Source organism: Pinus tabuliformis, chromosome X (genome assembly GCF_031772625.1).
Source record: "Pinus tabuliformis cultivar Carrire ecotype Pingquan chromosome X, CPIR1, whole genome shotgun sequence".
Lineage (NCBI taxonomy): Eukaryota > Viridiplantae > Streptophyta > Pinopsida > Pinales > Pinaceae > Pinus > Pinus tabuliformis.
Window position 1 is genome coordinate 684,272,480 of NC_142308.1, and position 72,089 is coordinate 684,344,568.

Consider the following 72,089-nt stretch of genomic DNA (forward strand, 5'->3'; position numbering starts at 1 on the left):
TCCCCTCAATGATGAATCTTTTAAAAGACGCACACTAACATTCTCATAAGAAAGTGAAGTTTTACATATGAAAGGCACATTACTAGTCAAACATGGATCATAAAAGTAATAAGAAAGTTGGTATATTGTGACTATCTTTGCTTGATGAGGAAAAGAAAGCATACAAAAAAGAATAGAGACTATCGTAGACATAGTGTAAGTTAAACTATGACCAAGTAAAAAGTTATAGTCAAGAGTTCCCTCAATGACTTCTTCCTAAATGGTTACATTTTAACCTTCTAGTTCAATGGGAAATGCATTTAAAATTCCATAGGGTTTAAACCCTCTACCGTTAAAATATTTCAGTGTAGTAGGTTACTAGTTGATTGAAGGAGAACTAATGGATTTGCAACAAGATATGGACATTATGCACGTTGATGCTCTTTCGACTATGACAATATGAAATATTTTCTTTCCCATACAAACAACTTGTATTTGAAACATAAGTTGATGTGGGAGCCTAGGTACATGATTTTCCAAATCAAAGACTATTATATATCTATTCCACTAATGGTTGACAACAATGATTTTTGTTGCATAGGGCAAGTTTGAAGAACTTTGATGGCTGAAATTGCATAAGGAGATTGAGCCAAATCTTCTACAATGTTATAATTATGCGGACTTATGAATAGCACCTTTTGGCGGAGGTTTGATCACTATATCAGAACTTGGCCTCTCGATCTGTAGAGGACCAGTACTAGGCAGAGTAAATGAGGAAGGTTGATAAATATTACTTCCAGTAGGAGGACTCTAATATTTGGTTCTTGTAGTGATGGAAACAATCTCTTGACACATCATCACTTGACCAAGTGAGGAAGAATATTCATTTTGTGAAACCATTTGGGTTTCCCAAGAGGGGAAAGGGTCCTTTAAAACAACAGGTGTGATTGAAATGACTTTGAGAAAATGATTAACATTGACACGATGCAAACATTATTTTGTTTAATGATCCTCATCACAGGTAATACAAGGATACTTAGGTTTAGATTTTCTTTAGGAGGTTGAGTTTTGGGTTTTTCTTGTTGAGGAACATCTTGCTTAGCTTTTACTTTTCCATTTTTCTTACTTTTAGGTTGCTAAGATTTACCAGTTGATGTGGAATGAACTGCATTAATCTTGGAAGTAGTGACAGGAGTAGTAGTAGTAGGAGGGGGCACATTTTAAGTCACAATAGTGGGAGTAGTCTTGGAATTGGTATAACTAGATGTTTTACTTCCCAGCTATTGATTGATAGAACCAATTACACCATAAACAACGTGAAATTCTAAAGAAGGAAATGGGGAAAGATTATTCAATGAGAAAGGAACATGTGGAATCAAATCATATAATGTGCCAGATTGTGAATATAAAAGGTCCAAATATTGGGCATGAGCGATAACTTTATCTTCAGTAATATCACCACCCATGGAAACATCATAGGAAATCAGGGGTAGTAATGACTTAGTGAACCGATCTTCCAATAATTGGTTTGGAATTGAGACTTTGATTAACCGATGTATATGCCCCCATTCATGAATGTGATCAGAAATGTGCATGGATGTAGATTGTCGTAATGAGGCTAAAAGATCTGTACCAGTTCCATAACTGATGGGAAGTTAGAAATGGGTCAATAATGGCTTTGCCAATGTGTTAAAGTCACCAAACGATGCTAATGGTAACTCAATGTACCACTTAACTGCATTTCTAGTAAGAGTGCACCAGAAAAGACGTAGTTGAATCAATCATCATTTAACGATTTTGAAGAACACCATAAATGATAAGTCACAACATGATTTGATGGGTCTTCACCAAGTTTACCATTGAGTTTCAAGATGTCACTTGGTAACTTTGTAGGAATGACTAACCATAATAGATAATGAAATATTGGATCGTTTGTAAGTCGTGATAATTCTGGTAAGTCTAAGGTTACAAGAATGGTAACTGTCTGGTAAAATTAAGTTGTGGATAACCTTGATATGGATAACCATCCATAAGACCATAAGGTCCATTTTCTAGAGGAAAGTATCATTGAGCAGGTTGTGCTACAGGAACCTAGATTTCACCAGGGTAAACTAGAGGAAGAAAACCTTGAAAAGGTAGTCCTGTAGGAATTTGAGGAAAACCACAAACTAGTTGACCTAAAGGTATTTGAGAGAAATATTAAATAGATTGGCCTGTAGGAATTTGTGGAAATCTTTGAAGAGGTTGACCTGTAGGAGGAAGAACATGGAAAGGTTGACCTGGAGGTATTTGAGGTTAGCTTGTAGGAATTTGAGTCTGATCTGTAGGAACTAGAGGTTGAGTTGTAGGAACTTGAGGTTTACTTGTAAGAACTTGATAATAACCTTGAATTATTTGAATTGTAGGTTGAATTGTATGGATTTGAGCTCCAGCACCATAAGGCAGGCTCTATAGGGTACCTGCCATTCCAAGGAATGGTGCACCAGTAAATATTTTTCTATCGTTAGGTTGTGCAAAACTTTGAGGTGGTTGTTCAATAGAAGGATAGGATTCGATAGGAGGTTTCCCCCTAGCAGGAGGATAAGATCCAATGGGAGGTTTCCCCCACATAGGATGATAAGATCTTACCAGATGTTGTTGTCAAAAATCACCCCACTAATCATCAAATTAGATCGTTGATCAAAGCCTAATTGGATACCAGGAACATATGTTTGTGAAGAAATCATAGTTTGGGAGGTTTGTACCATGCTTGGATTAGATGAATACGATGACATTTCGAAATAACAAGGGGGATACTGAAAAAAGGAGGGACCGATCGAAACTACATAGAATGCCCTACTGAGTGATTCATACCCAACATGTACTAAAGGTTCACCATAAACATAAGTGTCATGAGGTATACTAGATTAAAAAGGACCACTAGGTAAAGAGTAACCAAAAAACATGGAAGATGTAATAGGTTTCGAAGATCCACCTACAATATTAAGTGATGTTGGCCTTACATTACTTCCAAGTGTAGACTCAGTGATCATGGTTGGAGTGGTAAATAAAGGAAACACAAGAGTGTGTAAACTAGGACTTATACATCTAGATGTATAAGCAACGAATATTGGCACCAAGGGTTATTTTTCCAAGGAGGTTCTCTAGGTAATTTGATAAGAAGAGGAGATCCTAAATCAGTTATGGGAGGATTTACCAGAGAATGATACTCTTGAGAAATTTCCTCTATACTAAAAAAACCAAGTGGAATAACTTCTTCTATTGAAGAAACAAACTCCTGAGAACTAAATGTTAAGGTTGTAGATACTAAAGTTGTTGAAGGACGAATATAAGCTTCCAAAATTACTAGTTTAGTAATTTCTTCTTTTGAAGTTTCCTATTAAGTTACTTTTGGTTCTAAAGTTTCAGTTTTAGCTGAATTCATTCCTAAAGTTTTAGATTAATCTATCTTTGGTTCCAAAGTTTCAACAATTTCAGGTTCTATTACTTCACGTTCAAATGTCTTAGGTTCTTTAATTTCAGGTGCAACTTCTGGTTGTGTAAATTCTAATGATTCAGGTACAATTTCATGGGTTAAACCATGCATTCTTCATGAAAAACAGAGTGCCATGGTGAATTAATATTGACAACTAAAAATACACCCTAAGTCCCACTAAATAATAAAATAAACACAACACACTCTAATCAAATCTGAGGAAGCAAACATACAAACATTTTCACAATGATTGTACTAGTTGGTGATGAAATCCAACATCGTGGGATCAATGTGAAAAGTGGCTAAAGATAGAGTGGGTGGAACTAATTATGTTGGTGACCTCCTTAATGGTCTAATCTTGGTGCAAATAACCTCACTAAAAATTCTAGCACCATCAAAGAAGGTCCGAGTGAGTTTGACCAACATTTTTTCTAGGTACAACAAGGAGTTCCCCCTGAGCATTGTCACCTTGTGTATTATCCCTAGGATTATGGTCATTAAGGTCACCACCTACAACAACCCGGCCTGGGGGGTAGTCGAGAGTAAAACATACATGTAAGGGCAAGGTAATACACTCAAAATCCCCATGAGAGGTTCCTCACAATGAGGTTAATTCTATGAAGTGATCCCCAAGTGTTTTTCAACATTATTTGTAATACGTACAAATCAACACCACTAAAAATAACGAAGCAGGATAAATTACTTCACTTGGCCCAATGTGACCTCATGCTTGACTCTTGTGTAAGAAGATCTTCCCAGAAACATGATGCATTAAATGGATTTCACTCCCTAACTAAAGATTCTAGGTTTATTTTGTATGCTTGGAGAGTTTAAACTCACCACCTATTGAAAGGCCCTAAACCTAAGCTAATGTGTGTATCCCACAAAATAATTGTAAAATGTTGCATCAATTTAATTAAGTGTTGATTTTAGATTGTTATTTACTCAATAAGGATATGAAGTGGACATGATGTGTTGACACAACTAAAATATCTATTGTAACAAAATGATATGCAAATTTTCAATTCGATGAATTCCAACTACAAGGAGAAATATTTCTTATTTTCCCATATACATGAAGTCCCAAATTAAATCAAATATTTTAAAACCGAAGTACTATATAACTTGTTTCTTTTCAAAATGAAAAATTATATTCAAAATGTATGCAAGAATTTATCAACTTTTCATTTTTTAAAGAAATAAAAAAACATAGAACATGCAGTAAACTTGACCAAAAACAAAAAGTAATTCAAAGCATATACAAATTTCTTGTCTTTTTGAAAAACAATTATTTTAAAAAAGGGAGAAAATTCCATTTTTAACAAAACAATGTAAAAGAAAGCCTTTGAAGTAATTACTAAATTGGAGAATGAAATACAACAAAATATGAATATTCAGAACTATAGAGCTTTCAACCTTTCAATTAGCAAATCAGAGTAACTAAGTCAAAGTAAAAAGTGAATATTTCACACAGACTCAAAAATGTGAAAAACACATAAAAATACGCCTAAGCTGAAAAGTTAAGATTGTATAGCGACAACAAACAAACCCAGAGACCTGATCACAAACATATGCAAGACCAATTCAAGAAAAAAACTAGAAAACTTTTTTCTTTTATAATAGTGTCATAGGCTGTAAATATATTAAAATGTGATAATTACACAATGTCATAGGTACAAAATTGCCTAGGTGTGACAATGTTTCTTTTATTATGAAGGTAAAGTGAGACAATATGGAAAAATTAAGAAAAAATAAAAATATTTTCAAGAAATGAAAAGGATCCAAGGTTTGGGAATCAAGTTTGACTAACCAACGACTCAAAAAGCATGGAAACTTAAGAAAACAAGGACTCAAATGACTAGAATGAATCTAAAGAATAGGATTATTATCTAGTGGAGTTGCAAATTTTGTTTGACAGATAAATCCCCCTTGTGAACAAGGGCTATCTCCCTAGATCTAGAACAAAACAAACCGTGGAAATAAACTTTCCCTAGGTTTATCAAACATCAAATCAACAATGAACATAGAAGTAGGATAGATCCATACATTTTTCTTGATGTTTGTCCTCACTAGTTGTTTGTAATTTTGGGTCTCTTCCTCTATGCTCTGATACGAAAACCTACAAGTGACAAAAAAAACAAACCATCAAAGAAACAATGATTCAAAGATAATGTGATGTAACCTATATGAGCAATCAAGGAAAAAAATTATAAACATTGTCAATGCTTAAACAATTATTTTATGGGAAAGAATAATGTAACTATATTGATAATGTAGAAAAGGTTACAACCTGGCCTTGATGTTGTAGATCTCTTTTTGATTGTCCTTCATTCCAATGCCTTGCTTTCAAAAGTAGGGTGGTCAAAAGATGGGAATTTGAGTAGAGTTTCACCAAGCTTCTTGAGATTTTCTAACTAGCCATCTAAATGGAGATGGTTCTATTTGTAGGCTTGGGAGGGGATAAGAGGAGATAAGGGATGGAGGTTGAGATCCAACAAGGTAGGGAGGTCAAGACAGATCCAAATCGATTGGAGAATATGCCATCCATGAGGCTTCTAGAATATAAGCTTCTCATATTATTTTTATTTTTACCTTTGTTAAAACAATGTCGCTCATTTTGAACTGGAAAAGTGAAACATTGTTTTAGGACAAGAGTTATACAAAATGTGACAACCTAGTAGTGTCGCAAATAATTATGGTCCCGCCTGTGACACCCTTTAAAATTAGGGTTTCAAAATCTATTTTCATAAGATTATTATCTTCCTAAGTGAGTTTATCTTCAGGGTTTGATGGTGAAGAATAGCGGAAATGTGACAAAATAATGTGTAATTGAGCCTCCTTAGACCTATTTCTATTTGATGAGTTTATAGTGTTTGATATTTATAGGATCACATGGGGAGGTGGCTCCTCATGTGACTATAAGACGAACTCGGGTAAGCCTAAGGTGTCAAAGTTGGTGGTGGATTTGTAGACATTTTTCCTCGTTCTTTGTTTTGTCCTCCCAAACTAGTGTTGGTTTCTATAACAAATTCTTTAACAAGGGCATGCATTTATTTTTCCCTTGATGGAACAATGTGGATTTCTCCACTTTCCTAAAAAATTCTTGTAAACAGATTGTCATATATGATTATGGCTAGATGTTTTGAAGAGATTCCTTATGGGTAAAATCTATAAATGGACTTGGCTTTAGTTAAGTCAAAATGAATTAAGGATTCGAAAAAAATAGCTAGATAGGTTGTGTTTCTCACGGTTACTTCTCCGACAGTAAAAGGTAAGGAAATGAATTGTTTCTTTGTATTTCTTTCAAACAAGATTAACCATGGATGGTACTACTTTTTTTCCACTGGAAAAATCGTAATCTTTCATTAAATTTGAATAATTACATATTGTAGATGCAATTGCATATGCTGTATCTGTCTAGCCCCAGAGGGCTCAGTGAAAATTGTGAGGGTTCACCAAAAACTATGTACTGTTCAGATTCACCACGCAGGGTGTTCATTCAAATATATAGGAGCCTGTTATAAGCCTGTACATATGCCATGCAGGGCCATACATAAATATATCATGTATAATATATACAAAGTTGTAAATATAAACATTTCTCAAAAATAGACAAAAAACCAGTGATTAGGGGATCTCTGCCCTGTGGTAATGCTGATCTATGTATGGGCAGTGATAGTAATGGAATTCATTGGTCCCTCGTTGTTCCTGGATCATCCACTCTCCTCTGGGAAGTACCATGGCCTCCTTCGATAGCCCGTCAGCACAACTGTTATGTTCCCTGTAAATATTATTGCATGTGATGTTATTAAATTGTGCCTTGAACATGTTTACTTCATCCAAAATATTACTAAGTGTGTGAATGTGACAAGAAGTAATATTATTGAACCAAATAATAATGATCTTCGAGTCTCCAAAAATATTTAATCTCATGCAATTATGTCCCAAAGAGAAATGCAAGAGGTGACAGAGGGTGATGAGTTCTGCGAAATTGTTTGTTCCAGCTCCTAGTCCCATCTTAACTTTGTAGAAGTGTTGTTCACTTAAGTATATGATGAAGCCACCACCACATCCCTGTTGTTGTGCTGCGCCATCGAAATACGCCCAAGGTGTATTTTTATCAATATGAGGAGGGGCATGAGGCCTTCGGGCTCGAGTTTGTTGAGGTTCAGGCATCTCATTATATGCAGATACAATACAGGCCGCAATGTGTGGCCAACACATAGGTTTTTTGTCAAATATAGATCGGTTTTGAGCCAGCTAGATATGCCAGCTGATAATCAGAGCGAGACTTAGAAGTTTGGAGCCCTTATGCTAATTGAACCAGCATTCCCATGCACTGCTGAGATCAACACCTTCCCAATGCCCTGAATAATGTATGGAGGTAGAAATATTATGCCAGAGAGTAATTAGGGCTGAGCATTTTAGAAAAATATGTAGGGTCGATTCAGATGAGTTTTTGCACAAGGTACACAATTTTGGCCCATGAAAGGATTGGTGTGTGATATTCTCGCTCGTGGATACTTTGTCTCTAAGGATACACCAAAAAAATAGTTTGGTCCGAGGAGGCACTATAAGTTTCCAAATACTCTTCCACCAGAAAGTGATCTACTCCGGTATTTTGTGGGAGATCAGGGATAGATATCCAGTCTTTGGGGAGTAGATACCATTTTCCACATGACACCAGATAAGTTCATCAAGGCCCTCTTTAATCTCGATATGAGATTCAGATAGTGTAGAGATATATTCATGACATTCCTAGTGCCAACATTGTGGTAAATCAAGCTGCAAGGCGATTTTCCATCCTTGGAAGAAGATGCTAGAATTTTGATGGTCTGCTATATTTGCAATCACCTTGAGCTCATGAGAATGTAGATGTTGTATGAGGTCTCTAGACAAATGATATCTTCCTCCACCTCCAGTCCATGGGTCCAAGCCAATGCGGGCCTTAGTTCCATCGTTGATTCTCCAGGCCAGATTATCCCTGATGTGTGGTAGAGAATGAAGGAGTGCCTTCCAGACAGATGAGATGCTAGTTTTAGGCCAACTTGGCAATCGAACCCAATCCATGATTTGCTGAGGCCAAATATACTTATGATATGTGATGGTAGTCCAAAGGTTCTGTCTGGTCAACAGAGTCCAGTCCATTTTTGCTGCAAGGGCTTGTGAAAATAAAGGAAGGTCTTTTAGACACAGCCTCCCCATTTCTTAGGCAACCTGATCTTATTCCAGCCTACCCATGAAAAAATCCTTTTATCCTAGTTTCCATTCCAAAGATATATGTTGTAGATTTGTTGTAAACGAGCCAAGATGCTCCTAGGAATCCATGCAAGTGCCATCTAGAATATTGGTGTGGCCTTAAGAACAGATTTAATAAGTACAAGTTTGCCAGCTTTGGACAAAAATCTGTGGCTCCATATGGAAAGCCTTTTCTCCAGTTTGGTAACGAGCCATACCCAATCTTAATTTTTTTGGCTGATAGGCTTTATCCAGAAACTCGGGTATTTGAGACCCCGGTCCAGATGATTGATACAATAAGGAAAAATCTGATGAGCAAGATGAGACTCTTGGATGGAGGTTCGGGCAAAAGTAATGGTGGATTTTGATTGATTGGCTAACATCTTGGTAGCTGATGAGAAAAGTGAGAGAATTTTGGAGAAAGAGCGGGAGTCTCGAATACTACCATCAAGAAAAATGAGAACATCATCCACAAATAGAAGGTGGGTGAGAAAGCAGGCACCAGATAACTTGAGACCACAAAGATCACCATCCCGCTTAGTCGATGCAACATGGATGGTACTACGTACTTATTTTGGCAAAAAATTATTTGTGCAACACAAATTTTGTTAGAAGTAGGGATTTCTCCCAGAATCCATAGATTCTAGCTAGGGTGTTTTCTTCCCTTTCCTCATGTATTCCCTTTTCCTAAAGGAAATCCTATGCTATGGTTGAGATTCTATTGGGATCTCACCCAATTTCCATATGGTTAAATTCTCTGATAAATGTTTATTTGACTTGAAAAAAATGGAAAGGGGCCTTATATTTCCATAATGTTCGGTACTAGAACTATACTAGTTTTATGTATGAATTCAAAGTATTTTTGTAAGGTAGGCCATGGAAGGTATGACACAAGACTAGGGTTATTACTAGGTAAGTTGTGATGAAAATCTATGGGTCTTAGATAGATTTTCTAGTTGGAAGGATATTTCACTGGAAATAAGGACCGCCCAACTGAAAAATATGTCCCTTTTGAAATAATAGTATAATGCATAAAGGATTGACTTAGGGATGTTTGAGGTAGTTTCCCACACCATTACACAAGAAAAAAACTAGGAAAAATCTCTATATGGTTCAAAAAATATTGAAATATGTAGAATAAAAATATCAGATAGGAACAGGTACCTATTGCAGCATGAAATCCTAGATTATGTCCAGTCCACTGGCTCAATAATCCAAGAAGGTATCAAATTCAGATAACTTGAGTAATTTGGTCAGTTCCTGTAGCTTGAGTAATTTTATGAATGCCTTTGGATTTAGAGGGACTAGGTTCTTTTTCACTCCAATCTTAGTAGTTTTGGTCTTCAAATCGAAATGTAAAGGCCATAAATAAACACATTCTAAAATAAAACACTTTTAAGGAATGCATGCAACGTTCACCAATCGAGTGGTCCAAATCTTGTTGTTTCACTTCTCATTAGGATATAAATTCAAGCACCATTAGTAGGTAGTCAACTTGTGGAAATTCTAGACAAGCAAGTGAATTGAACGTGTCACCACAAACATATTATTTCTTCCTTTTAGCAGACATATGTTCATTTTATTTAGAAATATATGATTGATCAATGAATCCTTTTAGTGACCCTTAGCTATTAACTCCTTTTTCATTAGTACAATTGATAATATATCATCTGCCCTCATGCAATTTCATTAGACGAGGCAAAACAATAAGTGGAGGTAAATAACTAAAGCATGTGCTTTACAAGGGGTGATGTAGAGCATATCTAATAGCATGATACCCATTACATCCCCTTTACTTGGCTATAAATTTCCTTTATTGATCTTTTACGTAACACTGAAGTGAACAAAAGAGGGAGAAATATATCAGAGGTGGCAAAGTGAATCTTTGACACATGATTTACGTAATTTATGTTAAGTGATGATGAGAAGTGAAAATGAATAGATTTTGCATAGGTTCATGTTGTTCGGGAAATGAATATGTGTGGGAGTATGATGTGTGGAAGGAAAGTATGTGAAGGATGGATGTACCAGAAGCAAGTGTGCCTAGAGAAAGTGTCTGTAGTTTCTTTGCATATTGACAAATCAACTAAGTATTGGACATGGAGAAAGAAGTGCAGATAAATCTTATATAGAAATATTTTAGATGATTTTTTTCGTTTCATAAGCTTACATTATTTTTTAGGTCAACACCATTCCATACCTCATGTGGAGTCTTGTCATCCAAAACTGATTAGGGTGATCTATTTACCAAGTAACATGTAGTTCTACTATCTCTGCCTAGAACTCTTGTCCTAATGTGGCACCATAGAGCATGATCCTTGCTTTATCCATCAACATTTTTTTCATCCTTTCCACAACTTCATTTTATTGAGGTGTGTGTGAAGTAGTCTTATGCCTAGCTATATGACACTTCTTATATAATTATTTGAATTCATTTCTACAAAATTCTACACCATTATCTGTGTTTAACACCTTAATTTTATTATTTGTCTAATTTTGGAACGTTGTGTCTATGAATTGACTACAAACATTTAAACATAGCCACTGTGAAGAATAAGTAACCACTTCCCAAGATTGAGGATTATTTGATCAATTGAGAGGGGCTTTGGTGTTTTCCAAGGTCGATTTAAGGTTGAACTACCACTAGTTCAGAATCAAGGAAGAGGATATTCCCAAGACTGTGTTCAAAATGAGGTATGTCCACTATGAATTCACTGTAGTTCCATTCGGGCTTACAAATGGCCCAACAACCTTTATGTGTCTAATGAACAATTTACTCAAGGCATACTTAGACAAATTTGTATTGGTATTTGTGGATGACATTCTAGTGTACTCAAATAATGAAAAGGAACGTGAGGACCACCCGAGATTTGTTCTACAACTGCTCAAAGAGCATAAATTATATGCCAAGATCAACAAGTGTGAGTTATTTCAAACTCAAGTTCACTACCTGGGAGTGGTTGTGGATCTATAAAAGGCTAAAGTGATAATGGATTGGCATGTGACATAAGGCTAATCATTTATGGGGTTGATTAGTTATTATTGAAGATTCATTTGAAATTTATGAAAAATTGGGCATCCCACCACTGCATTATAAAGAAAAGGAGTGAATTTTTAGTGGACTCCTGAATGTGGAGCTAGTTTTGAACAGTTGAAGAAGTTACTAACTTGTGCACCTATCTTAAGAATAACTGACCTATAAAAGGATTTTGTTTTTTGCGCCAATGCCTATAAGGAAGGACTTGGTGGATTCTTGATGCAGGAAGACCATGTAATATTCTATGAATCTAGGAAGTTGAATGAGCATGAAATGAATTATGTCACTAATGACTTGAATCTGGCAACAATTGTGCACACACTAAAAATTTGGAGGCACTGCCTATTGGAAAGGAGGTTTTTGTTAATAAATGATCACAATGGTCTAAAATAATTATTTGACTACCCCAAGCTAAATTCTAGACAATCCAAGTGGTTTTCTTTGATCAATGAATTTAATTGTGAAATTAACCACATCAAAGGAAAATAGAATAGGGTGGCATATGCACTTAGTAGAAGTTTGCAAGAGGTTCACCTAACAACCATAAGCACTTGCTCCTCTGACATCCAGGAGGGGATAAAAGAAGGGATGATAAATGATGAACACACCAACATGTGAAGTAGTCTTTGAAGGAACAACTAGATAGATCAGTAAGTATAATTTACTATCTCAATGATGATGGAATGTTGATATTCAAGAACATGAAATATGTGTTGAATACCAAGGATTTAAGGAAGCTTATCATTGATGAATTCCATAAAAGACATGACTTGGGTCACCCTGGATATCAAAATATGATGATGGTCATAAAGAGGACATATTTTTGGCTTGGAATGAAGAAATATATTACCTTGCAAAATGTTTGGAATGTCAACAAGTGAAGGTATAGTGCATGTACCCAGCAAGACTACTACAACCAATCACAATTTCGAAATGGAAATAAAAGGTCATATCCATGGAATTCATTACAGGTCTTTCAAAAATAGTTCAACATCATGATTCCATCATGGTGGTATGTCATGTCCCTTCTCAAACACATTTGTAACAGGATGCTGCTACACAATGTTGGATAAGGAAGAGAACCCATCATTTTTGACTTAGGGACTTAGGAGGCAATTAGATTTAATTTGGTTGCTATTAGAATGTGGGGGCCACCCACATGGGAATTTGAATTGGCCCATTCGAATAGCTTGGAGGGAAAGTTGAATAGGTGGATGGAGGGGCCCACATGAGGCAAGGGAGGCCCAAGGAGTTATAAGGAGGGAGAAACTCTCATTTTGGGATTCATTCATACATCTTGCAAACAAAATCACTTGAATGTTCAATCTACTATTTAGCTGATTCAACCGGATATTTAGCCACAAATCTCTCAAGCGGGAGATTCAACCTCTACTTCAAGTGACCATCTGTGCCCACCCTAAAGAGGTAATTCAGTTCTACAAGGATTTTAGGAGTTCCGGGGTAGTGACATAGCACCACCAACCAGCACAGAGCAGGGAGTGCATATATCTAGGCTGCCAGAGAATACAAAGAGCAATATAGAGGCAAGTAGAGATTAGATTGTTTGCCGAAGAGTTAGAGAGCTGAGGTAACAACAATAAACCAACATACTTGCTAAGTTTTATAGCCAGTAGAGCCAACATTCTAGCAATTCAAATTGCTGGGCTAGGGGACAACATGGAGGCCACTCACCAGTTTTTCGTGGATCTTAGGCCAAGAGCTCACCTGGGAAGTTAGGGATTGGATATCAAGGGTCGTTCTAGCACTTTGGGGGCATTTCCACGAGGATTTACAAATAGTTTCCAGCAAGTCGAGATTTGTAGTTGCAGCTGAGGTTGGGCTCCAAAGGGTTCGAATTTCATAAGTCTAAACCAACCAAAATATTTTTTGGGTTTCTTCTGGGTTTTTGACAAGAATCCAAAATATAAAGTTTCATAATTTTGTGAGCATTGAAGGTGAGGTTTTAAGCGGTATCTTTGTAGTAGACAATGTAGAAATGCTGGGGATTGAAAAGTGCCTTTGGGGGTCGATTTTGGGAAGTCCAAATCGGGCCAAACTATTTCAGGGCTTTTGTGGGTTTTTACCAAGGAGTTTGTGGCTGAATTTTCATTGTTTTCTGAGCATCGGAGGAGGATTTTCTTGCAGTCCCTTTCTAGGTAGCAGTGAAGATTTATGGGCAACGCAGAGCATTAGAGGAGCAGTCATTTCCAACATTTGAGATCATTGTATTATCACCCGGGTTCTGTCACACTTTCCATGGAGGCAAGCCCAGGTGCATTCCTCCATACTATTGTACTTTCTCCATTGATTAATAAAATGGCCCAACTGGTTTTTACTTATGGAATTTTAATGAGCATTTGTTGATTCTTTAAAATTTATGTGTTGTAATTGCTTTTGCTTTTCATATCTCCGTTTATTTAAGTTTGGAACATTATAGTGGTATCAAAGCATGATCTTGGCCCCACTGTGGGAAATTATCCAAAAGATCATGGAAGCTTTGGGTATGAGTACACAATGATGGGTGAAACCGGAGACAAACCCATGGCTCAAGAGAAATCCAGTATGCAGAATTTTTGGGGTAGAATTGATTGGGACGATGAGAGGTTGGCCTAGTTGAGGAGGGTCACAGACCAAAACCATCCTCACCCTTACAATAAAGACGTTAGAGGTGAGTAGGCCATGGGCGCGCAATCATCTACATCCTATGGGGAAAGTCAACCAGATCAGGGCACCAAATCTCATGAAAAGAAGCAGACAAGACAAATATTGTTACAGGGTGAGACTAGGGGGCACTTTTGTTGGTGGAGACCTAGATTTAGATATCAGGAGCCCTTGGAGGAGGTTAAGCATGATGTTGAGAGCCCACATGATGGTGAGGAACACATCGATATACTGGTGTGGCGCGGGAGTCACCTTTATTAGAGACCTCTTTGATAGGCCCAGTTGACACCCTGGTGGAGAGGATAGAGCCTACTTGCATAGAGCCATTTGTTGAGGGGGTGCCATCCCTGGACGAGATGCCAAAAATTGTTGAGGTATCAAGAATTATGACTGATTTTACAGGTGATAGATGCCCATGATAGTTCCATCAGTTTCGGGACGACCTTATAGCATTAAAAAGGAAGGTCGCGTTAATGTGAGAGGCAATTCTACAACAAAATGAGGAGCTGGAGGGCATGAGAGTGGTTTGTGTCGAGTCCATGACTGAATTGACTCACATTGGGGAGAATTTGGATTCCCTACTGGCGCAACTAGAGTGCACATTGGAGCGTGAGAGTAGCCCTCTTTGGGCATACATAGACGGGGCTGAAAGCATTGTTAGGTTACCTTGGTCCATTAGACAGAGGGACACAAGGCTACCTAGTCAGATTGTATGTATTGACTAATATAGCGAGATGGGATGACCTAAGTTGCATAGGGTGCAACACCCGCATGCTGGTGTTGTTCTATGTACGGGAGTTCATGCATTCGATCCCTCTCTTGGATTTTGGAGGCGAGAGATTCTAAGTTGGTACCCAGTGGAGTGGACTATGGAGATGGTAGTGGATCCGGATGGAGCTCAGCAGGAGTTTCCAGGCACTGGGGATGCTGGAAGCCCCGACTGGCATTGGGATCTAGGAGGGACTACCTATCATTCACATGTATGTCAGTTGGCTACAATCGGTATGGTGCAGTTGACCTAGCAGTTGAGCATGCAAATTAGCTAGGGGAGTCTTGGTCAACACCAGTGGCCAACCAATTTATGGAAAAACTCTTTTGGTTTTCTTGGTATGGAATTTGTACACAAGATCACTGGGTGATCAACATACTTTGGTAGGAGTTTGTTAGAGGAGGTGGCATTGGCAAGCCACCAGACGGTGCCTTGCATGAACCTAGGGGCTCTTCACTTTTTTGCGGGGCATAAAGGATGCAAAGGAGCAGAGAAATGGTGGCATCACTGCTGACACAGAGGGAGAGTCACTTCTTGGACCCCTCAGGGGTTATTTGGAGGGAAGATCCATTCATCAACAGGGATAATGATGCGATGGTGGAGGTGATGATACTGACCAGGTCTGGTCTGACATGTAGAGACATAGCTTTAGGCCATCATATCTAGGGATGTGTGGGAGAATCTAGCATTGAACAGTGGTCTATAGGTGGGCATGGAGATGCATGGTGGTGTGTTGTAGTGTGTTGGAATGTGTTGCAGAGTGGCAGTGCCTCACATCGCAGTGAGTACATGTGGGGAGTGACATGTGCAGTGACATAGGTAGGAAGCAGGACGTTACATGATGGCATAACTGTAGCTAAGGGTATCAACAATGTACATGGGTAGTCCATGATGTACAGTGGCATGTCTAGGAGTACTAGGATGATCGATGGTATGGAGAGGCATATGGTGCTAAACAACAAGGTCTTGGAGTGTTGCCTCCAAGGACACCCATGGATGGAGATACTGGGCATACCTTTGGGTGTAGTTCACCCAGGATTGATGGGGACATAGATGAGTGATACTTGATGGTATCCATGGGGACTCACACTCCTGACCCTCTTCTGTGTCACTTACAGAAATAGGCGATCTGGTTGTTGTCCTTTGACACTATGGGCATGAGCAGCAGGGGACGGGGAGATCACCCAAGATATTTGGATGACACTTGGTGTGATAGAGGGGAGACTTCTCAACAGGGGCATCGATTCATTGTGTGAGTTGACAACCACAGGTTGAGGGATGAGGTGATCACTGACAAAGATGGCATATCATTCATTAGTGATCCTATGCCTGGGGAGCTAGTCACAGGGGATACATGTTTCACTCTTTCCACAAGGCATGTCTAGACCATGCATGAGCAGAGGATACTGTGTATGACTGAGATAGTTGTCTAGTATGTATCCAAGTTCTTGACATTGTATCGACACATTCTCCAGGGGGAAGGTAGCTGAACCAATGGCAATGGTTGGAAGGAGAAGGATGGATCAAAGGTACATTGAGTCAATTGCGTGTATCGGATACCCATCTATTGGTTGCATTTAGGGGATAGATATTTGGCACACGTGGTTTCTAGTGGTCATTGGTACTACATAGTGGCAAGCAACAAACAATTTATCATGCCTCAGATTAGTTCATGATGTATGGAGCCTATATATGGGTGGCATGCAGGGACTAGAGATGAGGGCCAAAGAGATTCCATTGATTTTTAGGGCTATGCTGCAGCAGGTCTTCCTATGGGATGCCGGGATTCAATTGATCGATAGATCATTCGTGATGAGTGGAGTCGTGGCAGAGAGTGATATAGTGCACTCTTAGGATGACACATGGGGGTTCACAGAGGGTTTCATCATATGGGGAGGCAGACATTTTCAATTGCTGCATAGGTTCAAAGTTAGATTTGGATGGGTAGGCCTTGGTGCTATGGAGATGCCCAGGAAGGTTGTGTCTCACCTCTTTTAGTATTACACCATCAAGTTCTAGGAGGGGAGGATATTGTCTTCGCATGATGGGGAGTATGACATAGTCAGAGTAGCACATCATCAACATGGTGGCACCACTCTCGGACTAGCAGGGAACTGGGGCATCACAACTCTTCACAGCTCAATAACCTTTTGGGATGTGATGGTTACTACAAGGGGAGATCATACAGATCTTCCATTAGGATTTAGTGAGTCACTAATGGAGCAAGGGACTTCTGGTACTTGCATCGGGTAAGATAGTGAGTGGAGCGAGGGGAGTTTCATGTTGGACAGGATGGCTTGAGATCTTGGTATTGAAGGATTCTTTCATATTAGGTGTGAGAATCCATCCTAGGGTCCTCTAACTAAAAACTAAATTTATTTAATTTAAACACAATAAGAAGGGAAATAACTTATTTATAACTCAACATTTATTGGATGACAATATACAATTAAAATTTATTTACAACATACTAAACAAGTAAGAATTTCATTGCAACCATTTACATAAGTAAGCAATAAATTGAAGAATACATGTTCAAGTAGCTTGGTTGATGATCTAGGTGGATGTTGGTGGCCACCCAGCTATCCCACTTGGGCCCCCACAACTGTCTCTTTCAGTTTTTCATTTTCCTTAATTGTAGCACATTTTACTATTTTTAGTAGTTTTTTGGTCGTGAACTTCCAGAGCCGTTTTGAGGCCCTAAACGGTGTTTTTTGGGAAAAATGGAAGGAACATCAAAGCATGAGAATTATTTTTTCTAACTCAAAAGTTGTATTCCTCTGATAGATCTTTCTAATGAGGTATTGTGCACGTCAAACGAAGATCGTATGCCAAAGTTACGACCCCGGGAAGTTGATGTACCAATTTACCCAAAACGGTTCCCATAGTTTGGCGCTTCATCTCCTAGGGTTAGGTTTTTGGATGTTTAGGGTTTTCCTTTGTTTCTCAACAATAAATAGGCCTTTGAGCCTCATTGTAAGAGTTCAGAGGCATGTAGTTGCCACATCTCTTCTCAGAGATAAGGTACCATCGCCCTATCTAGTTTATTTCCATTTCTGTTTGTAAGCATATTTCAATATTTTGATTAATGAAATGAAGTATTATTTTTTCTGCATCTCTATATTTATGGGTATATCTATAATTTTTTGCATTCCTGATTAAATCTAGATCAATGGTATCAAAGTGGTCTGCTCTTTCTCCATTTTTCTTTGCATGTCCCCAATGAGGTTGAGGTATATGGAGTTAGGGCTTGAACTGGTCGAACCTCTGCAAGACCAGCCTCGCAAATCCTGATGGCCTCCAATGGTAGATGAAAAGAAAGATGAGGGGGCAATAGATCCTATCAAAATCTTGCTTGAAGAAGCCCTCGAGTGATAATGGAACACGATGATGGAAAACTTTTCCTAGATCCTTCAGCGGCTACCCAGAGGCGACACATCTGCTTCTAATAGCTACGTTGGAAACACCACACCATTTAAGGTACAAGTTAACTTTGAAATCCCCATATTCGAGGGTTAGATAGACGCAAATTCTGTAGATAAATGGTTAAATATGCTAAATGGTTATTTTTCTGTTCATGATTTTTCCAGCTGGGAAAAGATCGCTTTTGCACTTCTCAAAGTAGCCCCCCACATCAAGGACTGGTGGGAAACCTACTGCAAGCAGAAGGATGAAAGTACAGGCTAACTATTTTCAACCGCATCCACTTGGAATTCATTCCGAGATGCCATCAAGGAACAGTACTACCCTGTCAGGAGCTATGAGGACAAATACATAAAGTGGACCATGCTGCGGTAGGGAAGGGATCAAGACGTGCTAGAGTTCACCAATATTTTTCATACCCTTCGCACAAATTTGGGTATAAAGGATTATGAGCTACATTTGGTACTCAAATACCACGACTACCTGCACAGGTACATCCAAGACAAGATGGAGTTCCTAAACATCTCCTCTCTTGGCATGACGTATCGATACGCTATCAAGATCAAGCAGAAGTTTAAACAAAAGAAGCGAGACTTTGGATCTGTGAATCCGAAGAACAAAGGAAAAAGCCAAGGCGGGGTGACCTAAGACAACCCATCGAAGCCACAAGAAAATAACAACACCACGAAGTCAAAGAAGGACACAAGAAAGTGGTGTGAGTTCCACAAGAGCCCCACTCATAACACAAGTGAGTGTCAGACCAAGCAGTCATTGGTCGCCGAGTTGAAGGCTTCAGAATCAGATGCATGTTCTGACCCTGAGTCAAAACCCGACAAGGGGAATGAAAAAGGGAAGCAAATCATTGATGTGGAACCTAGCAACACTGTTGCCACCACCAAGGTCCAGAAGAATGAGCTCGAAGATCCAGAGGAGGGGGAGCGGCTTTTCCACTCACAAATGTGAGTGAAGGGTTCGCCGCTACAATTCATTGTTGACAATGGGAGCCAAAAGAACCTCATTTCAACAAAGGTCGTGAAGTGGCTAGACTACCAACCATACCACACCCAAAACCTTACATTATCAGGTGGCTTCACCAAGGACGAGATCTCCGAGTTCGCCAGTAGTGTCGCCTTCCCTGCAGCATCAAGACCTTCACAGATGAGGTATTGTGTGATGTTTCACCTCTTGATGTTTGTGATGTATTATTAGGCCAACCATACTTGTGGAAGCGACATGCTGTGTATGAGTCAAGGCCTCACGCTGTTATTATTTCCTTGTGTAATACATTATATAGGATACCAGAGGTAGCCCCACCTATCACCACTTGTTTGATCTCTGCTAAGAAAGGCAGTAAGATCATCTCCTAGGCTAGGAAATTTATTTTCTGTCTGGTTCGCTCTAAAAGTAAGGGGAAGATCATAGCCACATCCATGGCCCCCAAGAAAGGTTCCTCCACGCAGCAGAAGCAGATGGATATGGTCATGAAAGAAGACATGGATATCTTCTCCTCACCCATAGGGGTACCGTTGCACTGTCAGGTCAAGCATTCGTCCAATCTGACTTCTAGAACACCTCTACCCAACGGGCCGCTCTATCGCCACTCCATTATGGAAAATTCCAAGTAAAAGTAGCGACATGATCAACATCACGTACCACACAAGTTTCAAGTGGGTGAAAAATTCTGGTTGCATTTGTAGAAAGAACACCTTACAAGAGCCCATCAGAAGCTCAGACCACTCCGATATGGTCCTTACAACATTACTAAGGCTGGGGGAAACAATGATTTGGAGTAGAACATTCCCCTGTTCCTTCACTTGCACCGAGTGTTCAATGTGGATCTCCCTTGACCATGCTTCCCACCATTACTGGACACATCAGAGGTTGTAGAACAGCTCACCAGGGACCAAGTTCAGCAAAAGTTTCCTCATCTCATGGAGGAACTCAACGCAATGGGGACCATTGCTTCCTAAGGGGGGAGGAATGATCCAGGTGGATGTTAGAGGCCACCCATCTATCCCACTTGGACCCCCACAATTGTCTCTTTCAGCTTTTCAGCTTCCTTAATTGTAACACAGTTTACTATTTTTAGTAGTTTTTTGGGTCTTGAACTTCTGGAGCCTTTTTGAGGCCCTAAACGACGTTTTTTGGGAAAAAAAGGAGCAACATGGGTCCATGGACCGATGTTTCTCACTCAAAAGTTGTAGTCCTCGGTTAGATATTTCTAATGAGGTATCATGCGTGTCAAACGAAGATCGTATGCCAAAGTTACGACCCCAGGAAGTGATGTACCAATTTACCCAAATGGGGCCCATTGTTTGGCGCATCATCTCCTGGGGTTAGGTTTTTGGATGTTTAGGGTTTTCCATTGTTTATCAACAATAAATAGGCCTTCAAGACTCATCGTAAGAGAGTTTAGAGGCATGTAGTCGCCACATCTCTTCGCAGAGATAAGTTACCATCGCCCTAGCTAGTTTATTTCCATTTCTGTTTGTAAGAATTTCAGTATTTTACATTAATGAAATGAAGTATTATTTCTGCTGAATCTCTATATTTATGGGTATATCTTTAATTTTTTGCGTTCCTTTTTAAATCCAAATTAGTTGAGATGCTCCTGACTCTGTTGGGATGCTCTTTTCGACTACCCAACTGAATTTACCTCTGAGCCAACTAGGAATGATTTCCTAGCTCAGGGAACCTCCACAGGTTCCCTAGCCCTTCAAGCCCAAGTCCAACCATATGTAGTGTATCCACATTAAACAAACACTCTCCAGATCCAAGTTTGTATTCCCTCATTTATCTCTCCATTCTCTCCCTTCTCTTTCTCCACATTCCTCCCCCAAAACAAAATCCTCCAAACCAATGCCAAGATCAAGGATTTTCCCCCTCCTCTCATCATCCTTCCCCTTTTATGTCTCTTCCTCCCATCCACCTCAACCACCTATCATTAATGTCATGACTACCCCCTCATCCTTTCATTTAGTATCCTTGACTTTTCTTACCATATCTTGTTCAAAGTAGATTTGAGAAGACATTTTGGGAATAAAATATGGAAATTTAATTTAGAATTAAATTGGAGAAGACCATATCTTCTCCCAAGTAGATTTGAGAAGACACCTTGGGATATGGATATCTAATTTGGAATAAATGGGAGGAGACCATATCCTATCCAAAATTAAATTTGAGAAGACAAGTTGGGAATTGAATAATAACAATAATAAAATTTATATCAGTAAAATAAAATTACAGTTTCACAAATGTACGTATATACCAATATTTCTTGATAATTATGAGTCAATATTTTTAGGTAAATTGAACACTAAAAAAAATTTGCATAATAAGATTAAGTAGGGCATTACATACACCCCTCCTTCAGAAAACGTTTCCCCAAAGTTAGAGTGAAAAAGATACAAGGAGTTCAAAAGAAGTTTGATAATAAGGCATAACAAAATAGAGAGAGAGTTATAGTAGTAAAATTAAGCAAGTTAGACAATGATACCACTTCCCATCAAGAGTCTCCAACTAATCTATATTCTCCTATCCTTCCTAACCTACTTCCGCTCCCACCCTATCCATCCTCTGCTGCTATATACTATGGCATCGGCTATACCATTCTAACCACTGATAAAACCAATATGGTGGGAGCGTCGACTATATCGACCTAACTTCCCAGGCAGGCAACTGACAATCGTCATCACACATCTAGGGGAGTGTGTCCATCATTTCCCTCCCACGATTCCAAGTTTGGAGGTTACATGGTGGGAAATACCTCCACCCCTCCTCACAACTAGGGTCAACACCCTAATATGGACCACACTACAACATTGGTTGGATACTTGTCATCGAATAATCCAGTTAGGTAGTCTTTTCACCTGCCATTTACATTTTACCTATGTCATAAGAGTGCATATCAAGTAGATACAAAATGTAATAGAACAATGTACATCATACCTTTCCTTATTAGATGTCTCGACCTTCCCCAATGGAAGAGTAGATCTTGGTTATTATATAGTTATTTCCAATCTGCAAGTTAGTTCTCATTCATGCATATATATAACAACAAAATATATATAAATAAGTGATCTTAAACATCATGTTATTAAGTCTAGTATCCACGTGTCAATTTTGTAGTTCATACTGGAAATACATCTTACATTAGATAAATCATAATTTCACTAAGTCATTCATTAGATAAATCATATCCACTTAAGCCATACATGAAACAACAATAACTCTGATAAGTCATGCACTAGATAAATCATAACCAAGTAAGTCATACATTAGGTCATACATCAAACATTTTTATCATCAATCATCTAATGATTTATATATGTAGTTTCACCTGTCCAACTAAATGCATCAATATTACATAGCATTCATAAATAAATAACATTGAACTGCAAATAGAGCCTTAGCATAGGTATCTATCTAAATCAAAATGGGCATCACAAATGCTCAAAAAGTGAGGGGTAGTCATGACGTATAGTCTCTGCATCCTCCCAGGTAGCAGATTTTGGGCTATACTTGTCCCACTGGACCTTAACCTGGTCCACTATGTGATGTCTGAGCTTTCGAACCCTACGGTTCAATATGCATAACGGTTCGACCATTATGGTTCTCATGTACGAGACCTGAAATTCCCCCCAATCCAGTTTGTGAGATTCATCAGAAACATAATGTCATAAAATAGATACATTAAAAACATCATGAGTTTTATGCAAATGGGGTGGTAGCACAAGACGATAGGCAATTGGTCCAATCTTCTCCTTGATCTTAAAAGGTCCTATAAACCGAGGTGACAACTTTGTCCCTTTCCCACACTGAATGGTGCTTTTGTTGGGTCGGATACAAATAAAAACTTGGTCTCCTACTTCATAACTTCAATTAGTCCTATGTGAATCAACATAACTCTTCTGTCTATATTGTGCTTCCTTTAACCTTTGTCGAATATGCCTTACATGTTCTTCCATTTCTTGAACTAATTCCGACCCAACTATTACTCAGTCCTCCAACTTTTCCCAACTCAATGGCGTCCTACATGGCCTCCCATATAGAGTTTGATAAGGAGGCATCCTGATTGAACTGTGGTAACTATTATTATAGGCAAACTCTACCAATGGTAAGTGCCTTTCCCACTGGGTCTGATTATCCATGACGTACATTCTAAGCATGTCTTCCATAACCTGATTTACTCTTTCAGTCTGCTCATTTGTTTCTTGATGATATGCAGTGATCAAGTTTAACCGAGTCCCTAGTGTTGAATACAAAATTTTCCAAAACCTAGATGTAAATCGAGAGTCTCTATCAGAAATTATCTTTGTGGGTAACCCATGTAGTCGAGTGACTTATAAAAAATTGTGCCACATCAGTAACATCATAAGTGTCTCTTACTGGGATGCAATGGGCACTTTTGGTCAATTTATCAACTATAACCAATATAGCATTGTGTCGCTGTAAAGTGAGTGGCAAACCCACAACAAAATCCATAGAAATTACCTCCCATTTAGACATAGGTATGTCATGTGGTTGTAGGAGTCCTACTGGATGGCGATGATCAACCTTCACTCATTGACATTCAAGACATTTGGCGACAAACTGGACTATGTCGTGCTTCATGCCTGCCCAAAAGAAGAGTTTCTTCATGTCCACGTACATCTTCTTCACTCCAGGATGTGCACAATAGAGTGCTCTATGTGACTCTTCGAGGATGGTCCTTCTTATACCCCTTTCCTTAGGTATGTACATTCTCCCTTGAAATCTCAATAGTCCATCTGGTTCAAGGACATATCCCTCAAACTTTGGTTCTATTTGCTTCCCACTATGGAGTGTTGATATAACCTTTAGATACCAACTATCTTCAAAGAGTTTCTCCAACACACGTTCTCTCAAATTTACCCTCAAGACTACTAGGGAGAAGGTTTGTGGCCTCTTGCTTAGTGCATCGGCCACCACATTCTCCTTTCCCTTAATGTATGAGATCTCAAAATCATATTCACTCATGAATTCTCTCCACCGCCTTTGTTTAGCATTCAAATCCCTTCGAGTGAAGAGGTGCTTCAGCCTTTGATGATCTATTATTAACTCAAGTCTTCTCCCAACAAGGTACTCCACAATTTCAAAGCTAACATCACTGCTGCTAACTCTAAGTCATGGGTAGCATACAACTCTTCATGTTTCTTCAATTTTCTAGATGCGTAAGCTATTACTCCACCTTCTTGCATCAATACTACACCCAATCCTTACTTCGAAGCATCGATGCACACAGTGAAGTCTTTCTCCATGTCTAGTACTCAAAGGATCGGTGCACTAGTTAGTAACCTCTTTAGTTCAGTGAATGTAGTGTCACATTCATATGTCCATTCATACCTGACCCCTTTTCGCTGTAATGTGGTGATGGGTTTTGCAATCCTCGAAATCCCTTCCACAAACCTGCGATAATAACCTGCTAGCCCCATAAAACTACGCACCTCATGAGCATTTTTTGGTACTGGCCAATCCATTATGGCCTTTACCTTTTCCAAGTCAACTGAAATCCCTTCTGCTGAAATGATGTGGCCAAGATAATGAACTTTCTTCTTAAAGAAGGAACATTTGAAAAATTTCCATACAATTGATTTTCCCTTAAGCAAGTCAATACAACCCTTAGGTGATTTTCATGCTCTTTTTAATTCTTGGAATATAGAAGAGTGTCGTCTAGAAAATCTTGCACAAATTGGTCCAAATAATTCCTGAACACACTATTCATGAGGCTCATGAATACTGCTGGTGCAGTGGTTAAACCAAATGGAACAACTACGAACTCGTAGTACCCAAACCGAGTTCGAAATGTAGTTTTTGAGATGTCACCTTCCTTAATCCTCAATTGGTGGTATCTAGATTGTCGATTGATCTCTGAGAAAACCGCTGCTCCCTTCATTTGATCAAATAAGTCATATATTCTAGGTATTAGGTACCTATTCTTTATTGTGGCTCTATTCAAGTCCCTATAATCTATTCATAGCTTTAAAGAACCATCCTTCTTCCTGACAAAAATCACTGGTGCACCCCAAGGTGAAATACTAGGTCTGATAAATCCCAAGTCTAAAAGCTCTTTAACTACATCTACAACTCACAAAGTTCTGGAGTTTTCATCCTATAGGGTGTCTTAGATATTGGTTTTGCACCAAGTTTTAGGTCGATTGTGAAATCAATCTCCCTTACAGGAGGTAATCCAGGAAATTCCTTAGGAAAAACATCTTTGAATTCTGACAAAATTGGGTGTTGATCTAGGGAGGGTCCTTTATGGTCACTTACAACGTCGACCACATATAGTTTGCAACCTTGTCAGAGACAACATTTTACCTTCATCATGGATATGAATCATAGTGACACTTCTCTCTTGATTCCACAAATCTCAATTAACCTACCTTCATCATCTAAACAAATCACCTTCTTCTTGAAACAATCTACCAAAGCTTGATGAGATTCTAGCCAGTCCATTCCAATAATTACATCCTACGTCCCCAATGCTGTGACGTATGCCTTCAACTTAGTTATACACACCCCGAGGTTTACTTGACATTGGTCAACACTAGGTCCTACTATTTGTTTTATCCCATAATCCATCTCAACTCGCTTAAAGTCATCATGCTCATAAGCTTCCAACCCACATTTTTCTAATGCAAATGGTGAAATGAAACTATTTATAGCACCTAAATCAAACAAAATTTTATATTTTACTTTGTTTATCATACCTGAGGTTTCTACCATGGTAGATTGGTGTTCAACTTGTTGGTTATCAACTGTTGCATAGATTCGATGGTGGCTGCTTGCTCCCCCCATTGGTGTTTTTCCCTCTCTATGGTTGTTACCAATTTGTAACTTAGGACAGTCATGCTGGTAATGAGGTCCCCCGCATCCCCAACAAGTGATGTGTGGTAGAATTTGAAAAAAATATTTTGGAGTTTTTTGGAAAGAGTTGCTTCCCTTGGGACCCATGCCCCTACTTGGTGCTCCTCATCTATGACCTTGATTTGCACGAATCCTTGAAGCTGCGGGTGAAGCTACACTAGTAAGCATTGAAACCCCCACTGTCGGTGCTCTGGGTACAACCCTGTTTCCATATGGCGGTGGCCTAAAACTCCCACCCCAAGGAAGGTACATGGGGCCTTCCCCATAAACATTTGTTGTTGTGGAAAAATGGTTTTGTTTCCACCCTTTAAGTCTAAGTGCTCTTCAACATAACGAGCATGTTCCACAACTTCTGCAACTGAGGATGGTTTCCACATTCGCACCATTGCCCTAATCTTAGGGTTCAATCAATAAATGAAACGATCTACTTGGTGCTGATCAGTGTCCATGTAGGAGACATACTTGACCAATTCCATGAATCTAATCTCATATTCTTCTACCGTACGATTTCCCTGTACCAAAGGCTCCTACCTGTGATTCTTCATAATATGCTGGTAAGTACTTTTTGCTAAATCTCTCCTCAAATGACTCCCAAGTAACTATGTCCGGAGTGAGGTGTAATTGCTGCTCTAAGTTACCCCACCAATTTAGAGCACTATCTATGAGTTGAAATACCGCTATTTTATCTTTTGAATTACAAGTATAATCTCTTAGTGCGAAGCACCTTCTCATTCCTTCTAACCAAACTTTTGCACGTTCGCTGGCACGATCTCCAACAAACTTTGGGAGCTTAATATTTTGGAGCTCCCTAGTAATGTCCTCGATTGGAGGTCCTCTATCAGAGTCTCTTGATCCATCGATATTTCCCACCCCGATGGAGGATGCTCTACTTTCAATTCAATTGTTTGTCTCCCTATTAAAGTATCATTAATTGCTTCTAGGGAATGCAAGATGAGAGCCAACTCCAGTGAAGGTAATGGGTTATTTGTAGGAGGTCCTTGTGATAACCCTCCTTGACCTTGATTTATTCGCGTTCTCACCATTTTGAATTGTTCAAATATTTGTATGATACGCAAGACTTATTAGCACAAATTAGGGCCTTGTCAATTCTTACTTGACTCACACATGTTTTGTATAATGATAGGTGTAAGTTTTCCTTTTGTTATTCTTGTAAACGAGTATTTCTAATATTGAGAAGATAACTGTGGATCTACCAAATCCTATTCCATTGCTATCTAAGCAAGTGCTACGACACATTGCTATTCACCCTCAAATATCTTTAGATATCCTTAAACAATAATCCTAAATCCATCTTATATATTTTGAGCATTCACATAAACATTCACTTACCATTTTTAATCACATTATTATAACTAAGTGTCCTCTTGAAATTCTATCAATAATGCTAGATTGTCATTTTTTTATATATATATATATATATATATATATATATATATATATATATATATATATACACTTGTGTTTTCAAAGTAGGTGTCTAATGGCCTCAATCAACTCAACATTGACATTATTGTTAGGTATTTACTATCCCAATTATATATATATATATATATATATATATATATATATATATAGAATGGCTAGTGCTACATGTTTTAATATTTCAATATTATATATTGTCTTAAAGGAGGTTCTAATGTGCTAATCAATTAGTGTTCACCTTTGACACTTTGGTCTGAATATGTTGGATTTCCATTTTGTAAACATATTCACATTAATACTATGAAAATATCTAATATAACTTGATTATGTCTCTAAAAATTTTCAAGAAGTTGCATCAAGAAAAAGTTAGGAATTATGCATGGCATAAGCATAATGTGAGAAACTTGCAAAAATTTCACTTAAGTTCATTTATATTATTGAATATTATTAATAAATAAAAAACTTGTTTTAATGCAACTTAAAAGGTCAACATTCTCACTAAATCTTGTTATTATATGAATTAATATGAAAATATATTTTCTGCAAAATAATATTTCCTTTTATTAATGTTAATCTCATTTTTTAAGAAATAATCTTGATTTTATTTAAGGGACTTAACTCTATAGGAAATTACAACCTTCTTGTATACATAGATAAGTTATCCTTGTTTACTAAGTCAATAATTCTTCTATCTAAAGGTTAAGTCAATAATTCTTCTATCTAAAGGTTTTGCCACAATTTGCATAAATTTTGGTGGGCACTACTAACTTGGGTAAACTCCTATGTAAATTTATGTAATGAATTGCGTAATTTATGGTGGGCAGTAACTCTTGGTAAACATAATTAGCTATCTAAGTGTAATTTTGGTGGGCACTAACCTCAGTAAACTTCTATATAAATTTATGTAGTGAATTGCATAATTTATAGTGGGAAGTAACTCTTGGTAAACATATTGGTTATCTAAGTGTAAAGAATGTCCTAAAGAAAATTATTTCAACTATACCAGAATGTAAAACCCAGAATTAATAAATTTGATTATGTTTAATAATTGTAAAGCTATGAGAACAGTCTATGAATATGAATAGCCCTAAATTTATAATTTACATCAAACATTTCATATAAGACATAAAAGATATACAGATTTCCAATTGTGCATTATCGACAACATATCTCAAAGTGTAATACTTTTATGCCATTGATGCATATAAGTTAATAAGAAGGGTTCTAGAGGTAGGACTTGGAGAGTGTTTAAATGAAATTGAATTACATAAAAAGTAGCCTTATGACAAAAATGACTAAATTGAAAGGTATTCCCAAGAAAACTTTGAATTTCAAGAAGAAACTTAAGAAGATTTGTTTCCAATTGGTGATGTTGATGCTACTGCTATTGGTAAAGAATGTAGTCGAAAAGTTGAGAAGGAAAATTCCACTCATTTAAAGATTGCAAAATTTGGAGGAGTTTTTTTATAGGTAAAACTAGTGAATAAGCTGGGAAATTTAACCAACTTTTTTTAAAGATAAGAAATGTAGATTTGTTCTCAAGAGACACTAAAACTGGCTGGAGTATGCCGTAAAACTGCTTCTGCTTGGCTAAGAGCTCGTCTTCCTAGGACGTAAGGAAACAGGTTAACGGCCCAAGACCCAGAGGCATCTGGCAGGAGTGAAAGTCTGCTCCCTTACGGACCACCAGCGGGTTATTACAGGTGGCGTGGTTTTCCTTGATAACAGTGATGAGTCAAACCGACATTCGCGGATAGCAGCCAGAGATGGCTGTCCTCACTGTTGGTTTGACACCTGAGTTTGATAGGTTTTGCCACCTTCGGAAAAAAAAGAGACACTAAAATGGTTGGCTTTTGAACCTTCTTAGTGAAAAAATCAATTTTCCCTTTTTAGGAACTTGAGAAATTTTACGAGGTGTCCACATTCCTGGTTTCTATGGTGTTATTTTTCTTTTTATTTCCAAAATCCACTATTCTGTAAGACTTACTTTAATCATATGCTTGGTCAGCCTTTGGAATTTCTTTTGTGCTAGTTGTATAAATTTCTCTCATTATGTGCTTTACAATTTCTTGAGGTCAACCATGTTAATAATTGGAGTTTTTAAAATTAATATTACACGCTTATATTGCAATTAAAATTAATATTTTTTTTTTCCAGAAAGAAAAAGCTTCATGATTTATTAAGAGCATATAAAAGTCCAGATACAAGCGAAGGTATAAAGCCTTTGATGCAAAATACGCAGAGACCTGTTACTGTCATAGAATCAGCACCGCATAAATCTCGCGCTTATATTGCAAAATCTCCGCATGAATCTCGCGCTTATATTGCAAAATCTCCTAATTTCGTTGGATTTGAACCTGATGTTGTCTCGTCCGTGAGACTTGTTCTGTCAATTGAGATCTAACAACATCTGGAACTTATTTTTTTTTCTTATTTTTCCATTCACGCAGGGAAAGAAGGTCCATCTGGCAATCTATTGGCTGAGACAAATTATCTGGTGACTACCGCCCGAAAAGACAGAAGCACATTTTAAGCATAAGTAAGAGTGTAAACACTTTGGACTTGCCTGCAAAAGACAAGCCTATAAAGCCCAGTAGAAGATTATCCGTTTCATAAAAAAACGCAGTACCTGTTTCAAAAACTGTAAGTAAATATATACGCTTTGCAGTGTCGGAGAATCCACGTTGTTGGGGCTGTAGAGGCTTGAGAAGGAGCTTTCAGAATTTCTGTTGCAACTAAGCTATTTGAGTTCTTCGAGGGCTTTAAGTTAACTTGTTCAATTTCATTAGCTCTAAAAACTGTCAGAATTTGTCTACATAATTTGTCTACATAATTTGAATCGATTTATTTACATTACAAGTTATTCTGAGTATGCATCCTATTGACGGTGGAAAGGGGTGTGTATTTCTCCGAGGCCTAGACAAACTAGGGTGGAAAAAAAACCAAATTGTTTAACATTTACCTTGCATATAAAATTTTAGCTTGATGATGATTGTATTAAGATTACAATTCAAATATATCTGGAACCAATTTTTTTATTTTATTTTGGAGTTGTTTTTAGTTGCCTTAGGATTCATATTTTTATCTAGGGCTTTGTTGGGTTGGTGGAATTTGGGCTTAAGATTTTGAAACACGGCTACGATACTATATGTAAGAATCCATCCTAAGGTCTTTTAACTAAAAACTAAATTTATTTAATTTAAACACAATAAGAAAGGAAATAACTTATTTATAACTCAACATTTATTGGATGACAATATACAATTAAAATTTATTTACAACATATTAAACAAGTAAAAATTTTATTGCAATCATTTACATAAGTAATCAATAAATAAAACAATACCTATTCCAGTAGAGCTTGGTTGAGATGCTCTTGACTCTGTTGGGATGCTCCTCTCGAATACCTCACTGAATTTACCTCCCAGCCAACTAGGAATGATTTCCTAGCCCATGGAATCTCCAAAGGTTCCCTAGCCCTCCGAGCCCAAGTCCAACCATATGTAGTGTGTCCAAGTTAAACAAACACTCTTCAGATCCAAGTTTGTATTCCCTCATTTATATCTCCATTCTCTCCCTTCTCTTTCTCCACATTCCTCTCCCAAAACAAAATCCTCAAAACCAAAGCCAAAACCAAAGATTCTACCCCTCTCCTCTCATCATATTTCCCCTTTTATGTCTCTTCCTCTCATCATCTTTCCCCTTTTATGTCTCTTCCTTCCATCCACCTCAGCCACCTATCATTAATGTCATGACTACCCTCTCATCCTTTCATTTAGTATCATTGATTTTTCTTACCATATCTTGTTCAAAGTAGATTTGAGAAGATATTTTGAGAATAAAATATGAAAATTTAATTTAGACTTAAATTGGAGAAGACCATATTTTCTCATAAGTAGATTTGAGAAGACACCCTGGGATATGGATATTTAATTTCGAAATTAATTGGAGAATACCATATCTTCTCAAAACTAGATTTGAAAAGACACCTTAGGATATGGATATCTAATTTGGAATAAATGGGAGGAGACCATATCCTGTTCAAAATTAAATTTGAGAAGACAAGTTCAGAATTGAATAATAACAATAATAAAATTTATATCAGGAAAATAAAATTATAGTTTCACAATGTAGGTATATACCAATATTTCTTGATAATTACAAGTCAATATTTTCAGGTAAATTAAACATTAATAAAAATTTGCATGATAAGATTAAGTAGGGCATTACATTAGGATAGTGCTGAGGTTAGGGACGTTTAGTGGCACATTTGGGACATTGGAACATTTTGTAATGACAATGGGGATCAACAATTAGAGAGGTTGCTTGTTCAGGCATTGCTTGAGGACAAGCGATTTTTGAAGCATTGGAAGAACTTGTCGGATGAGGATGCCACCTAGGAGGGTGAGCACATATTGGAGCACCCAACTTTGAGGTTGCTTGAGGGCAAGCAACATTTGGGAGGGGAGGACTATCATGTGCCTTCTCAAACACATTTGTAACAGGATGTTGCTATACAATTTTGTTTAAGGAAGAGAACCCATCATTTTCGACTTAGGGACTTAGTAGGAAATTCGACTTAATTTGATTGCTAATGGAATGTGGGGGCCACCCATATGGGAATTCGAATTGGCCCATTCAAATAACTTCGAGGGAAAGTCGAATAGGTGGATGGAGGGGCCCACATGAGGCAAGGGAGGCCCAAGGAGTTATAAGGAGGGAGCAACTCTCATTTTGGGATTCATTTATACATATTGCAAACAAAATAACTTGACTGTTCACTCTGTTGTTTAGCTGAGTCAATTGACTATTTAGCCATGAATCTCTCAAGTGGGAGAGTTCTATAAGGATTTTAGGAGTTCCAGGGCAGTGACATAACACCACCAACCAACGTAGAGCAGCGAGTGCATATTTCTGGGTAGCTAGAGAGTACAAAGAGGGAGATAGAGGCATGCCGAGATCTGATTGTTTGTCGGAGAGTTAGAGAGCTAAGATAGCAACAATAGACCAACATTCTTGTTGAGTTTTACAACCAGCAGAGCCAGCATTTCAACAGTTCGAATTGTTGGGCTAGGGGACAACACAAAGGACACTCAACAGTTTTTCGTGGAGTTTAGGCCAAAAGCTCACCAGCAAGCCGAGTTTTGTAGTTGCAGCTGAGGTTGGGCTCCAAGGGGGTCAAATTTCATAAGTCTAAACCAGCGAAAATCCTTTCTAGGTTTTTCTGGGTTTTTAACAAGGATCCCAAATAGAAAGTTTCATAATTTTCTGAGCATCGGAGGTGGGTTTTTAAGCCGTATCTTTGTAGCATACAGTGTAGAAATGCTGGGGATTGAATAGTGCCTTTGGGGGTCGATTTTGGGAAGTCCAAATCTAGTCAAACCATTTTTGGATTTTGTGGGTTTTGGCCAAGGAGTTTGTGATTGAAGTTTCATCATTTTCTAAGCATCGAAGGATGAGTTTCTTGAAGTCCTTTTCGAGGCAGGAGTGAAGTTTTCTGGGTAGCATAGAGCATTAGAGGAGCAGTCATTTCCAACATTTGAGATCATTGTATTATCACCTGGGTTCTGTCACACTTGCCATTACGGCAAGCCCAGGTGCATTCCTCCATACTATTGTACTTGCTCCATTGATTAATAAAATGGCTCAGCTGGTTCTTACTTCTGGAGTTGTTATGAGAATTTGTTGATTCTTTAAAATTTATGTGCTGTAAATCGCTTTTGCTTTGCATATCTCTATTTATTTAAGTTTGGAACATTAGATGGTAGTGGATAATTTGAGCAAGTTGGATCACTTTATAACTGTTAAAAGTACTCATAAATTAATTGATATAGCTCATATTTTCATGAAATAAATATTTTGATTGCATGAGATACCTAAAACTATAATACCAAATAGGGATGTTAAGTTCACTTCAAACTTACGTAAATCCTTGTTTGCTGGTTTTGGAACCTAGTTTTCCTTTGACACTCATACCACCCTCAGACTAATGGTCAAACTAAGAGAGTAAATAGAATCTTGGAAGACATGTTGAGGATGTATGTGATGCATAAACCAAGAAAGTGGGAAGACTATCTACCATTAGTATAATTTGCATATAACAATGATTATCAAGAGTCAATGGGGATGAGTCCCTTTGAGGCACTTTAAGGCAGAAAATGTAATACCCCTATCAGTTGGGATGATTCAGTAAATAGTGTAATTATTGGGCCAGACTTGCTGAAAGAATTAGAGCAGGAAACAATAAAGATCAGACAAAATTTAAAGGAAGGCCAAGATAAGTAGAAACGTTATGCAAAACAATAGAGAACTCAGAAAGAGTTTCAAATTTGAGAACATGTTTATCTTTGTATTAAGCCAAATAAAATCTCATTAAAAATTATCTCATATGTTAAGTTGACACCCAGATATAAAATATTGTTTCAAATCTTGGAAAAAGTGGGGCCAATGGCCTATAGATTGTCCTTACTACCCATAGTGAAATCTCACAATGTTTTTCATATTTCCTTGCTTAACAAATATCTTCATTATGTTAGTCATTTTGTTCATTTTTCTATGCTATAAGTAGAACCAAAGGGAGAGTTCCATGCAGAACCACTATGCATCCTAGATCGGAGAAAAATCACCTCTAGAATAGAACAATAAAGTAAGTCACGGTGCAATTGAAGAAATTTGAACCTGATGAAGTCACTTGGGAGATAATTGAACAAATAAGGGTAAAACACCCATCTTTTGATTAATGAATAAATAAAATGTAAGAGTTGTGTATAAAGCTTAGTTTTTGTTTCTTTTCATGTTAATAAGAAGACCGAGGATGGTGTTCCCCTTAAGGGGGTGGGTTCGTGACACCCCTGGTACACTTCCCATGATTTTTGTAATGTAATGATGTAATGGCATGAAGTGTGGGACCACAAATCCATGATCTAAGAGGGAAGAGGAAAGATAAACCAAGTGGGGTTAGTTGGAACCTTAAATTAATTTTATGGTGCAAATAATGAGAAAAAGAAGAGGAAGATTCCAAGAGGAATATGAAGCGACCCATGAGGAAATGATAAAAAGGAAAATATACACTAATGTGAGCGATGTGCCTCTTCTTGGTGGAGCTCATGAGTAAAACTAGAAAGAGCTATGAGCTAAGGGAGTGGGATTCCCCAAAAGAGAAAAACTATGACTAGAAGTGCAAGAGGATGAAAATGAAATAGGACGAGTGCTTGCCAAAGGACTAGCTAAGAGACCACTTAGGGTGCTTAATAGGGCTGATAAGCCACATGCAGAAGGGTGTCTGTTGTGGAATGATAAACCACCCATTGAGTGCTTGACACAACTGATAAACCACCCATGGTGCTTGCAAAGGTTAATCAACTGCTCCTAGAGTGTTTGACCCAACTAATAAACCACTCATTACTATGAATTTTTTTGTGGTTGACTAGCTGACAAACCACCCACTGACATATATATTTACTATCCTCTGTGTATCCGAACATGGCTTCCTACTGAGGCTACTGACAAGAAAATTTCCCCTTAGATCATGGATCTAGCTCGGGGGTGACTATTGTAAGTAACTTTAGCTACATTAGGTCTATGGTTGGTGGAAAATTGAAGTACCACTTTAAGTTTTCCCTGTTTCTGAATTGTACATGAAATGATTTGAATTCAAAGTTGTGGAATTAAAGAATTTCTTTGTGAATGTATTTAAATATGAATAATGGTACATGGAAGTATGATGCTAGTGCATGGATTTGATTGATTGAATTCTTGATTATTTTATGGTTTTGTTGATGTATTTTTTGTCATGCAACCAAAAGTTCAATACTTGGAAATTTCTTTGTTATTGCATAGAGAAAGCACTCTATGTTTTTTGTGTTGAGAGATGATATGAGTGCAAATAAGTTCCTTTAGCTAAAAGCTACGATATTAAGGACTGTGTCTTGTCAAAGTTAATATGTAGCTCTATGGATTATTGCATGGATGTAGAAATTGGTGCATGAAGTTAATTTGTTGAATTTGCCTTGAAATGTTCTATAGCTTTTATAAGTATATACTAGTGAGTTGTAAGTTAAATGCTTTGAATGCCTACGTAAGTTTATTGTGTTATATGCAGTCATGCAGGTTCTGTGACTCATAACCTGTGACTCATATTTGTTTTCATACTCAATTTGTATGTTAAGTACAAGACGATTAGCCTTATTAAATGATGAATGCATAAGGTATAAATATGGTTGAGTCTCAAGGAAGATATAGGGTTGGTGTAAGACTATTAAAGCTACCAAACATTTAGTGGCATAAAAAGATTAATTTCATTTACATTATTGTTCTGTGTATGCTCTACATAGCTATCCTTTGTAAGTTATGTGTTAATTTGGGGTAAAATTCCCCATGTTACTATTATGTAGGCGAAGGAATTCGAATCAGGTCGGATAAGGGTGTGACCCTGGGTTTTCAATTATGTTCTTAAGCTTGAGAGAATAGGGGAAAACGAAATAAAATCATAATAGAGTGGAAGGATGTTAAAAATAAAAATAAAAATTACTGAGTGTATGAGAAGTCGGGATAGTCAAGGAATTTTTAAGTTGGGAATTTCTGAGGTTGGGGCAACCTCAAAAACTTTTGCTAGCTGGGAATCTCGACTAGTGGTCAGGCCTGACCTTAGTCGGGGATTAGGACCTTGAAGATATATGAGGACAGAGATAGGGACCCATGATAGGTCATAGGTTGGAGGTTGAGACCTAGGTCAGGTCGAGGGCTGGAGGTCGGGACCTAAACCAAGTCAGGGGTCGGGGCCTCAGAGGTGTGAACTATGGATTTCATTGTGGGGAGGTTGACCCCGATGTCCTCAATGGTAGGCCATAGGCTCAGGTGGCATGGAAAATGCCACATGGAGGGTGATGTGGACCAGCAAATGAAGTGGAGTGCCATACAAGTTCCATGTGGTAGCACACTTACTAACATGGTTGGGGTTTTGTTGGGCCAAACTTTAAATGCCCATAACTTGTGATCCTAGAGTCAGATTCCAATATAACTTATATCATCAAAAATCTCATATAATTTGGTCATGATGGTAATGCTTGCTTAATGTTTATGAGAAGTTGAAGTTTGAGGGATTTTATGACCCCATTTCCATAAGTGGACACTAGAGGTTGGGTCATCATAGTAATTGCTTCCTTATACCCTTAGTGCGGGCTATGGGTGGTAACGGGGTATGCTACAAAGTGGTATCAGAGCACTAGTTTAGAAATTGGACCTAAATAGTCTCATTTGCACACACTAGATGATTGATTGATATGCATGATATGCTTGATCTGTTAGTATTCCCTTTATGCTATTTCTATAAAAATGTAATGTGTGATTGTATATAATTTTTGATTGAATATGATTACATGCTAACCGAAATTTGATATTGAAAGATGTACATAGACCAAGGTGATAAGTGCCTATGTTAATTTCATGTTCTTTTAGGTTGGCTAAGATCATTGTGTGTATAAAAAGAAGAAAGGCATGCATCAAAATACAAGGAAGGGAAACAATGAGAAAATGATTTGAACAACATGGTATGAATAGGACCCTACAAGGTTCTGAAGAAGAGTTATTTGGTAATATGAAAGAGGAAGACACTCTTGAACTCATTGATGCAGTTAGAAGTCAAAAGTTGAGATAAGAAGATATAAGGTAGAAAATGAGAAGACCATCAAAGAACAATCAGAATTAAATGCTCTATTGTTACAAATTCTATTAGAATTACAAAGACAAAGACAAAAAGAGGTTGGTGCCAACCATCATGATAAGAACAAGCCTAAGGATAGTCCAACAAAGATCCAAAAACACAAATTGGACGATAAGAAAGAAAGGGGCAGTCGACCAAGAAAGAGGAGAAGACATGCAAAAGGAGGAACATAATTGCTCAACTCTTTCGAAAGAGGATTAAGTAGTCTTACCCAATCATTATACAATACAACTTCCAAATACCATCATCTAAGAAATAGTATAAAGACTCCCATGCAAGAAGAATTCAAGAAAGAAAATCCCCCAACCTTTGATGGAGAGGTAAAGAAATAAGAGGATGTGAAAGCTTGGATTTTGGGAATAAATAAGTACTTCAAGTTGCATGACTATACTAAGAACATGAAGGTTAGGGTGGTCTTTTTTAGTCTAAAAGGAAAGGATAATATATGGTGGGAGGATTTCAAGAATATAAAAGGTATCAATGAAAGAGAGCAGATGTGGAGAAAGTTTGAAAAATATTTCTGAGTGAAGTACCTATTTGAAAAATATTATGACAACAGAGCCAAGGAGTTTTATGAACACAAACTGGGGAAGATGATACTTGAATAACAAACCAACGGATTATTGTAACTACTAAGGTATTTACCTTAGATCAAGGATGAGAAGACCAAGATCCAAAGGTATTCTTGTGGGTTACCACAAGCATATCAAGAAAAAATAGAATTCAATGAACCTAAGACTTTGGATGAAGTTATCCGAAAGACTGAACATTGTTATGAAAAATCTAAGAACAAGAATGAAGTTTAGGCTAACTAGAAGAAGAAAGGAAAATGGGGAGGTAAGAGAACCTTGGGATGTCAGCAAGGAGTGGGTGGAAGGTTTCATAAATTCACCAAAGGTGAACAACAATAAGAATCCATAGTTTTCGTAAATGAACCATGACAATTGGGGAATGAAAAGATGAAAGGATCATGTTCGTACTATGAGTGTGGAGAAAACCATTTGAGCATAGATTGCCCCATGTTGCATAAATATGGTGGAAATTAGCACAACATACAAGAAGCATTGACTATGAATGATGTGACCTAAAGCATCCCCAAAATGTACATTGAATTGGACAATATGTAGGCAAACCAACAAGTAACAATAATTCAAATGGAAGGTATGCTCAAGAACTATCCAGTTTATATTTTGATTGACCCAAGATATAATTTCATCTATATTAGTCCTAATATTGCGGGAAAATGTGAATTTCCAAATAAATTCCATGAAGAACCATGGATTGTTTAGTTGGACATTGAGCCAAAGAAAATGATATCATAGATGATTGAGTTTTGCCTTATACAAATTTGGGGCATCACTACAATAGTTTCTTTTTTCTTTCCATTAGGGTCATATGACATTATGATCGACATGGATTGGTTGGCAGCCCATAGAATCAAGCTTGATTTCTATAGTAAGGTGCTAGAATGTCTCAACGACGAGGGTGACACAATAATGCTACGGGGAATCAAAAGGACGATAACACTTCTAGAGTGATCTAAATAGTGCAAGTAAATCATTGTACCAGGAGGGGTTGTGCCATTATGACATTCAAATATTAGAGAAGAAAGAGGCTAGCACAAATCCCTTTGCAAATTATCTAGTATTGAACTAGTATAGTGATGTATTTCTAGAAGAATTACTAGGATTGTCACCCAACAAGGAGATTTAATTCAAAATTTAGTTGATTCCAGGAATAATACCAACAACAAAGTCCTCCTTATTACTTGAGCTCATTGGGTTAAATTTGTAGCTGAAGGAATTAATGGAAAAGTGGTATATAAGACCTAACATTTCACCATGGGAATCTCATACACTTTTTGTGAGAAAGAAGGATGAAATGTTGTGTCTATGCATCGACTACATGAAGTTAAGCAAAGCCACTGTGAATAATAAGTACCCACTACCCAATATTGATGATATATTTGATCAATTGATAGGGGCTTCAGTGAGTTCCAAGATCAATTTAAGGTTGGGTTTCCACTAGGTCAAAATAAAGGAAGAGGACATTCACAAGACTATGTTCAGAATGAGGTATGGCCACTATGAATTCACCGTAGTTCCATTCAAGCTTACAAATGCCCAACAACTTTTATGTATCTAGTGAACGATGTGCTTAGACCATACTTAGACAAATCTGTACTGGTATATGTGGATGACATCATGGTGTACTCAAATAAGGAGAAGGAACATGAGGACCAATTGAAAGCAAGTGCAAGTTATTTCAAAACCAGCTTAACTACTTGGGTCATGTAATCTCAAAAGAGGGAGTGGTTGTGGATCCATAAAAGGTTAAAGCAATAATGGGTTGGACCACACCGCAGAATGGGACAAAAGTGAGATCATTTATGGGGTTGGTTGGTTACTATCAAAGATTCATTCAAAATTTCTCAAAAATTGGGTATTCCATCAATGTGTTGCAAAGTAAAGGAGTGGATTTTTAGTGGACTCCCGAATGTGTAGCTAGTTTTTAAAAGCTGAAGAAGTTACTCGTGCACCTATCTTAAGAATAACTGAACCAGAAAATGATTTTTTTGTTTGCATTGAAGCTTGTAAAGAAGGACTTGGTGGAGTCCTGACACAGGAAGATCATGTAATTTTCTATGAATCTAGGAAGTTGAATAAGCATGAAAGTAATTATGACACTCACGACATGGAGCTAGCAACAATTGTGCATGCACTAAAAATGTGGAGGCATTACCTTTCAGGAAGGAGGTTTCTGTTAATGACTGATCACAGTGGTTTGAAATACTTATTTGACTAGCCCAAGTTGAATGTCAGACAAATGGGTGGTTGGGCCCTTTGATCAGTGAATTTGATTTTGATTAAACACATCAAAGGAAAAGAGAATAGGGTGGAAAATTCACTCAGTAGAAGGCTGAAAGAGGTTAACCTAACATCCATAAGCACTTTCACCTCTGAAATTTAGGAGAGGATTAAAGAAGGGTTGATAAATGATGAACATTATCAACATGTGAAGAAGTGTTGGAAGGAAAAACTAGAAGGGTCAGTAAATAGAATTTACCAGCTCAATTATGATGGAATACTGATATTGAAGAATAGGAAATATGTTCCCAATACTAAGGATTTGAGGAATATTATCATGTATGAATTCCATAAAATACCTTACTCGGGTCACCCTGGATAAAAAAAGATGATTTCAACCATAAGAGGACATATTTTGGCTTGGAATGAAGAAATACATTGTTTAATACCTTGCAAAGTGTTTGGAATGTCAATAAGTGAAGGTAGAGTGCAGACAACCAATGGGACTACAACATCCAATACCAATCCCTGAATGTAAATGGGAGGTAATATCCATGGCCTTCATTATAGGTATGCCCAAAACAATTACACAACATGATGCTATCATGGTGGCAGTGGATAAGGTGAGCAAGATGGCTCACTTTATAGCTATTAAAAGTACTCATACAACAATTGATATAGCTCATGTTTTTATGAAATATATATTTAGATTACATGGGATACCTAAAACGATAATATCAGAAAAGGATGTTAAGTTCACTTCAAACTTTTAGAAATACTTGTTTTTTGGTTTTGGAACCTAGTTGGCCTTCAACACTGCATACCAACCTCAGGCTGATGTTAAAAAAAAGAGTAAATAAAATCTTGGAAGACATGTTGAGGATGTATGTGATGCATCATCCAAGAAGTTAGGAATACTACCTACCATCAATAGATTTTTTATACAAGGGTTATCAAGAGTCATTGGGAATGAGGCCTTTTGAGGCAGTTTATGGCAGAAAATGTAATACCCCTATCAGTTGGGATGATCCAGTAAGTAAATTAATTGTTGGGCTAGAATTGCTGACATTAGATAAATTTTGAGGTCTAAAATGGTCCTAAAAACAAAAATATACAACCAAAATCAACTTTATAAGAACCAATAGGATTTAAGTTGATGATGTCAACCATGGCGGATGATTCACCATTTTTGGAGTAAACAAGTAAAAAGATTAAAAAAAACCACTGTTTCAACTCGAATTTTCAACTTATCTCCTTATGGGTTTACTCAAATTTCGAGTGGGATCAATCATTGGTACATAATTTAATTCCTCATCCAAGGAGTACCCATGTTGCATACTTTTGATGGACCCTGCTACATGAAAAATGGGAAATACATGAAAAACAACGCAATTACTTTTTTTTTCATGTATTTATAATTTTTTGTGTAACAAGGCCCATCAAAAGTATGGAACATGGGTACTCCTTCAATGAGGAATTAAATTTCACATCCAATGAACACTCCCACTCGAAATTTTACTAACACTGTAGGGAGATAATGTGAAAATACGAGTTGAAAAAGTATTTTCTTTTTTCTTTTTTTTTTTCCCTCTAAAATTTGATGATGTAATCTGATCTTATTTTATTTCCACTATTATTTTATAATATTACTTAGGAGGCATGTTTTATACCTCAAAATGTTTCTAATGAATAATTGGAGTGAGGAACAATAAATATCAGGCAAAAGTTAAGGCGACTTAAGATACACAGTAAAGTTATATATACTAGCAGAGAACTCACAAAGAGTTTCAAGTGGGAGAACATGTTTATCTTTATATTAAGCAAAAGAAAATCACATTAAAAATGGGCTCATATGATAAGTTGGCACTCAGATATAGTAGAACATTTCAGATATTGGAAAGAGTGGGGATAGTGGTCTATAGATTGGCCTTGCCGCCCATAGTGAAAGCTCACAATGTTTTTCATACTTCCTTTCTTAAGAAATATGTTCATGATGCTAATCAGGTTGTTGATTGGTTTGTGCTACATGTGGAACGAGAGGGAGAGTTCCAACCAGAACCGTTATGCATCCTAGATCAAAGACAAATCATGCATCGAAATAGAACAATAGAGCAAGTCAAGGTGTAATGGGAGCATTTTGAACTTGATGAATCCACTTGGGATACAACTGAACAAATAAGGGCATAGTACATTTCTTTTGTTTGTTGAATAAAGAAAATGTAAGTGCTATGTATAAAGTTCAATTTTTGTTTCTTTTCATGCTAAGGAGAACATTGATGACGGTGTTCTGTTTAAGGGGTTGGGGTTTGTGACACCCTTGGTACAGTTCCCATGGTTTTTATAATGTAATGATGTAATGGCCTGAAGTGTGGGACCACAGATCCATGATATAAGAGGGAAGAGGAAAGATAAACCAAGTGGGGTTTCTTGGAACCTCAAATTAATTTTACGGTGAAAATAATGAGAAAAATAAAAAGGAAGATTCCAAGACGAATATGAAGTGACCCCTGGGGAAAATGTTAAAAATGGAAATACACAACAATGTGGGGGTTGGACCTCTTCTTGGTGGAGCTCATGAGTAAAGTTGGAAATAGGTATGATTTAAGGGAATGGGATTCCTTGAAAGAGAAAAAAATTGACTAGAAGAGAAAGATGATAAAAATGAAATTGGATGAGTGCTTGCCACAAGACTGGCTGAGAAACCACTCAGGTTGCTTACTAGGGCTGATAAACCACATGAAAAAGGGTGATTGATGTGGTTTTATAAACCACTCTTTAAGTGATTTACACCAACTAATAAAATTCCCAAGGTGCTTGCTGGGGTTTGATAAACCACTCCTAGAGTGCTTGACCTAACTGATAAACCACCCATTACTATGAATTTTGTTGTGCTTGACTAGCTGACAAACCACCCATTATCATATGTATTTCCTATCCTCTGTGTATCCGAAGATGGCTTCTTATTGAGGCTGTTGAAAGGAAAATTTCCCCTTATATTGTGGGTCTAGCTCAGGGTGACTACTGTAAGTAATTCTCGCTACAATAGGTATATGGTTGTGTGGAAAATTGAAGCCCCACCTTCAGTTTTCCCTGTTCCTAAATTGTACATGGAATGCTCTGTGCTGAGAACTGTGGAATTAAAGAAGTTATCTATGAATGTATGTAAATCTAAATAATGTTGCATGGAAATATGATGTTGGTGCATGGATGTTATTGATTGAATTCTTGACTATTTTATGGTTTTGTTGATGAATTTTTTGTCATGCAACTGTAAGTTCAATACCTGGGAATTTCTTTGTTATTGCATATAGAAAGCACTCTCTGTTTGTTGCATTGAGAAATGGACTGAGTGTAGATAAGTTAATTTATCTGAAAGCTCTGATATTAAGTATTGTGTCTTGTCAAAGTTAATATATAGCTCTATGGATTATCGCATGGCTATAGAAATTGGTACATGAAATTAATTGGTTGAATTTCCTTGAAATGTTCTATGGATTTTATAAATCTATGCTAGTGAGTTGCAAGTTAAATGCTTTGAATGTCTTCATACATTTATTGTGTTATATGAATTCATGTAGGTTTTGTGACTCATATTTGTTTCCATAATTGATTTGTATGTCAATACAAGATGATTATCCATGTTGAATGATGAATGCATAAGGTATAAATATGGTTGAGTCTTAGGGAAGTTAAATGCTTTGAATGTCTTCATACGTTTATTGTGTTATATGCATTCATGTAGGTTTTGTGACTCATATTTGTTTCCATAATTGATTTGTATGTCAAATACAAGATCATTAGCCATGTTGAATGATGAATGCATAAGGTATAAATATGGTTGAGTCTTAGGGAAGTTATAGGGTTGGTTTAAAGCCTCCTAAGACTACTAAATTCCTTTACATCATTGTTCTGTGTAAGCTTTGCGTAGCTATCCTTTGTGCACTATGCGTTAATTTTGGGTATAATTACCCCTATTACTAGTATGTGGGAGAAGGCCTTTGAATCAGGCTGTGCATGTGCCTGACCCTAGGTTTTTATTTATATTCTTAAGCCTGAGAGAATCAGGGAAAAATAAAAGAACATAATAACATAGTGGAATAATTTTAACAATAAAAAAATTGACGAAGTGTATGAGAAGTCAGGATGGTTGGGGCATTTTTAGGTCAAAAATTTCTGAGGTGAGGGTAGCCTCATAAACTTTTCCTAGCAGAGAGTCCCAAATAGTGGTCAATCCTGACCTTATTCAGTGGTAGCGACCTTGGAAATATTTGATAATAGAGGTTAGGATCTAGGGCAAGTAAAAGGTTGGAGGCCGGGACCTAGGCTAGGTTGGGGGTCAGGACCCAGTCTAGGTCAAGGGTCAGGGCCTTGGAGGTGTGCGCTATGGATTTTATTATGGGGAGGTAGACCTTAACGTCCTAAATGGTGGGCCCTAGGCTTATGTGGCATGGAAAAGGCCACATCACGGGTGACGAGGACCACTAGATGAGGTGGAATGCAACACAAGTGCCATGTGGTAGCACTCTTACTGACGTGGATAGGGTTTTGTTGGGCCAAACTTTAAATGACGATAACTTCTGATTTGAGAGTTAGATTTAGATAAAACTTGTATCAATATAAATCTCATGGCAATTTGGTTATGATGTTAATGCTTGTTTATGGTTTCAAAAAAGTTGAAATTTGAGGTATTGTATGACTCCATTTCTAAAATTGAATATTGGAGGTTGGCTCATCATAATAATTGCTCCCTTATACCCTTAGTGTGGGCTATAGGTGGTAAGGGGATGTGTTAGAACCTCATGTGGAGTCTTTTCATCCAACATTGATTAGGGTGATCTATCTACCATATAACATGTAGTGTCTACTACCTCTGGCCATAATTCTTGTTCTAACACGACAACCATTGGGCATGAACTTTGCTTTCTCCATAAACATTTTGTTCATCCTTTCTACAACTTCATTCTATTGATTTATATATGGAGTAGTCTTCTTCCTTGCTATACACCACTTTTTATAAAATTCTTTGAATTCATTTCTACAAAATTCTCTTTCTTTAACACCTTAATTTTATTATTTGTCTAATTTTCCACGAGAGCCTTAAATTATTTGAATTTATCAAAGACTTCAGATTTCTTCATAAGTGAATAAATCCATGTATTCCCTAAGAAGTCATCTATAAATGAGATATAGTACACATATTTACCTAGTGATGGAACCAACATAGGTCCAAACACATCATTGTGCACCAACTAAAATATTCCCTCTTCCCTTGTAGCACCAGAGGAGAAACTTACATGATTCTACTTCACATATGAAAAATGTTCATAAAAAAAAAACTTAGAGAAAAATTAGACATACCATTACCATGTATTACTCAAAGGACCTTCTCTCCAATATGTCCTAGTATTTGATTCCACAACATAGTATTTTCTCCAAAACTATAGGAGATTTTCCTTATTCAACTCCACTCTAAAAAATAATGGAACTATTGCACCCATAACTAATAGTTCTTCCCACCAAATTATACAAAATCCCAACCTGAACTCCCCTGAATAATTACTCCTTGAACCATCCTACAAGTATCCTTTTCAAACATTGTTTTTACACTTGCATTGCTAATCTTGCTAAAATATTTCTAGCCAATTCTAAGATGTGTATAACAACATGGAGTGTTCTAATCCTTCCACCCATGAAATTCAACTTGATTTTTCATCATCCTATGATTTTTGTTGTTGATTCATCTCCTATGGAAACATCACCACCATCATATCTTTGACACACCCAAAACCACTCCTTGTGAAGAGTCATATGAAAGGATGCTTCTAATTCAACCAACCATACCTCATGATCTATTGAAGAATCTAGGGCAAGATGACATTAATGATTATTATAACTATGATGACATCTTATGATGTCTTTTTACTTATTAGGATTATCTTCTTCTTATTATTATTATAGTGTTTTCTTCAATAATCAAACAAATAAGAAAACAAGAAGATTGACAAGATACAAGTACACAAGATTTAGGCTCCAAGCTAGGGAAAATCCTCTCCTCTTGAGAGGAAAACCCTTCAATCTCTTCTTATAGATTCTTTATTGATGAATACCAGGACCCTTGACCAAAACTGAAGCCCTTCCAAGACCAAGATCATCTTCTCAATATTGTGCTTGCTTCATTGCTTTCCTAACCCAGTAAAATCTCTTCCTGCAACACTAGTTCAACCTTTAGCCACAAATTTTCAGTCCTAACTGCAGATCTGCAACTTCGGCCCCCTGACAACAACTATTACTTCACACGTGTGGACTAAAACTGCTTCTTATTTGCCTCCAGCTGCCTCACACGACCTAATTTGTCTTCTCGATCTAGAAGGGGAATTTTTTAGCCCTTCCTTCAGCTCTTTTTCACTAGATCAAATCCTCGCACTGAAACGCTAGCTAAGCAGCAGAAACCCTAGAGAAACGCTGTAGAATTTCAGCCTCCTTCTTCGCATGTATGGAGAGAAAGAGAGAGAGAGGACACCAAAAACACTTCTTCTCCTTCTTCTGCCTTCTTCGCTGCCCTTTTTGGTTTCTTCCTTTGCATGACAAAGAGATGAATGAATGTGTCCAAATGATGTCAAATTGTCTCCTATATATAGGTCTTCTAGGGGTACGAATTCCAGCTTCTATGCCAACTTGATAGGCTGGCACATCGACTTAATCTTGGAAGGCTCAATAAAATACAAAAGCAATTCTTTTTAAAATTTACAAGATGGCCAATGGGGTCTTCATATAATGACAATGTCCTTATTTGACTTCTTGACCTAGGACATCCCTAGAGGCACTTTCAATTAGTGGTTGACCTATAAAAAAAACTTCTTGGGAAAGAAACCCAAGCTCAATAATAATAATAATCATTTTTCTTTCTTTTACAAAATACAAGAATCAAAAGTACATTTCATATTTATGAAGACCAAACCTAGTTACACTTTCTTCAACACTCCCTCTTAAATAGGGAGGTATTCATAAATGGTACATGGATATTCTCAATACTAAAGAGATCTCATAAGAAGAGTCAGACTAGTAATCCATCTGTATAGCATCATTATAACTAACATTGTCACATAGCAAGGCCTTGAATATCAACTCTATCTCTCAATAGATCAGAGCACAATGTTGGCGAGACCAATGATTATAAAGACCTTCATCATTGTCTCTCAAGGTACATACCCACCTGGGTATTCACTGAGTATGACCTTCTAGGACTATTCTTATCTTGGGTCCCCAACCCTCAAATAATATCGGTCCTCTTGCATACTCTTATCTTGGATGCCCTACCACATCCTTAAAGAGTATCAAATACCAGATGATTACTTAATCCTCCATTCTTTCTTCCAAAATGAAGACAAGAATGATGTGGCTATCTCTCCCTCTCAACTAGGGAAGATATGCCAACCAATCCAAGCTTGTTTCTAAAATACACAAGCTTCTTATTGGGAAGAGATTTTGTCAAAATATCAATAATTTGATCATTGGTGGGGATATACTCTAGCTTCAGTACACCATCTTGTACCAACTTTCGAATGTAGTGGTACTTGTTTTTTATGTGCTTTGTCTTTCCATTAAATACTAGGTCCTCAGACAATCTTATACAACTGTTATTATCACAATGTATTATGGTAGGGTCCAACAATCCTACAAACAAATCAGATAACATCTTCATTCACCAGGCACCTTCCTTGCTCACTTCACAGGCTACAATGTACTTGGCCTCAACACTACTTAGAGCCACTCTCTCTTGATTTATACTTATCCAAGAGACCATGGAGGATCCCAAGCTAAAAAATCCTCCAGTAGTGTTTCTTCCATCCTTCTCGTTGCCTCCCTAATCAGAATCATTAAATCCTTCTAGATGAACATATTTTTTTTTTCATACTTCAGACAGTAGTGGATAGTTCCCTGTAGATATCTCAGTATATGCTTGGTAGCTATCAAATGATCATGTCTAGGCTTCATTTCAAATTGATTGAGAACATTTAATGCAAAACATATGTATGGCTGAGTATTCACCAGATACATCAAGGAGCCAATCAGTTTTTTGTACTTATTAGGATCCACTGGTCTGGATTAAGAATTCCTTAACATTTTCAAGTTTGTGATCATGAGAGTTTTCATGGGTTTTCATTCCATCATATCAAACCTTTTCAATAGATTGATCACATACTTTCCTTGTCCCAGGTAAATTTCATTCGGTCCCTCCCAGACTTCCAGTCCCAGATAATAATGCATAAGTCTTAGATCCTTCATATCGAATTCAACTGCCAACAATTTCTTACATTCTTGAATTCTTTCTTCATCACCAGTTGTTATAATATCATGTACATATAGAAGAATGATGACAGGTTCATCATTATCTACTTTGATGTAGAGATTAGGATCAGCCGTGCTTTTCTTGAAACCAAACCTTTATAAGTATGCATCCATTCTAGCATACCATGCCCTAGTAGCTTACTTGAGACCATAAAGTGCCTTCTTCAATATGAAAACATGAGTTTCTCTTTCCTTTACTTCAAATCCCAATTGTTTTTCTATGTAGACTTCTTCATCAATGGTACCATTCAAGAATGTTGTTTTGACATCCATTTGATGTACCTTCCATCCCATTGATGTTTCTAGAGATATTAGAGATCAAATCGTGGTATACCTTGCTATGGGAGCAAAGGTTTCTTCATAGTCAATGCATTCTTCCTCAGAGGATCCTTGAGACACGAATCTAGCCTTGAATTTATCTATGCTTCCATTTGCAACATCCTTGATCTTATACAACCACTTAGAGGTTACCACTGATTTGTTTTCCAGTCTTAGGATACTTTTTGAGACTCCATTCTTAATAATAGGTTGGTATTCATCATTAAATTCATTCTTCCATTCTTGGAGTTTGGCTTCTTCTTCGAAAGCAGAAGGTTCATCTTCAATGAGCTTTGACATGTATGCTGTATATCCTAAGTATCTTTTCAGTTTCTTGCTCTCCTTGAATCTTCCTCTTGTAGTGTTACCATCTGCTTCTTGAAGTGTAGAAGTTAACCAATTAGGTCTCCTTCTTCTTTCAGGGAGAGAGATCGGTTCATTGGGACCTTATTCTTCATTATGAGAGACTTCTTATTCCTTATTAGCTTCTTCCTCAAACATAGGAAGATCCTCCTCATCAAAATCAGATGGGAGATATTTGGATTTCTTGAAGGAAATGCTCTCATAAAAAAGTACATCTATGTGTACTTCTATTTGATGTCCTTCCTTTATGTAGATCTTGTAAGCCTTGGAAGAGTTGATATATCCAACGAAAATTCCTTTCTTTCTTGCGGGATATAGATTCTTTCTTTTTTCCTTGGGAATGTGAAAATATACATGACACCCAAATATCCGGAGATGATCAATATTAGTTTTCTTCCTAGTGAAGACTTCTTTTGGAGTTATATTTCCAAGTGACTTGTGAGGACTTCTATTTTGGATCTATACTATAGTCTTCGTTGCTTCTCCCCACAAAAACGTCAGTAGATCTTGATCATGGAGCATAGCCTTGACACTTTCTTCTGTAGCTCTATTCTTTCATTCAACTACTCCATTCTGCTTGGGATTGTATGGAACTATAAGCTCCCTCTTAATCCCTGTCTCCTTACAGAAATAAATGAGTTGTTTGGAAGTATACTCACCTCCATTATCTGACCTTAGAATATTTATCTTTCTTTTTGTAAGATTTTCTACCTCTGCCTTGAATTCTTGAAATTTTATGAATACTTCGTCCTTAGATTTAAGTAGATAAACCCAAGTTTTCCTTGAATGATCATCGATGAAAGTAAAATAATATAGATGACCTCCAAGTGATTTACACATAGGACCACATACATCAGAGTGGATGAGATTTAGGATCTCTTGAGCTCTAGATGTACTATGTGAAAATCGTTTATTTGCATTCTTTCCCAGGGCACGACCTTTTCAGACTCTTTCATGGTATTATTCGAGATTTGGTATCCCATTTACAATGGAGTTTAGAGTTGGAAATACCCTGTAATGAAGATGGCCCAATCTTCTATGACAAAGTTCACATGGACTTATCTCAATGTGGACAAGTCCTTGACTTAGAGGATATGAGATTCTGTAGAGCATTCCTTCTCGAACTTCAATGGTTCTACCTTTTTCAATTCCAGAATCTTTGGCCCAAACCACTACTTTACCATCTATAAAAGAAACTCTATCTCCTTTTTGTTCTAATGATGAAATAGAAATAATATTTTTTCACAAACCTAGAACATATATAATGTTGTTCCTCCTTCTAGCTCAATTGATGTAGATCCAATGCCTTTTACTGGAGAGCTCTTGTTGTCACCAAGATCCACATACTATGAGGACTTCCCTTTGGATAGGGTTTTGAGTTTTTTGTGATGTCCAGTTATGTGTCTTTAAGCTCCACTATCTATCACCCATATATTTCATCTTGAAATGTTCCAGTAAGGAATGCAAACAATACTTCAATTCTTTGAAGATTTGAGATCTTGGGAAGGGAAGAGACTATTCCATAATGCCTTTAGACTTTGCTTGATGAGACTTGCTAATGATGAACACTTATTTTCAAGCCTCTTCATAATAGAGTTGACCTTCTTCATGCCTTGTGAAAACCATAGCTCTAAAACCATGTTGAAGAATCTAAGGCAATATGACATTAATGATATATCTAATTATGATAACTGCTTGTGATGTCTTTTTACTTATTAGGATTATCTTCTTCTTATTATTATTATAGTGTGTTCTTCAATCATAAAATAGCTACCAAAACAAGAATATCAACAAGATACAAGTACACAAGATGTAGGCTCCAAGCCAAGGAAAAACCTCTCCTCTTGAGAGGAAAACCCTTCAATCTCTTCTTATAGATTCTTTATTGTCGAATACCAAGACCCTTGTCCAACACTAAAGCCCTTCCAAGAATAAGATCAACTTCTCAATAATGTGCTTGCTTCATTAATTTCCAAACTCAATAGAACCTCTTTCTGCAACACTACTTCGACCTTCAACCACAACTTTTTGGCCCAAATTGTAGATCTGAAACTTCAGCCCCCCGACAACAACTGCTACTTTGCACATGTGGACTAAAATTGCTTCTTCTTTGCCTCTAGCTGCCTTGCTTGGCCTAATTTGTCTTCTGGATCTAGAAGGGGAATTTTTTAGCCCTTCCTTCAGCTCTTTTTCCCTAGATCGAACCCTCACAATGAAACCCTATCCAAGCATAAAAAATCCTAACGAAAAGATGAAAAATTTCAGCCTCCTTCTTCGCAAGTGTGGAGAGAAAGAGAGAGAGGAACCCAAAAACACTTCTTCTCCTTCTTCTTCCTTCTTCTCTGCCCTTTTCTGCTTCTTCCTTGGCATGAAAGAGAGAGGAATGAATGTGTCCAAATGAGGTTGAACTGTCTCCTATATATACATATTATAGGGGTACGAATTCCAACTTCTAGGCCGACTTGACAGGCTTGTAGGCTGACTTGATCTTGGAAGGCTCAGTAAAATACAAAAATAATTATTTTTACAATTTACAAGATGCCCGATGGGGTCTTCATATTATGACAATGTCCCTATTTGACTTCTTGACCTAGGACAACCATGTAAGCACTTTCAATTAGTGCTTGGCCAATAAAAAAATTCCTTGGGCAAGAAACCCAAGCTCAATAATAATAATAATCATTTTTCTTTATTTTACAAAATACAGGAATCAAAAGTACATTTCATATTTATGAATACCAAAACTAGTTACACTTTCTTCAACATGATCTACATATGTACTTGAATAAGCCAAGTACACATTCCATCATTCATTTTAGGAGGCTTTTGTTTTTGTAGAAGGAGCATCATTAGATCCCTTTCATTTCTCTACAATTTTGGATCTACAATATTTCATGTAATTTCCTTTTTCCACATCTGAAACACACCTTTAGGAAATTTTCTAGAGATTTAGATCTTCTTCTAGATTTAGATCTCCCATTTGAGCACTTGTTTTTATTTCTATTCTAGGAGTATCCTCTTATAGACAAAGAATTTCCATGTTTTTCAATATCATCTCCTTCGATAACAATGATGAAAATATATCATCAAAATTTAAAGTACTTTAACTAATACCTATGAAAATAACCAAACTATCCCATGAGTCTGATAGAGAACACAACAAACTGATACAATTACTTCATCTGATTTTTAATATCAATAGATTATAGATGACATACCACATATTGAAGGTGTTTAGATGCTCTATCACTGAACCTCCATCCTTAATCCTTGGGTTATACAACCTTTTCCATGGGAACAATTTGTTCACCAGGTATTTAGACTGATACAAATTCCCTATCTTTTCCCATAATGCCTTCATTGTAGCTTCTCATGAAACGTTCAATAATTTTAAATCCAAGAGGCACAATTTTATTGTGTTATTTTCCTTTTAATCTAACTTGGACTAGTATTCTATCAACATCCCTATTGGTGCTTACCCAAATCCACTTTGATCCACTGAAATTTTTTTCACCTACAAATACTCTATTTTGAGCTTCCACGACTCAAAACTTTTCCAATTGAATTTATCGATCCCTATCTTTGAACTACTCACCATTTCCTCACACTATAAAAAATGATTCTACAAAACTCTAATTGTAACAGAGTTTACCATAGGCCCAAGCCAAAATCCCTTAGCCAAAATAACATCCTCTTCAAGCCAAAATTGCTTTGATACCAAACGTTGATTTTGACTCTATACAGTTAATTGCTGAAAATAAGTTCTTAACAAACAAAAAAAAGATGCAAGGAAAACACACCAATTAACACCCAGATTTTAACCTAGAAACACAAACCAGGAAAACCAAAAATATTTTTAGCATATTCTTCTTTACTATATATAAATACATATCCTACGACATCCATAAACCAACAATCCCTTTATTCTGGAATAAAATAAAACCATATTTCCTTTAATAAGGCTACAAAACCACAAACTAAACTACCACACGCCACAAAACAAGCTAAAAGTCAAATCCATGTGCTGAAAGCCACTAAATATGGTGCACTACTCTTTTGCACATAATTGTGATTTGTAGCTTTTAAACTTTTGTTGCAATGGATGTCTCACATTAGAGAATGATATCTTTAAATAGGCTATATTAGGGAACAATAACATTGGCAAAACCATGGGTTGTCAAAATCTTGAGCCCAAAAATAGCCAAGGGTAAATTTACTATTTGACCTCAGTTTTATTTTAATTAATTAATTAATTTTAATTTTATTTTTCTGTAATTTAATCGAGTCAAAATATTCACATGACATAACAACATTTCTTTCATACGAAATTGGAAAGCACCTCGATGCAACAATTGGAGAGCGCCTCGATACAACAATCTTACAACAAATTTTTATACATGATAGCATGATTGTCCATGATTGGAGAGCGCTTCGATACAACAATCTTACAACAAATTTTTAGACATGATGCACCCTCCCAATTCTTGTGATATATATATATATATATATATATATAGATATAAGGTAGTGCATTGTGTAAGCGATACTATTACAATGGCATCCGTAGCATATATGTGGGACATTGTGTAAGCTATACTATCACAATGGCATCTGTAGCATATATGTGGGATTGGGCCTTGCAGAGTTGTGAGGCAAAGATATGAGCCACATGTGAGAGTATGGTCATAATGTTTTTCATTAATATTATTAAACCTGACTCTCGCAACAATGTTAACAATTGTGACAATTATATAAACTACGATGATGAGAGCTTTTAAAATATTATGTGATCTCGTAAAGGTGTTTGAGGGTGAACACTTCACCCATATTCAAGGACAAAAAGCTCATTTTTCATTAATATTATTAAACCTGACTCTCGCAACAATGTTAACAATTGTGACAATTATATAAACTACGATGATGAGAGCTTTTAAAATATTATGTGATCTCGTAAAGGTGTTTGAGGGTGAACACTTCACCCATCTTCAAGGACAAAAAGCTCAAATTGATGATATGAAGGGTGTCATACCAAGAATAAATACATAAAGGATATGGTCGTGAGGGAAGGTAAAGAGAATGAGAACACTGATGATTTAATATTTATTAATAACCATTTATTAATAATCATTAATTTTGGAAGGGTTAAGGTTAAATTAGAATAAGTAAAATTAATTAAAATTAATGAAAAGAATTTTGGGAATTGGGAAAATGGATTGAAGGATTAAATTAATGAGAATAAAAATAATAAAATATAACTTTTGGTCAAAAATATATTAATACTAAAGAGATAAGGGTTAATTATTTATATTAAAATAGTAAATAGTATTAAAATAATATTGAATTATTAGATTAAAGTAGTATACGATTAGTTTAGAATTAGAATTAGATTAAGAAAGTATAAAATAATTTAAATTAAAATTATATTAAGAAAGTACAAAATAAAATTAGGATTAAAGAATTATTATTAAGCATAGTATAAAAATATAATTTAATTAGGACCGGCCTCGATCCATCTTTACTCTGGATCTATCAAGGACTGAGAGGAATCAAATTTCTAAATGTGCAAACCTTTCCTCAAATTTTCAGGTTTTTTTTTTTTTTTTTTTTTTTTTTTTTATCTTTTTTTCACCTCGAAAGATAACTTTGGATCTATCAAGGACTAAGAGGAATCAAATTTCTAGATGTGCAAACCTTTCCTCAAATTTTCAGGTTTTTTTTTTTCCATGTTTTTCACCTCAAAAGATTTGATCCCTCTCGGTGCTTGATAGATATGGAGTTAAGATGGATCTAGGTTGGTATAAAATATGTATTAATTAATTTAAAGTAAATTAGTCACTAAATGTGTTGATTAGTAAATTTGTTTATTTTTTAATGAAATAAATAAATACAAATTAGACAAGGAACAATATATTCTAATAATATTGATTTGGTAACTTTTTCCCCATTATGTGGCAAGGAGTTGGAAAGTTTTTTTGGAATGAATCACAAGAAATTTAGACAAGCAACCGTATATTTTAATAATCTTGATCTTCGTGACTTTTTCCCTCATTGGGCGGAAACAAGTAGAAAATAAAACAAGTAAAAAGAAAATATTAAAGATTGTGTGTGTATCCACAGTTCACCATCATGTTGTATATCAATTTTTGGAATTCTACTATGTTAATGAAATAATTATAATGATTATGTTTAACGTCTCCTAACACCAATATGGCCTGTCAGACTTGTTGATGGTGTTGAGTACCGCCAACATACATGGGATCTCCCCAGTATAAGGCCCTAAATAGACCTCACACAATTTGGTGTAGGAGTCTCATCCGGAATGTGACTTGGCTTCCGTTTACTTAAAGATATGCCTTGGCTTTGGCTGTCAGCAAAAGGGAGAAGTGAAATTGTCCTTTTGAATGAGCAAGCTAGTATTCCTTGTGTATGTTCGATTGTCGATGTATCCAGGTTCATCTACTGCGGGGTGAAAATGAAGTGAGTCTCTCAAGAGAGAAGTAATAGTACTACCCTAATGGAGACACACGCGAGAGAGAAAGGTTCGTCTAACATCAAGAGAAATAGTTCACAAGGATGCGACGATCATTATAAGCATAACAACACATTTCCAACAAGGAGTACTGAAGTAACCAAAATAGTTCAACTAATCCAGTACTTAATGAAAAAAAACATGAACCATAAACATTCAAAGAATAGTCTTAGAAACATTCATAATCTATGTGTGAAAATGCATCAGCTTGAAAAGGCTTCAATATTAAACAAAAGTCCCAAGATGCATAAATGCAATGAATACCACTAGCTCCAATAGTGGAGCATTAGAGCCATTACTTGCTCCCAAAAAGTACTAAATTTGTCTCTCTAATGTCTTATGGGAGAAGCCAAGGCTAAAAGTCCTTTACATGAGGAATGGGGATCTATTTTTAACTTGAGGAATGACCTTTCACATCCTCATGAATCTTGACTTTCTAACTTCTAATGACCATTGGACTTCTACAACATTTGGAATTCCAAATGAATTTTGGAATTACACATGACTTTTGATATTACTTGTCTTTTGGAGTTCCATGAATCTTTATTTCATACATGACTCTTGGGATTCCACTCATTTTCCTTTATAATGACTACAATAATTCATCATTACCTCCACATCATCATATGATGAAGCTAGACATGTCACCAGCTTGGATGATTGGGACTGACAATGACTGATGACATGGACTTTCTCTAGTGGTGACATAGCTACCATTGTATTTTATCTTTGTTCCTCTTTTGATCATGGCACTTTCACCCTCCAAAGGGTCTTTGTTTAGTCAATTTAGTGTCCTAAATTGCTTGCATAAATTATCAACTGAGGTTCTTAAGCTAATGAAATGTAGTGCACTATATGTGCTTAGTTAACTCTTCTTACTTCGTTGTTTTGTATTTTATATTGTTTTTTAGGGTTTCTATTCTTTGATTCCTAATGATGTACAATCTGAACTATGAGAAGCTGAATCTAAACTTGCTAAAGGTGAACCAAGAGCTTAAAACTAGTCAAAATATAAGTTAAAAGAAGGAAAAACAGAGCATTTGTCCTATATTGTCATTAATCCTAAGTCATGAATCTAATTCTTAAAATTAAAAGGTAAAGTTGTAAGGCAAGTTGAAATAAATATAGAGAATGAAATTAATTGAAGTACTTCTAGTTACCCAACCTTCAATTTTGAAAGATAGCTTTCATGAGATGGAATACAAGCAACTTTCTGTACTTTATGGTCTAAAGAAATAAATAAAACATGTAGAAAGTAATTGATTAGTTTCAACCCTTGTGTAAAGTGAATGTTTAACCATTTAGTTTAGGATGGATATCAGCTTGAAATGGTGATAAAAAACATTCATTCACACAGTGCATTGGAAATATGAAGTAGGAAATAAATAAGAAAAAAACAGTGAGTAAACTAATCAACAATGCATCCTCATTACTTTCAACCTTACTCTGTTTAAAAATAAAGTCGTTTCCTTTATGAAATGGATTGGAGAAACAAGATTGCACAATTGAATTCTAACATTATGCTACTGATAAGAACTAAAATAAATCAAACTACAAGAAATCAACCTAAGTTACAGACACTAAAAGCAAATGATGAAATTAAAACTGAATAGAAAACAAATGTAAAGAAAACCTCCTTCAGTGCAGGGCCCCTCTGCAATTGACTGGGTTGAGCTGCTAACTAATTCAAATGCTCCTTCAAATGATCATTGGTCAACAAACGGATTTATATTATAAATAGGAACAAAATTTCAAAATTACAGAGCTGTAAGTCTGAGCTTAATACATCAAAAACTTTGAACCCCTCTCAGTTCTGTACAACTAGTATTTAAAAGAAAATATTCATAACTGTCTTTTGAGGAAAATTAGCTACAGGTGGTCTACACGTATCACAACATAACTGCGTAAATGTTTGATCAGCTATAGGTGACTTGAATTCGAGCAAGATGGTTACACAAAATCATTAACGCAGGTGGCTAATCCAAGTTAATGCTACCGCAGAACTGTTGGATTTATTAATTAACCGCGAAGAGTGGACAAAGAGTCCTATTGCTCTCGAGTTTCATCTGTTTGACTCCACCTTTGACTGTGGTCTTGAGCTGGCTTTTTTATCGATCTGGGTTGGGTAACTAGGATAGAATCCATGTTGAGATGATTCCAGAGATTCCCATGTGGCTGGTTTCTTCGTTTGACACCTGGAACCTACCAAACCATGGAAGTAGCTACGGAACACATAGTTAGCTGCAGAATAGGTTGCGTTCTGTAGCTAATTTTCAAATAGAGAAAACATAAAAGTATAACATGTCAATCATTTAATGTACTCCTTAAGACAAAATCTATCATTTATCATTGATGGGGATCTATATTCTTATGGAAAAGCAAGGGAAAGAAGTGAGAAAAGTTGTCAAGGAGAGGGTAATTATGAGGTTCAACATATCCTCACTACAAAATCATTGCATGTCACCATGAAATTTTGCCAAAAATGTGAATTCTTCTTTCCTATTGCATCTTCTCAGACACCTCTGCTAGTGCATCTAATTTTCTTCTCTTGATCCTCTTTAAAGTGACTGCCATCCTGGGTTTCTTCATGAGAAGTTTGTATTTAAGGTTGATGACTGTTCTGTTCAAGTTTCTATTCTTCCTCTTCAACTTCCTATTCTTCTTGTACCATAACCCTAGGTGAAGTATTGTATTATCATGAATGGCTTTATCCAATTTACTTTGTTCCCTCAGGGTTTCATTTCCTTTCTTGATATGCTTGTTCAATATCTCTAACTCATAGATTTCCTATTTGAGAGAGTCAGTTAGAGGTTCTTGTGGATTGACAAGGGGTTCTGGATTTCCTGAGGATTTTGGATCCATTGAGGAAATTTTCTTCTCCATTGATTCTATATAATCATAAATTTGTTGCTGCATTGGGTCTATGCCTGGAGATCCTCTGTTGGGGCTGCCTTTGAAACACTGTTTAGGAGAGCTTTGAGGATATTGTGTAAATGGAACATTATCAGGAGATGGTACTGGGGTTTTGTTCTTCTAGATTTATGAACTCTGTTCCCTTTGATGATACCTTCTTTACCATACCTCGGAGTCTAGAGCTCCTTCTAAGTTGTAGGGGGCTCGTGTTCTCCTCCTTTGTACCTTGTTTCTATTTTCCTATCTTTTCCTTTCTCTTGATTTGTTTTTAATCGCTGTCAATTTTTCAGAGATTAATTGTTCATCATATTGTTGTAATGAAGATTTAGGGTTGTTTCCAGTAATTCCACCAGCTTTCTTTTTCATCTTCCCTTTTTGTTTGATCTGCTCCCTGATCTCTATCAATTTTTCGGAGACTAGCTCTTCATTATTTTTCTGTGTGGAGGACTCATGTTTGCTTTGAATGGTCATACTGGTCTTTTTCCTCCTACTCCTTCTGAAATTACCCTCTTTAGGTGATTCTGGTGCCTCTTGGAAATAGTTTCTTATCAGGAAGTTTTCCCAAGTATCTCCTATTATTTTCAAATGAAACTCAACTAGTGTTTTTACCAACCCATGATAGTACATAGTTGTGTCTATGAATTCTATTTTATTTTATACATTTGAAGCGATCCTCCTTAAACTGTTTAGAAGGAAGAAAGGGAGGTTGATGTCTCCATTTTCTAGAAGGTTCATCAATAAATGTATATGATAGAAATACATGCACCCGAATCTCCCCTCACAGGTAATGAATTTCTATAATATCAAAAGCATGCTTCTCCATTTATTTTTAAGTGCTGAAATAGAAATTCCTTTTCTAAACACAGAGACATCCATACCTAGGTTCCTGAGGATTACCTTCCATGATTCACTGTGAAATTCCTTATTTTTTAACCATCTCTCACCAAGTCTTGGCAGTTCTGTAGCCTCTGCTATGTAAGATTTTGTTACTGCAAACTTAATGTCTCCAATTTCTACTTCTATACCATCGAATGATCTAGCAAAAGATTTTGTGATATCTTTGTGATAGCCATCAAATTTTTCAATGAAATTGAGCCATCCAGCCTTCTGCAGCATCTCCTTGAGTTGTGGGTATCCTTCCATATATTTTTCTCCTACTGGCTCTGTCCTGACAATGAGTCCCATGGCTTCTGTTTCATAGAATTTTCTAACCTTCAGAATTACTCTCTTGGTCTATGAAATGGAATGATTGCGGGTATGGTGAAAGGAATTATGGGTTTGCGTGGAATAAGTAGACAGTGAGGGTTTGGAGAGACGTGAATACGTTGGTCATATTATAGTTTTGACCATTAATAGATGGAATTATTAGGGATTGTTTAGGTACAGAGTATGGAGAGTGTAGTGGAGGTGTGGTATGATGAAATTATTATAGATCGTTTGGTACCGAATGTGGAAGATGTGGCAGAGATGTGGTATCATGAAGTGGCAGTCAAATCAAATGATGACTTGTTAAGGAGACATACAGTCATTCATATTATACATGACTTATGTTTGTAACTTGCTGTTTGAAATAAATTTTGCATTTTACCATTAGAACTTAACCTTTTGCTTTATAGTTCTTTTGGTGTTGATCCGTAGGTACTTTTGGCATGGTTGATCTCCAAAACTTGATTCTTCAATTTTCCTGCATTCATGATTTATTTGTGAGCTGGACAATTGTGCCAGAGCTGAAAAGTAGGTTGTAGCTACAGAATCAGATTAGTTGTGGAATGAAATCAACTACAAAATGTGAAAAGAAGGAAAAGTGAAATATGGCTATGGAATATGAGTGTAAAAATGAAATGGAAATGAGTTATGACAGTGAGATGGAATGAGGTGTAATATAAAATGAGAAATAGGGTGAAATGGAGTAAAACTGTAAAAATAAAATGTAAATGAAATATGACAGTGAGATGAAGTGGAACTGTACAATAAAATGAAAACAGAATGAGATGGAATGAGACTATGGATTTGCAGACTCTAAACTCCAAATGAATGTAGCTTTTTGTCTCTACTTATTACAGAAAGGAAATGGAAAATATAGGATGTCAGAAATCTCTGATTTTCACCCTGTATTTTCTGTATAAGTATGTCAATCAATGATTAGCATTCAACCTCATACAATTTATTATTATTATTATTATTACTACTATTATTATTATTTTTTAGGAAAAATAAAGACTAAGTTAATGGAGAAGAAGAATTCTTCTTCACTAGCTTCATTTCAGAGTTATTCTGGAAAATCTTAATGAACTCCTCTCTTGAAATTGGTTTCTGATATATCTTCAACCAATGACCATTCACAAGAAGAGGTATTTTGCTTCCATCTATTGTCCTTATCTTTACTGCTCCGTTATTAAAGACTTCTTCAATCTCATATGGCCCAAGCCAATGAGTTTGAAACTTCCCTTGAAAATATTTGAACTTTGAATCGAACAACAATGCCCAATCTTCTGCTTGAAACTTCTTCTCCTTAATATATTTATCATGCCATTTAGCCCTCTGCTGTTGGCCTATACTGGTTCTTTGAACTGCATCTTCCCTGATTTCATCAAATTCATTAAGTTGCTCCAATCTATGTTTTTGTGCCTCTGATAAATCCAGTCCCAATTGGACTGACATCTTGAAGGTTTTGATTTGAAACTCTATAGGGAACAAGACTTGTTTCCCATAAACAGGGTCATAGGGTGTATGTCCCGTTGTGTTACTCCATGTAGTTCTATAAGCCCATAAGGCTTTGGGAAGCCTTTCTGCCCAATCTCTTCTATTTAGATGCACAATTTTAGTGAGAATTCCTTCAATCGATTTGTTTGTAGATTCAACTTGACCATTTTCTTGTGGATGATAGGGAGTAGATTTCCTATGTTTGATCTTGTAATCTTCCATAAAACCCTTCACCATTTTAGATGTAAATTGAGATCCTTGATCTATCACAATTTCTCTTGGAACACCAAAACGAGTGAAGATGTCCTCAAAAAGAAAATTGACTATAGATTTTTCATTAGCAAAAGGTAATGCTTTGGTCTCTACCCATTTAGTGACATAATCAGTGCATACCAATATATACTTCTTTTGCTTAGATGGAGGATTAATTGGTCCAACAAAATCCAAGGCCCATTTTTCAAAAGGTTCAATGAGTACTTGAATTTGTAGTGGCATTTCATTTGAAGGAGCAGGTTTCCCTACCCTTTGGCAGCTGTCACACCTCCTGACATATTCTTTGGCATCTTTGAAGATGGATGGCCAATAATACCCTAAAGAAAGGATTTTATAGGTTGTCCTCTTGTCAGCAAAGTGTCCACCACACGGCTCATCATGACATGCCTTAATAATCTCAAGCATTTCATCTTCCCTAACACATCTTCTGATCATGAGATCTGGACTTGTTTTATACAATTCATTAGTGATCCATGAGTATCTTGCACTTATTTGAATTATTTTTCTTTTCTCTCTAGGAAACAAATGTGAAGGCAATTTCCCTGACTAAGTAATTGGCAATATATGCAAACCAACGGGTTTGAGTAGTCACTACAAAAAGATATTCATCAGGAAACTTATCTTCAACTAGAGTGTCATATTTGATATTTTGAATTTTGGACAAGAAATCAACAACTGTGTTTTGTTTTTTAGGTATATATGGCACAATAATATTGAATTCTTGCAAGAGTAAAAGCCATCTTGTAACTCTTCCATCAGTAATAGGTTTATTCATTAAGTATCCAATTGCAGAGTGATTTGTATGAACAAAGGTTTCATAGCCTGTTATATAATGTCTAAACTTGTTGATTGCATGAACAACAACTAAAAATTCCTTTTTAGTTACAGTATAATTCAACTCAGTGGGAGTCAAATTCTTACTTGTATAGTAGATGGCATAGGGAATCAAATATTTTTGTCCTAATACAGCTCCCAGAGTTGTATCTGAAGCATCTGTTGAAATGTGAAAAGGTAGTTTCTAATTTGGAACTCTCAAGATGGGTGCTTCAGAAATTTTTGTTTTTAAAGTCTCACATGCTAAATGGCAATCAAGATTCCAATTGAATTCACAATCCTTGGTGAGTAATTTGAAGAGTGGGGATGCTATTTTAGTGAAATTTTCTATAAATCGTCTATAGTATCCTGTAAATCCTAGAAAACTTCTAACATCCTTTTGGCAATTTGGAATTGATAATTTAGAGATGACTTCAACTATAGATTTATCAACTTTAATCCCATCTCCTAAAATGTGATGTCCTAAAAAAATCCCTTCTGTAAACACCATAAAACATTTTTCATGGCTTAGTGAAAGGTTTGCTTCCTTACATTTTTTAAGAACTTTTTCCAAATTTTCCGAAGCTTCTTCAAATGTATTCCCATAGACTGTAATGTCATCCATATATACCTCTACACAATCATGTATTAGATCAAAAAAATTCCTAGTACTGCTCTTTGGAATGTTTTAGGTGCATTACATAACCCAAAAGGAAGTACTCGGTAGGCATAGGTTCACCATGTACAAGTAAATGTGGTCTTATCTTGTTCTTCAGGTGCCATTTGAATCTGATTATAACCACTAATACCATCCAAGAATTAGAAATACTTCTTACCTGCTAATGTATCTAACACTTGATCTATAAAGGGCAAAGGAAAATGATATTTAAGGGTATCTTTACTAAATTCTCGATAATCAATGCACACCCTCCATTTACCATTCTTTTTAGGCACAATCACTAAAGGGGAAACCCACTGGTTGTCTGAAATTGGGTAAATGAAGTTTACATTCAACAGTTTTTGCAACTCTTCTTTCACAATTTCCCTAAGATTTGGATTCATCCTTCTTTGAGGTTGTCTGATAGGTCTAAAATTTTCCTCTATGTAGATGTTATGTATACAAGTCTTAGGACTAATTCCTTTCATGTCAGTATATTCCCATGCATATGCAGCAGAATTTTGTTGTAATTTCTCCAAGTTACTGTTTATGTTCAATGTTCTCCCTGGAAATATTTCAATTGTAGAGCTACCAAATTATTCCATAGAATAAAGATACATTTGCCTAGATGACAAATATTCAAAATTGGATTTTTCTTGAAATTGATCATGTTCATATTCTGGAGATGATTCAAAGTTTTCCATTGTATTTAAGATTTGACTATCTTCACTAATGTCTGAAATAGTAAAGATAGGTTGAATGTCATTTTCATCATCAATCCATTCTTTGTCATCTATTTATGTGATTGTTCTTGCTGGAGGATATAGAGTGAATTTCTTTGTTGAATTCCCATCAGAAATATACATGTCACCAGATCTACAGCTAATGAAAGCATCAACCATGGCCAGCCAAGGTCTTCCTAATATGAGTGGATGTACTCCTAGATTGTTCTTGGGTGTTAAGATCATAAAATCAACAAGATATTCCCAAGAATCTAAGGATACTGAAATATCTTCTAACACACCATCTCGTTTGATTACAGTTCTGTCTGTTAATTGCAATAATGTAGGTGTGTAAAGAAGATTAGGAAGCTTGAGCTGTTCCATGGTTTGTTTGCTCTTGATGTTTATTGCTACTCCTAAATCAATCAATGTATTTGGAATTTCAACTCCATTGATATGTGTTTTCACAATTGGACTTCCTGGATCTACACATTTTTGTATGGAAATTTTTCCCATCATTATATCTGCTATTTTTCCTACCAGGTGAATTCTTTTTGTTTCTTTTTCTTTTCTTCTTAGTATCTTTATGCTCAACTCCTTTATTGTTTTAGCTAGGATTGGAATCTCCTTAATGGCTTGTAACAAAGGGATTTTGATACAGACATTTTTCAATTCATCTAGAAAATCATAATTAGGCAACATAATCTGCTTTTCTACTCCTTTATCAACTTGTAACCTTTCAGGAAAAGGAGGTACAGAAGTAGATACTGGTTGCTCAATGATAGGAGTTGAGTTCGTTGGTTCTTTCTATTTTTCATTTTCAGTATTTTGGTTTTGGAGAGATGTTCCTTAAAAAATTTTATTGGGCTCTAGAGAATCTTCCTCAGAATTGTCTTGTTCTTGAATAACTACAGAAGGCCTTTCATTTTCTAATATCCTACCAGATATTAGTTGAACATCATTGAGATTTAGAGGAGTGATCATATAAGTTGGAAATTGTTGTCCTTCCACCATGTAAGTATTCTGAGGATTTTTATTGTTGGGGTTTGGTAATGGTTGGGTAGGTAGCTGATTTGGTCTTTGTTGAAATGGTAGTAAGAGTTGAGGATTTTGGTTTTGTTGTGGAAATGGTAGTGAAAGTTGAGGGTTCTGATTTTGAAGTTGTGGCTACTGATTTTGTTGTGGAATGTGTGGGGAAGGATAATTCTGATATGATGGAGGATATTGATAATATTGAGAAAATATCCCATAAGAATTTTGTACTCCTTGAGCCCAAGTTTGAAATTGAGATTAAGGTTGAGGCCAAGGTTGCTGCCAAGAATTGCAATTTCGTGGGGGCTGAAGATACATTTGATTGTTAAATCCCTGATTTTGTGGCCCCTACCAAGGTCTTCTAGAGACAAGGCAAAGAGATTTTGCTGAATTTGGAACTGTTTCTTCTTGAAAAACAACCTTAAGACCTGGAATTAAAGGACAACCCTTAGTCTCATGGTTTTCTGAGCAAATCATAAAGTCTATATAAATTTTGCGTCCAAAGGACATTCTCTTAAAGCGTGTTTTTTTTTCTGCCTTTGGGATAGGAAATAGCTAAAGCATCAGCCTCGGTTTTCTGCTTGTTTTGCAACTTAAGGGTGTCTATTTGCTCACTAAGGCTCCCTAGAATATATGTTTTGAATTCATCAAGCATATTCCCAATTTCTGCCCTACTCACTGATCCAGTTGCAGACTTATTCACTCTAACAAGAGAAGGATCTCTTGGACCTTTCCCAGTTTTGGATTTCCCTCTTGAGAGATGAACACATAATTCTCCTATGTCACTTAATGGGAGTTGAGAGATATCTCCCTTCCCCATCATGTTAAGGATATCTATCCACTCATCTCTAATGGATTTTAATAAAAGAGCTTTTAAGGTATCTTCATCTAAATTGTCCATCTTTTCTCTTTTCAAGTTATAGTTGAATCTTTCAATTAAATCCTCCAAATTTTCATCCTCTCTTTGTATCATTTTGAACACTTCATCCTTGTGATTGGTAGGTGTGCAATTATCCAAATGCCTATCCAGAAATGCTTTCTTCATCTCATTCCATGTTCTAATGGACTGAGTGACTAACCCCATGAACCACTTCAAAGCAACTCCTCTCAATGTTGAAGGAGACAACTTAATTTTTTGAGAGTCTTATAAGTAATCATAGGTTCTGGACAAGACTTCGAACTCAAATAAAAATATTTCAGGATCCTCACTTTTTAACCCATGGAAATTTGGGAGGATTGAAGGTGAGATATTTTTCATTGTGGCATTTGTTTCTTCATCTACTATAGGGAATCCAAAAGAATTATCTATTTCCCTATTTCCTCCGCCTCCTCCATTATTTCCTCTACCTCTTCCTCTACCCCCTCCTCCAAACAGTGTGAATTCTCCATCCTCTCCTTCTTTTTCCATTATAGTTTCTTCAGAGTCAGTATAAGGTTCAACCTGCAAGGTTACTTTCTCTTCCTCTGGTTCTTCTATTAATGGAATATGGGAGAGAGGTTCTACTTCTTCTTCCTCACCAGGTATTCCTAATTCTTCAACTAAAATGTGCTCCCCTGTGGAGGTGAAAAAGGCTACTCCTGCTGTTGGAGACCCAAGATTTTTCTCCTCTAGGACTACCTTGGTAGATGAAGTAGGAGATTATTTTGATTGGATTTCTGACCTTATAATTTCAGGAGTTCTATGGCTGGGAGTATGAGCTTGAGATGGAGGTGTATCTCTTCTTGTTCTTGGTGGAGTAGGTGGTCTTGTAGGAATTGAACTCCTGCCTCTAGCTATAAATCTATCCCTAGAGTCTCTTTCTCTATGCATATCATTTTTTTTTTGAATGTAAGAGATAAGGTTACCTAATTACACTTCCCCAGCAGTGGCGCAAAAATGTTTAGTCAATTTAGTGTCCTAAATTGCTTGCATAAATTATCAACCGAGGTTCGTAAGCTGATGAAGTGTAGTGCACTGTATGTGCTTAGTTAACCTTTCTTACTTCGTTGTTTTGTATTTTATATTGTTTTTGGGGTTTCTGTTCTTTGATTCCTAATGATGTACAATTTGAACTATGAGAAGCTGAGTCTAAACTTCCTAATGGTGAACCAAGAGCTTAAAACTAGTCAAAATCTAAGTTAAAAGAAGGAAAAACAGAGCATCTGTCCTATCTTGTCATTAATCCAAATTCATGAATCTAATTCTAAAATTAAAAGGTAAAGTTGTAGGGCAAGTTGAAATAAATACAGAGAATGAAATTAACTGAAGTACTTCTAGTTACCCAACCTTCAATTTTGAAAGATAGCTTTCTTGAGATGGAATACAAGCAACTTTCTGTACTTTATGGTCTAAAGAACTAAATAAAACATGCAGAAAATAACTGATTGGTTTCAAACCTTGTGTAAAGTGAATGTTTAACCATATAGTTTAGGATGGATATTAGCTTGAAATGGTGATAAAAAACATTCATTCACACAATGCATTGGCAATCTGAACTAGGAAATAAATAAGAAAAGAACAGCGAGTAAACTAATCAACAATTCATCCTCATTACTTTCAACCTTACTCTATTTAAAAACAAAGTCGTTTCCTTTATGAAATGGATTGGAGAAACAAGACTGCACAGTTGAATTCTAAAATTATGCTACTGATCAGAACTAAAAGAAATCAAACTACAAGAAATCAACCTAAGTTACAAACACTGCTAAAATCAAATGATGAAATTAAAACTGAATAGAAAACAAATGAAAAGAAAACCTCCTTCAGTGCAGGGGCCCTCTACAATTGACTGGTTTGAGCTGCTAACTAATTCAAATGCTCCTTCAAATGATCATTGGTCAACACACAACTTTATATTATAAACAAGAACAAAAGTTCAGAATTACAAAGCTACATGTCTGAGCTTAATACATCAAAAACTTTGAACCCCTCTTGGTTCTGTACAACTGGTATTTAAAAGAAAATATTCATAACTTTCTTTTGAGGAAAATTAGCTACAAGTGGTCTACACGTATCACAACAGAACTACGTAAATGTTTGATCAACTATAGGTGACTTGAATTCGAGCAAGATGGTTGCACAGAATCATTAACACAGGTGGCTGATTTGAGTTAATGCTACAACAGAACTGTTGGATTTATTAATTAACCACGAAGAGTGGACAAAGAGTCCTATTGCTCCTAAGTTTCATATGTTTGACTCCACCTTTGACTGTGGTCTTGAGCTGGCTTTTTTATCAATCTGGGTTGGGTGACTAGGATAGAATCCATGTCGAGACGATTCCAGAGATGCCCATGTGGCCAGTTTCTTCATTTGACACCTAGAACCTGCCAAACCATGGAAGTAGCTACGAAACACACAGTTAGTTGCAGAATAGGCTGCGTTCTATAGCTAATTTGCAAAAACTTATTCAAATAGCAAAAACATAAAAGTATAACATGTCAATCATTTAATGTCCTCCTTAAGACAAAATCTATCATTTATCATTGATGGGGATCTGTATTCTTATGGAAAAGCAAGGGAAAAAAGTGAGAAAAGGTGTCAAGGAGAGGGTATTTCTGAGGTTCAACGGTCTTTAATCTTGGAGTCTTTGGGGTGCTTCGATCATAAAGTTTCAAGTATATTCTTGGTTCTATTCATGCTTACTTTATTTATCCTCTTTTCCCAATATCCCTCGTGTATGCTTTCTAGGAGGTACCTAGAATACCTGTTTCTGCAATCACTCATGGCGAGCAACCATCAAACTGATTCTATCATGTTTTGTGAAAATTTTCATGTTTATGCATTTTCAGTGAAATCAAAAGGGTCAAAAGTGCTTCAGGGCACATGGGCACACTTTGAAAGGCTGAAGGGCCAAAGAGGAGGAGCTTCTGGGTTTTGACATGCACTAATGCACTCAATGGAAGAAAGAAATCAAGGTAGGGCACATGTCACAAGTCTGGAGGATGAAGGGGGAGGATTTGAGCTTCCCAAGTGTGTTGTGCACTAAATGGAGAGGGGGAAGGCATAGGGTGCACTCTCAAAGGCTAAAGGCTAAGGCTTCATGCCTTTGGGGTGCGTTATGTGCTCAAGAGGCCCCAGGAAGGGTGAAAGGCATACTCTCGAAGGTTGAAGGCTGAGGATTCGTGCCTTCAGAGTGCACTAGTGTGGTCAAGAAGGTTAGGAGGGTGCAGGGTGCATAGGGGAAGGCTGAAGGAATGAGCTTTGGGTCTTCAGGGTGTGCCAGTGTGCTCAAGGATGGGGCACTTCTTCGAGTTGAAGGGGTGCGCTCAAGGAAGACTTAGCCATTTTGGAGGTCACAGTTCGGAACAAGGAATGGGATTCATGCTTTAGGAGTGTGCCCAGTTCTCAAGAAATTAACAGGGTGAACTTTTGGACAATGAAGGATCTCCCATCGAGGCTTCAGAGTGCGCTTGTGTGCTCTTGGCTTTAATGGGCTTTCTTTGCAACCAAAATTTGTCTAAGTCTGGGTGATAAGTCAAGGGGAAAATAGGATGAGTTTAAACATAGAAATAAGCGTGACATACACTAAATCATCAAAAAAACTTAGACAATCTTGATAAAAAATGAATATACATAAAAATGCCACTTTCTACACATTCCCCAAGTATTACTAGTGGATTTTGTGCAACTGCGACCCAAAGTGTTGTTTGATAACAAAAAAACGTTGCGACCATGAAATGCACCTAGAGATGTTGTAATCATTGTGATGACACTTGAGAACATTCAAGAACACTTATAACATATAAAGTAACATGAACGACACTTGACAAATAAGGTAACACTTGATATGATAATGCAGTAGGCTCAAAAATTCAAATGTAGTGGAATTTTTGGAGGATGTTGTAGCAACGACAACAGGAAATTAATAAAGTATGATAATAATTGAGATGCTTTAACATTTTATTTGTATGATCAAAAAGAAGGGAGAGAAGTGTTCCCAGATCACCGTAGTTTTGATGACTTAGCAGGTCAAGAAGGTTGGTAGTGTGGAAAATATTTTGAAAATTAGAGTGGATATGAGTAAGAGATGAGAAATCCAAGAGAAATTGCTTCTCCTATTCAAGCCTCTTAGTATCACAAAGGTGACAAACTCTTTCATCCCAAAGTACCTTGGGGATAGAACTGTTGGAAATAATACTGAGAGGGGGGGTGAATCAGTATTATCAAATTCTTTTCAATATATCTTCCAGATTTATACTTTAATTTATTCTTCAGATATTAATCATTAGCTTGTATGTCAGTACCATATAATAATGATCAAGAATAGGAAAAACAGATAATCACACCAAAGAACACCAGATATAAGGTGGAAACCCAATGTGGGTGAAAACCACCTGCTGCAATATGTCTCTATCTTCTTTCAATTAGAAACTTCTTTTACAATGATTTTGTACTGGTGCAGTCCTTTACCAGTATGTAGGCTGCAACCTGCTGAGATCTACAACCCTCTCTCATTTTCCAGTCTCTCCTGGAAGGGAGCTACAACCCCCTTAGCTCTTGTACTAGCTAATCTACTAGTACGTAGGTGCTGACCTACTTCTTTTCTTCCAAGGACCACTTTTCATAAATTTTCAAACTGGATCCATAAACATCAAATAATCATCAAGTACATGTGAATCAACCAATCTCCTTTTTTTTAATGAACTAATGAATCAACCAATAACTTCTCAGAATGCAGTAACCAGAACAACAATACTAGTAATCTAAACCCAAAACTCTTCAGCAATAGATAAAAGGTAGCCAACAAATATTTCAAGAAAAGTCTGCAACTTCACCAATAGAAACCTGCGAATATCCACAGCTCTTCTGTGTTTAAACTGTGCAGATCCGCACCTGGTCCTTCTTCTGCTCTGCGTACCTCCGCACCTACTCCTTCTGCTGCACTGCGTACCCTTACGCAGATCCACACCTGTACTGTCTGCCTGACAGTGTACCTCCGCACCTGGGCCTTATGTTCCTTTGCATACCTCTGCATTGTGCCTTCTTCTGCGCTGTGTACCTCCGCACCAACGCCTTCTGCTTCGCTGCGGACCCCCGCACCTGCGCCTTCTGCTGTGCTGCGGACCCCCGCACCTGCGCTGTGGATCGCCTGCGGACCTCTGAATAGAGCCAAATTAACAGTCCTCCAATGTGCCACAGACAGTCAGATCCACAGATCTGATCATGCACCCGAGAGATCACAACCTATCAATAGATTCGCCTTAAATTTCACCTTGATTTAGATCTAGCTTTTCAAACCGATCACCCAAAATTTCAGATCTTAAGATATTCAAATTTCACAAGTGACTAGCCAAGTGATCTCCTTTCCTTTTTATAGGCAAGCCCTTATTCAAACCATGGGACAAAACCATTGAAAACCAATACAAGGGATCCAAACCGGGGTTCAATAATTTAGATCCTATACCACGGACCAAAACCATAGGATCATGAACGTCGGGCTAAATACCATGGGCCAAACATAAGAATTCCCATGTGTGCACGCTTCTCTGCATTGGAGTGAGTGAACTGGGGTCCGCACCTTCTGTTCGGATAACCTGCGGACATGACCGCACTTTGTGAACAGCGCGCCTGCGGGCCTGCACCTTTTGAACGGTGTACCTACGAACCCCTATTTTCCATCATTTTGAGAGCCTGAACAGAGATTTTCCACTTGAGTGAGTTGCCATCAAGTACAACACCTGTGCCATAGCGCCAAACCTGAATCATAATGCCAACAATATCCCCCTTTGGACTTGATGGCAACCCCAAGATCCTCAAAGTCATTCTCCCCCTTTGACATCAAGGGCAAAGGGTTATGCTCCCCCTGAGAACATGCTAAAGTCTCTGCTCTGCTGATCACGCTCCCCCTGTTTATAGACCAGATCTGCAAAAGAAAAATTCTTCAAGAAGAACCATAATCTACCATACACCATACATGACCTTGAAAAAAGAGATATTGACATATTAGCAGCAATATTCATATCAGCATCCATGTTCTCCTTCTGAACTTTCTCC